The sequence below is a fragment of the Lampris incognitus genome, chromosome 2 (assembly GCF_029633865.1).
Source record: "Lampris incognitus isolate fLamInc1 chromosome 2, fLamInc1.hap2, whole genome shotgun sequence".
Lineage (NCBI taxonomy): Eukaryota > Metazoa > Chordata > Actinopteri > Lampriformes > Lampridae > Lampris > Lampris incognitus.
This window is the reverse complement of record NC_079212.1, coordinates 120,826,895-120,898,983: the sequence shown is the minus strand read 5'-3', so window position 1 is coordinate 120,898,983 and position 72,089 is coordinate 120,826,895. Positions and strand designations below refer to the sequence as shown.

The 72,089-nt window shown below is 44.4% G+C and overlaps 2 protein-coding genes across 2 annotated transcripts in view; one reads left to right on the top strand and one right to left on the bottom strand.

Annotated features, from left to right (window-relative positions):
* Positions 1–12,590: 12,590 nt before the first annotated feature.
* Positions 12,591–62,864, bottom strand: phactr3b (phosphatase and actin regulator 3b). The gene is made up of 13 exons (XM_056274600.1): positions 62,733–62,864; positions 38,233–38,391; positions 37,895–37,969; positions 37,589–37,729; positions 37,151–37,381; positions 36,852–37,059; positions 36,502–36,692; positions 35,600–35,753; positions 18,271–18,326; positions 16,118–16,179; positions 14,257–14,397; positions 13,731–13,807; positions 12,591–13,115 (listed from the first exon to the last, which is right to left on the bottom strand). The coding sequence occupies exons 1-13, from the start codon at positions 62,845–62,847 to the stop codon at positions 13,100–13,102; spliced, it is 1,626 nt and encodes a 541-aa protein (XP_056130575.1). The 5' UTR covers positions 62,848–62,864; the 3' UTR covers positions 12,591–13,099.
* An 8,973-nt stretch (positions 62,865–71,837) lies between these two features.
* Positions 71,838–72,089, top strand: part of acot8 (acyl-CoA thioesterase 8) — a 5,709-nt gene continuing 5,457 nt past the window's right edge. The window contains exon 1 of the mRNA XM_056274542.1: positions 71,838–72,030. Coding sequence (XP_056130517.1) covers positions 71,843–72,030 — 188 coding nt within the window. The 5' untranslated portion in view covers positions 71,838–71,842. The remainder of the gene's footprint in view (positions 72,031–72,089) is intronic.

Below are 72,089 nucleotides of genomic sequence, written 5' to 3'. Positions count from 1 at the left end.
CGCTCTCTTGACTCACGAGCTCGACTCTTCCATTTTTCGTACGCTGAGAGGAGCTTTCTCTCCTTCTTCCTCACCTCCTCTTGTTGCAGTTCAAGCATTTTAGGAGTCGAGATCTTCACTCGAGTCGAGCGTCGGAGGCTATCCCCATTTTGTTCTTCAAGTTGACTTTGGAGGCTACTTAGTGTTTCTTCCTTAGTTTGAATTTCCTTCTCTAAGTGTTCTATCTCGCTAGTCTCTAGCGTTTCGTTGAGAGCCTTTTGTAGCTTACTAATGTAGCCCGTGGAATTAGATACCACACAGGACACAATTACTTCCGGGGTTCTTGTAGCTTTAATTTTATTGTTTGAACCTTCGAATGCAGATCGTTTTACTGAGTGCATAAATTCCTGTGTCTTTCGAGCAAACAGCTCATAAATGTTCACAGATGTGGCAAGTTTAACAGAAAAGATTTTAAAAGGAAAATAAATACAACATACAACATGCGGTGCAAAATACGGCAGTGGACTATGTATGTTAAACAGGGTTTAACAAAGACATGTGGAACTTCCTGAAGATCGCGCAATTTCTCACTCTGTCAGTTACCTTGTCCTGCCTGCAATGGCGAACAGTGGTCGACGGCTCGCGCCCAAAATCACCGAACATCAAACTCCAGTAGCGTCCCTACTTACTGCGGAGTCAGAGCACCGTCACACCGCAATCTTCAGGTGCTTCACACAAGAAAAAAAGAAAGAATACCCAAGATGCACTTGGATAACTTGCAGAAAGAGTACCCAAGATGCACTTGGATGACTTGCACGGAGTTACAATAAAAGTCCGCAACACTGCCACTTACTGGTCAAAAAATGCAATGACAACCAAAACTATAAAAATACACTCACAATCTGCTTCACAATTTAAATACATCAAATGACATTTTACATGGCTTGACAGTGTAACAATTACATATATTAACAGTTAAACTATACTAAATTTAAGTGGGAAATCATTTAACATATTTAACAGATTTACCACCCGGCTACACTAATTTTAAGCTGTAGTCTATTTATCTGATTCTCTAGCTCTGACTGTGGGGCAGGATTCTCTGTTTCGGTCATATTCAATTCTGCCATGATAAATGTGATGTAATGAATTGTTTGCCTTTACTATAGCCCATAGACTACCCGAAGAGAGGAGCAGAGAACCTGGTATAGCTACAGACTGCTTAGAGGACTAGAGCCTTATTACTGTAGGCTGACTGTTATATTACTGACTGCAAGGTTATAATATCAATCTCTCCACTGAATACAACATTCAGTTACCATTCAGACTGTATAAATCATGCATTAAACATGTTTCCCTTTTTTTTCACAGTCAACAGGAAGGATGATCAGTGAATGGATAGTAATAATAATAACAGTCAATAAACAAAGTCACTTGATTCACTTGTTACTTTGTGTGAACTTATTTGTTCTATAAAGTCCCATCAGCTTCACATTGAGAAACATCAAATTCAATAAATGCCCATTGTTGTTGATGCCTTTTTCTTCTTAAACCTTTTCTTCTCAAACCATATGTTTATCAATGTTCTCAGTGAAGATGAATTGTTCCTTATCAATCAATGAAATGCTCCATACCTTTAGAGTCTGACCGTCACACCAACCTTCAAGCCAGCTGCCTGATGAGAGTTGAGTTCCTTTGTCTAGAAGACCCGTAAAATGGCGCCGAGTTGCCCGATGAAATGGCGCCAAGACGCCCGATGAATTGTCCCTTGTAGACTAGTAGCAACTTAGCTCCGTGGCTCGTCCTCATAGACCTCCTCTGGCAGCGTGGTGGCGGGGTTGATGAAGAGGCTAGCTCTTACTGTAGCATTCCAGCCGGACTTTATTCAGACGATGCACTCCAATAACGACTGATGGGTCCATGGTGCGGTATCAGACCATTTATTGCAGCATTTTACTAGTCACACCGTAGACACACCATAGAACCACCGTAAGAGCTGAAAGCATATACATAAAACAATCATTAAATTATATGTACGACCACGTTTCCCCCATAGCTAGCCACCAGTACGGGGTGCATAGCACTAGCTAGCATTAGCTTATCATTAGCGATCTCCAAATCACAAAGAACACATTGTAACTAAAAACATAACGAAATTCGAATTAAACAGTCAATCGGCACTCATACCTGTTCACCTTCCAGCTAGGTGCTAAATAAATGATGATGATCAATGAATTATAAATTGTGAATTCGTTCTGTGCATAGCGAACATGACCATCGTGTTCAACTTTCAGTTTTGTTCTGCCGTTTTCTCGCAGCGGCGCACAGCATCATGGGAGACCAGAGTTTTTCAAATAAAGGTCACATAACAAAAGGAAGTGTAATTCGCTGTTAATATCAATCAGGACTGTACTTTGGGCACCAAATACAAATCAATAATGAGCACCATACAAATCAATAATAATAAAAAATATTATGACAAAATTATATGGGTCATTTACACTAGGTAAGGGTCTGAGTTGGTTTCAGTGACCTTTTTCAGGAGTCTTTTGACAATTTCCCCTCCTTTCTCTGCCTTCCCATTTGCCTGTGGATGGAGAGGGCTTGATGTGGTGTGTTGGAACCCATACTATTCTGCAAACAACTGAAACTCCCGGCAGCCATACTGGGGGCCACTGTCACTCTGCACTGTTTGAGGAATTCCATGTCTGGCAAAGATGCTTTTCAGGTGATTAATAACACTGCTTGCAAATGTGCTGTTTAGCTGTGTGATTTCAGGATAGTTTGAGTAATAGTCTATTACTAAGAAGAAGTCCTTTCCATATATGGAAGAGATCTGTTCTTACTTTTTGCCTTGGCTCGGCTGGAAAGTCTTGAATCAGCATTGGGTCTTTGGATTGATTGTAATGGTGTCTTTGACATGTGTCACATTTACTAATCAGCGTCTCAATGTCTCTATTGATACCTGACCAATAAACAGCTTTCGTAGCCCTTCTTTTGCACTTTTCAATGCCAAGGTGACCCTCATGGATCCAGCTGAGCATCTCTTGGTGCATAGACTCTGGAATTATAATCCTGTTTTGCCTCAGCCGTTGGCCATGCTCAGCTCTGCCCTGATAGGATAGAACTGTGAGAGTTACCCAGAGCTTGCATATGTCTCATATGGTTGTTTCCCCTCACAGGGCTGTTGAACTTCTGAGCCCAGGACGCCAAGGTCTTGTCTGAGGAGAGCACCCGTGTTTCACTGTAGCTTCTTTTGGGGACTGACAAGGGGCCCGAAGGACCCCTGCGCTCAAGCAAGGGACTCCTTTTAGACTGGAGGCCATAGACAGAGTGTCCGCACATCATGCCACATGCCGTGTAGCGTCTATAGCAGGCCGTGCAGGCACAGCTGGACAGCAGAGCAGAGTGACTTGCCACGGATGAGAGGAAGGTGAGAAGGAAGGCACACTGACACTGAAGAATGCTCTTGGGAGAACTGAGGCAAGATGGGGCAGCAGAGTGCGATCTGTGGCAGGCGGCCAGCACGTTGGACGCGGTGGATTTGCCACTTTCCTCCTGGACAGTCTGAATCTGGGGCCACTCCAGCTGCAGCATCCTCTGTGTGAATGGCAACGTCCCTTGGCCTGTGAATATATCGAGAAACTTTTGCACATTGTCAATGTGAGTCTTAAGAACCACCTTTTCACTGTTGATTTGGTAGACCCTTTTGACCAGCTCAAGGTCCTCACATGCTTTGTCTCCTAGCAGTGACTCACGATCATTAGAAACAACCACGAACATCGGGTTTTGTTGCTTCCCTTTCACATTCACTTTCAGCCTGCACACCCCTTGGGCTTGTATTCACTGTCCATTATATGCCTTCTGTGGGACTGTCCGTTTATATATTTATGGCTTCTCTTTTAAGTGCTTTAATGTCTTTTACACTAATTAGGTTGGCTTTTGCCCCTGTGTCTAATTTGAAGAACACCCTTGCCCCATTAAGTAACAGAGGTGCCGTCCATTTGTCTGTTCCCACTGCACTGACTTAATGTCCAGTGTCTACACTCTCCGTTGGCTGCACACTTTTTTCAGAGTCACAGGAAACCATGTTCACTAAAAATGAATCACTGTCCTCATCAGTTTCATCCTCTACATGTGCCTTGCGTTCTTTCTCTTGAACAACACATTTTTGCATAGTAGTTTTGTCCCTTACACCTGTAGCATGTTTTACCAAATGCTGGGCATTGCCTGGGTTTGTGATTATCTCCACAACGTTTGCAGCTAAATGTGTCACTTTGCTTGCTTCGAGCGCCTCGGTATTTTCCGCGTCCATTTTCCTTGAATGAAACGGCGTCTACATTAGCACTTGGCAGAGCTAAAGCTAGTCCCTTAGTGGCACCTTCAAACGTTTCCACATGCTGTTTAGCTAACTCGCTGGCCTGGCATATTTTCACAGGATTGTCCAAACTGAGCTCCGCTTCTCTTAACAATCTTTCTCTGACTTTCTTGTCACATGTGCCGAACACAATTTGAGCACGAATTATTGACTCGTTCAGTGCATTGAAGTTACAGGTACTAGCCTTTAGTTTAAGGTCTGTGAGAAAACTACCTAAAGTCTCTCCTTCGCGTTGCATCCGCGATCTAAACACATACCTCTCGTAAGTCTCGTTCTTTTTTGACAGGAAGTGTTCGTCGAATTTCTTGATGACTTGGTCCCGCTTGTTTTTGTCTCCCTCGTTTGCAAACGTGAATGTGTTGTACACCTCCAGCGCATCAGTTCCAGCGATGGTGAGTATGGCGGTCTTTCGCTCCTTTGACGCTCCTGTCACCCCTATAGCCGCGACATACAGCTTGACCTGCTGCTTGAAATTCATCCAGTTCGCGTCAACCTTTCCAGTTAACTTTAAAGTCCCCGGTGGCGTTATCGCATCCATTTTCTGTCTGGTTCACTCCTGGTACCATATTGTAACGTGCATGGATAAGAAGACACGCTGTCCGCTGGCTCGCGGGTCTGACCCTTTAGTCGAGCGGTTAGCGGTGTCTCCTGCGGTGCGGGCGATACGGGTTCGCTTCCCGGCCGCGGCAGTTCCTGTGGTTGCGTTGTTCCCCGAATTCGCTACATTGGTGTCAGTAGTGGGATGGAGCGACCGTAAGGCCATCGGAAGCGTAGGCGCCCTGAGGTGTGAAGGAGCTGATATGCTTAAGCGCGGGGACGCGCTTCCTGAAGGAGGGGGGGTAGTGTAAAGTGCATGGATAAGAAGACACGCTGGCTCGTGGGTCTGACCCTTTAGTCGAGCGGTTAGCGATGTCTCCTGCGGTGCGAGCGATACGGGTTCGCTTCCCGGCAGTTCCTGTAGTTGCGTTGTCCCCCGAATTCGCTACAATATAATGTTCTATTATGTAATAAATCAAGCTGAAAAGTAAATGTTGTCTCTGTGTATTTAATCGTGTCTTGTCTGCTCCATGACTGTCACAAGTTCTAACCCTAGAACGTTCTGCTCATTAACCTCAACCCTCTACAATATACAAGTGTAACCGGTTATTTTCTTGCCCGGTGCGGGATTCGATACGAGGTGTACTGCACCACAAGGCGACATCACTAACCGCTCGGCTAAAGGGTTAGACCCGATAGCTAGGGGCTAACGTGTCTTATTAGTAGTCTACACAAGATATACCAAAGGAGTTGAATCAAGTGCAACTGGACTGGGTTTATATCCGTGAAGACGTTTCGCCTCTCCAGGAGGCTTCCTCAGTTCGTGCCTTTCTGACGAGACCAAGCTAGTCTGACTGGCTGGTGATGAGACTCAGAATTTATCCTCTATGAGTCGTTGTCAGAGCCATAGATATGAGTGGCTCAAAAGAGCCACTCCTAGTTGGTGCTCGTGACCTCTGTTTGCAGCGGGCGTTGGTAAACATCGGATCACAAAGAGGCTCTGACAATGACTCATAGAGGATAAATTCTGAGTCTCATCACCAGCCAGTCAGACTAGCTTGGTCTAGTCAGAAAGGCACGAACTGAGTGTTGAACATAATGTGCAGTCTCACATATACAGCCAGTCAGCCACTGTATTATTTACTGCGCTATAAGCAGCTATTTTGGTCCTTGCGGATATCAATGTGTGTGTGTATGACTTCTGCGCATGTGCAATAAAGTTCTCTTCCTGCCCCACCAAGTACGACTGGACGTCTAATGTTTGCTCCTGCAGTCTAACTCTACAAAAGTATATTAACATACCAAGTAGCTAGACATCCGTGACATAAATATGAACAATGCAACAGGTTATGGGCCCAGTGCCATGTCTAGTCAGCGATTTAATAGACTTTTGTTCGACGGCGACGAGAGAGGATACGAGTTATGGGAAACTCGCTTCCTAGCCCACATGGAGTTGAGAGGACTCAGCGAGACTCTACTGAACGTGCCAGTTATCGCTGCGGGCGAAAATGCTGTCCAGTTGAGAGAAGCAGACGTCAAGGAAAACAGAGAAGCGTACGCGGAGGTGGTGCAAGTTTTAGACAACAAGAGCTTGTCACTAATTATGCGGGATGCAGCAGCCGACGGTAGGGCGGCATTGAAGATACTTCGGCAACATTACGCGGGCAAAGGGAAACCGCGCGTGGTGAGTTTATATTGTAAACTCTCAGCTCTTCGCATGGAAAGCAACGAGACCGTCACGGAGTATATTGTTCGTGCAGAGACAATATTCTCGTCGTTGAAAGGAGCCGACGAGAACATAAGTGACGGGTTGCAAGTGGGAATGGTAGTGAAAGGACTGCCGGACTCTTTCAAACCGTTCGTAGTTCATATTACTCAGAGTAGTGACAGCCTGACATTCAGTGAATTTAAGGCAAAACTAAGGAGCTTTGAAGACACAGAAAGGTACAAGCCGAGTAATGGTGATGACGGGGACAGTGTGATAAGAGCTGCCACAGCAGCCACCACCTCTCGTGGAAGAGGTAGAGAGAGAAAGAGCATGGCCGAAATTGAGTGCTTCAGATGCCACAAAAAAGGGCATATGTCTCGAACATGTACGAGCATGCCTGAACCAAGAAGAGCGGAACGCAGGAGAGACGCGCGAGGCCGGGGGAAGCAGCGAGACGCCATCGCGGGAGTGACCGGAGCAGAGCAGGGTGCAGCGGGGGAACAGGACGGACGCTGGGGAGCGCACCGAGAGACAGACGGCACCCACCGAGAAATAGAGGCGGACGCCGATGACCGGGAAGGCAGGTCATATTGCTTCAAGATGAAAGAGGACACCAGGCCGGTGAGGCGGACTGTCAACAACAGAGGTTTGATGGTCGACTGTGGCGCGACGTCACACATGATAAATGACTTTACAAAGTTCAAAACAGTCGATAAAGGCTTTAAGCCCAAGAGTCACGTGATTGAACTTGCAGACGGGACAAAGGCTACCGGAGTTGCCAAGGCCAGAGGAGAAGCTGAAGTCACCTTAATTGACAGCGAAGGAAGAAAGGTCACAGCACGACTGAAGAGGGCCCTGTATATCCCGACGTTTCCTCAGGACATTTTTTCCGTTAAAGCAGCCTCAAGTAACGGAGCAGAAATCCACTTCAAGGAAGGTGAAAATTGGATGGGGTATAAAAACGAGGGTACCAAGTTTAACATTGAAGTATTTGGGAAACTGTATTATTTGTCTACAGCTAATAATACTGATGATAATGTTGACGGATACAAAGGATGTCATGATATTGAAACGTGGCACAGAATCCTTGGTCATTGTAACTTAGATGATGTTTCAAGACTAGAAGGTGTAGTTGAAGGAATGATGATTAAGGGGAAAAATGACAAATCTAACTTCAACTGTGAAACATGTACACAAGGAAAATTTGTGGAGTCTAGAAATAGACAGGCTGATAGCAAAGCTAAAGGAATACTTGAACTAGTCCATACAGATCTGTGCGGCCCGATCGAGCCTACTGATAAAGATGGGTATAAATACACCATAGCTTTCACAGATGACTATAGCAGTATGACATGGACATATTTCATGAGGTCAAAGAGTGATACAGCTAAGGCTACCGAAAAATTCTTAGCTGACACTGCCTCCTTTGGGCAGGTGAAAACCATTAGGTCTGACAATGGTACCGAGTTCACTGGAGGATGTTTCCAAGATCTGCTGAGTGAAAATAAAATTAGTCACCAAACTAGTGCCCCCTACTCGCCGCATCAGAACGGCACGGCAGACCGAAACTGGAGAACATTATTTGACATGGCACGATGTATGCTGCTAGAAAGTAAGATGCCAAAACAGCTATGGAGGTTTGCGGTGCAGACAGCTGCACAGATACGCAACAGGTGCTATTGTAAGCGATTAAAGCAAACCCCATACAGTGCTTTCACAGGGAAAACACCAAATATTTCCCATATGATGGTTTTTGGCACTGAGTGCTATGCCTATAGACAAGACAAAAAGAAACTGGATCCAAGGTGCGAGAAGGGCATTTTCATAGGATATGATAAATACAGCCCTGCATACAATGTATATTATCCAAAAACAGGAAAAGTGTCAAAGCATAGATTAGTTAAGTTCATACAGAAGAGCAACAGAGACTGCCAGACACAAACAGGTCCACACAACGATGGAGACAGCTATGAGGATATAGACTCATACGAGCCTGATGTAGTACCAGTTAGGACTGATGAACAGCCCCAGATTACAGGTACAGGAGGTGAAAGTGGTACACTTTCTAATAACCAGGGGGATAGTGAGGGCAGAAACCGCTACCCAACTAGAGAGGAAGACCCCAAAATATCTTGAAGAATACCAGTGTAAAGCAGAATGTACTGACGAGCAAGATGTGGATTATTTTTATAGAGCTGTATTTGGGGTACCAAACACATTCAAGGAGGCCATGAGCTCTAATAAGTCTCAGAAGTGGGCTAACGCAATGGAAGAAGAGATTAACTCTTTAAAAGAGAACGAAACGTTCACATTGACCAAACCACTGACAAAAGCAAAGTTTGAGAAGTTCAGATGTTATTTGTTTGGGGAAACATAGATAACCCAGAAGTATCAAACAACAATAAAGTTGGGGCTTTCCTGAGTTGTTATTCAAGGAATAATGTTACCGTTATGTTATGTTATGTTAATTACCGGCATAGGTAATTTATGTTTTAAGGAAGACCTGTTTTTCTTTTCATGTAAGTCTGTAAAGGTGAGCCTGAGTGAGGGTGTTGAACATAATGTGCAGTCTCACATATACAGCCAGTCAGCCACTGTATTATTTACTGCGCTATAAGCAGCTATTTTGGTCCTTGCGGGTATCCATATGCGTGTGTGTGTGTGTGTGTGTGTGTGTGTGTGTGTGTGTGTGTGTGTGTGTGTATGACTTCTGCGCATGTGCAATAAAGTTCTCTTCCTGCCCCACGAAGTATGACTGGACGTCTAATGTTTGCTCCTGCAGTCTAACTCTACAAAAGTATATTAACATACCAAACAAGTATGTAGCTAGACATCCGTGACATAAATATGAACAATGCAACACTGAGGAAGCTTCTTGGATGAGAGGCGAAACGTCTTCACGGATATGTACCAAGTCCAGTTGCACTTGATTCAACTCCTTTGGCTAACCATGACCTGGATGAATGAGAACATTCACAGACATACAAGATATACCAATACTGCCACCTACTGGCTCGGTGGGCACATTATTACAGTGCCCACCTCACCAAATTGCTCTCTTCACATACGATCGTCATTGCTGTTGATTTGACTTCAGTGAATAAACAAAAATGCACCATTTAAGGAATTATACTCTCATTTTCACGTACTAGAAGTAACCACGCGATATATGGACATTAGTGCTGAGTAATAGTTCAGATTTCCTGTTAGCATCCCAACCAATCCCCTCATCAGCAAAACCAGAGATAATGATGAATTTCCATGACTCTTCCTGTCTGCAAAAACTTTTGTTTTGCCAATACCCAATTTTCAAAGAATACCATTCGGCTGTTTTACTCCACAAACATATTGATTTTATAGCTTTGGCTCCTAGTTGGTGCTCGTGGCCTCTTGTTGTCTCTTGCCCTTGTCCTTCCCTGGTTGTTTGCTATTCTTGGTTTCACAGACAATGATTTTTTTCATTGCTGGAATTATTGTAAAAATTGTTGGTAATGACTTAGGCTGAGCCACAATTTGCAATTTAGCCTATTTTCACAAATTACACCACTGTGTTAAACTCACCTTGAGTATCTTTTAAGATGACGCAAACATCATCTTGATTCTTAAAGGGTTGTTGGATAACCTGCTCTGAGCAGTCGTGATAAATAACAGTACAGATAAAAACATCTCATCCCATTTATAGAAACAAAACTTGAGGACTCCTCACACATCCCTGGGTGCTATAACCTGAAACAACTCCATGTTTGAGCTGAAATCCTTACCATTCAGCCAAAATCTCTGGTTAAGCAATAAAAACAACAGCAAACATCAATATGTCTGTTCTTTGGGAACAAATGAGTTCTAGTGCTCTTAGAAGGCAGACATTAGCATGGCATGGATGTTGTCTACTAATCTTATATGGTCTTAATTGTCATGCCAGTGTATGGGGGCATATATTCCTGCAGCAAAACAGTAGTGAGCCCTTTCTGGGCTTTCAGCCAGTGCTTGCTGCCTGTAGTTACATAAGAACTATCCATTTAGGGCCTATGGTATGATGCTCAGCTGTGATGTGTCTAACAAAGACTGGCTATGGCACAAAGTTAATGCATATATATTATAATGGGTTCCAGGCAAAACTCCATTATGCCCTGATTGTCCCAGCTGGTTTTGGCTTGATAATGATTTATAGTAAGGGCATTTGCACCATTCCAAATAACTGGTAATTTTTATTTCCTAAGTCTGTTGTGAGAATAAAGTATATTCAGTGTGTCTGAAATTAATGTGCATTGGAAGTTAATTTGTATTTCTAAATATTGGTCTTAGTGTGGTCTATTCTCTTGAGCAATGATGGGTGGCCTTCCCTAGCAAGAGAAACTGCTGTTCATCGGTATGTCCTGAAAAATGGGAAACTTGTATTCACAAGGATTAAATGGGAGAAGGATGTAAGATAATTTATAGTTGATGACAATTGCATATGTACATTGAAATCTCATCATGCTTACATTTGGCTAAAACTTTGTGTGTGCTTTCAGTATGTGCATGTATGTGCATATGTCTGTATATGCACGTTTACACATTGGCTTTCAGCCATGCTGGCCTACAGTATAGGTGAGAGACGACTGGAGATCAGGATATCCCACCCACGCCCAGGAGACCATCCCCTCCACCCACACATCTCCACTGGTCTAATTCTGTTTGAGTGAACTGCCAACTACTGGCTCTGGGAGCTCCCAGCCGGTAGCCACTTCTTTCGTTAATCTGACCAGCACAGGAGTCCTTGTGACTTACACTGACGGCACCATCTGTTCTCAGAGTCAGGATGGAGGGCCTCATGCTCACATCGTAAATAGTGATGTCAGAAATATAGTGGAAAGCTGTGCTGCAAATCAAAAATGGGTGCTTTTTAGCATGGCAGGTAACCCACGTCACAACATTGTTTCTACCTCCTCTTTCGACCATAAAAGGGATTTTCTATAATCTCACATGGACCTATCATAATTATCAATGTTTTCATTAGGGATTTGGGTGGCATGGCTCAGGAGGTAGAACGGGCCGTCTAGTAATCAGAAGGTCTCTAGTTCGATTCGAACATGTTGAACATGACATGTTGAACTGTCCTCGGGCAAGACACTGAACCCCTACCTGCTCCTGATGAGCAGGTTGGCACCTTGCATGGCAGCCTCCACCATTAGTGTATGAATGTGTGTGAATGGGTGAATGTGAGGCATACACTGTAAAGCACTTCGAGTGGTCGGTAGAGTAGAAATGCTCTATATAAATGTGGTCAATGTATGAGGTAAGCCTAGGGAGAAGTGGGACACAAGATACAAATAAGCCCAACAAAGTGAACCATTTTTCCACCACCTTATTACTTTGCCAGCATGAGGCAGAAGCACACATAGTTAATAGTTCAACAACATCTGCTAAACTCAGCAAATATGAGGAACTAAGTTAGGTGAAATCCTCTCATGAAAGAGATCAACCAACTTACCCTGCTTCACAATGTATATTGATTGTTTGACTTGTATTGTTTTATCAAAATTGGTGTACTGCATGATGAGAATTAAGAGATGGTGACATGACTCACTGCCAGAAGCTCATAAACTAAGTTCCTAATTTATTGATTCCTGTTTAGGGAAGACAGTCAAAGCTGTTCTACTTAGCATGGCATGCTAACAAACGATGTAACACTGTAGATTTTACTTAATTTAGAGACTCGAGTACACACGATGTCATGACGTCACGCTGTCATTTATTTTGAGACGTTTCTTCATTAACGGATATCCAAGTAAGGGATTTTAAAACCTTGATATACCATATAGCCTGCAAATATCAACCCATATTTGCAAAGCTCTTACCGCAATGGGTGGATAATTAAAGTAAAATATCTATTTAACTTCTATTTAAGTTTCTTTCTATCACTTCACGATAGCGTGCCATTTTTAAAACACACCAAATCCAGACAATAAACAAGAAAAACAAGATTTCTTACAAATCTGAAGCCTGTATTGTGCAGACAATAAATAGTGCTTACAAAGGGGGTTTTCATCTTGTTCACAGACAAGGTTTCTGTTTAAGAACATTTACATTGTTGATAAGAAATTGGATTAACGGGATTGGTGAGACCCAAACAGAGATTGGGATGTGACTACTGGTACTGGAGTGGGACAGGTTGACTTGGTCACATGCACATTTTCCCATCTGGCATCAAAAAAAGCCATCTTTTAAAAAAGTCTATTTAAAAAAACGAGTTCTTTTTATGGCAAATATGAGCCTTGTTTGTCCTGCTCCCCTGAAAAGGTAAAATAAAGGTAAGATGTTCCTCTGAGCAGAAGTGGAGCTTTCTGCATGCGTCTCTCCTTCCTGGCAGCTCCAATTCTAGAGACATAGCCTCCAAAGTTCACTGCACCCCAAATATCAGGACACCCACTCACTGTGGGCCAGGGCACTGGAAGACTCCATGCAAGGTCTTCACTGACAGAACCAAATATCAGCAACTCTTCACAGAAGAAACCTTGCTATGGTCGATGGAACCTGTATCGGACAAGAGAGGGAAGAATATAGGTATGGGCTGAACTAATCACATAGGAGGGGTTTCATCAATCAGAGTCCTAAAAATATCTCTACTAACAATTCTCTTGGGAGCAGCCATTGGCTGTTCTTCAAAAATAGGCACTCGCATGAGCCAAACCCAGGCTAATTAAGAGTGGACATTTTTTTAGCCACTGACTTGTAACATAAAGTGTAAGCAAAAGATAAGCTAAATTTGTCCAGACATTCATTTTAATTGAAAGGTGGTGCCAAAGGGTGCAATTTTATTGTCTCCAGGGGGCTGGATGCAGCTAAATTTGGCCCACTGTAGGGCTTCATTATTTATATATACACACACACACACACACACACACATATATATATATACACACACACACATATATATATACACACACACACACACACACACACACACATATATATATATATATATAATCTAGTGAGTCAAGTAAATTCTTTATTAGACAGTATATATATATATATATAAACAAGGGATGACCCATACATTTTAGTTTTCACACTGGCACCTCATCTTAGAGTTTATCAGCTGCCAAGCAAAATGGCAACTAAAAGACCAAACCATGTGCACTCACTGACCTTGTCAGGTGCTTGCTCGAAGAATGCACTTCCATCTCATTACTTTTGAACTCGTTAAGCTCTTTCCGTATAGCTGCCTGCAGAGCAAAAACAACAACAACCTTAAGCCCAAATGTGTCCCATTTCACATCTGTGCTGGTGCACAGGTGCAGAAGCGCTTCAAATTAAAATATTGGTAAATTCTGCCTTATGGAAGTGAAAAAACATCTGAGGTTTACAAGAGTCATATACGGTCATCTGTGTTTGATGCAAGTTAAGAAAAACAGTGAAAAATACAGTTAATAGTTTAACAGTTCCTCCACAGAATTCAAACCTGTCTCTGAAGAGCTGGCAGACTAAGTTAGAAATTGTCTGCACTGGATATGGTAAAGATTTGTTGGCTTAAGGTCTAGATCATTACGGACCTACAATCTGTAGTTCTTGTTACAACTTTAATCAAAAGATCTATCTAGCCAAAGCAGTTTCCACACCTCTAAACAACCAAACACCAGATGAATGTGCTCAGAATAGATGCTGTTGTACATACTTTGTCAGAAGCTGACAGTCTGGTCCATGGCTTGTCAGCACGCCTGTCGTAGTCCTGAGCTTTTGCCACCTCCACATAGTCACTGAAACGAATGAGGATCTTTCTGTCGCGTAGCTCATCCACCGTTGGCCGCTGGTTAAGCTGTCAATATGAGGGGAGTTGCGGTATTAGAAGGGTCTGTTGTAAACCCAGGCCCAGATGAACACAGTGTGGTGCCCTGGGGTGACCAAACTTGAAATGCCCCCCCCACACACACACACACACTTTACACATAAAAAAGTGAAATTTACTGTGGGTATAAAGACCATAGATTTATATGAACTTATGGCTAAAGTACAGGCTCAACACACATACTACAGAAAAATGTAAGACCCAACCAAAAAACCTTAGACCATAGAGAGACGTGGGCCCACAAAAGCCATACCAGCCATTACGCTGATGCTCAAATCTCAATGCAGCTCAAATCTCAATGCAACGTCATGCTAAATATCATTGCCATCATAAATGACCTGTATGAGGCCTACATGCAAAACCATAAGAGTATGTTTAAAAAAAAATCATCACACCCATATACCAAATAAGGCAAGCCCAATAACGACTGTTGCAAGCAACTACTTCAATAGCTTAGTGATGGCAGAGCGCCAGGTGAGGCGATGTGAAGGCAGTATTTGGAATAGCACAGACAATGTATTGCAATGTGTAGGCTATTAGAAATTATGGTTGTTTTGTTGTTCTGTTGATTTCAAAAACAGAATTTAAAGGAATGAAAATAGGATACTGATTTGATTTTCTTTGCAAAATCCACAAATGAAAAAGTATTTTTAATTTTCCCGGTCAGTAACGGCAGATAGAACATTTATAAAGGACTTGATTTTCCTTCTTGCTTTTGTAAAACAGAAAAATATTGTACTTGCTCCACACAGGAGGGTGGATTAGTAAAATGATATTTGAATATATTTTCTATCAGCAATAAAGTGTACTTCTATTATCTAACTAAAATGGAAGGAATCTGTCTGTGTCCATCTGTCCCGCGGCGACCGGTGTCGGTACTTGATCTACTCGCCCTGCGCGGGGTCCTGCGACTACAGATGACATCACTACTTCACGCATTATGATTGGGTAGGGGCTAGTTCAGTTTAGGAACAGCGGGAAACAGTAGATCGACGTTAGACGCACCCTGGCCTCGCACCTTTACTAACCAACTCTATGTCAACGTGGATTGTAAAAAAAAAACCACACAGCTAAATAACTGTAAAAGCTAGCATTAGCAACATAATCCGTGACGTCATATGTAGTCGAAGGACCCCGAGTCGATATTGTACCCGAGCAGAAATGGAACCCACACCGGTCAAACAGCGCCACTCTGCTTTTGCAACCCACATTGTCGTCAGACGGGGGATTACACCCAAACCGGCACTGCACTAGTTACACCGGGTCTCTTTCTCCTCGCCGCCCTCCACGCCTCCGTCTGTGGTGCTGAAAGACGCACAACAGCGGTAGCCACTGTAGAAAATATTATAAATATTTTAAAATATATTTTAAATGTGTAGTCGTTGTCTTAATCATTTGGTGCCCCCCCAGCACAGCAAATTGGCTGGCGCCCCTGGGCCATATATGGATAATATGGATAATCTGGCCCAGTGTAAACCCTGTCCCAAGATGAGTGTAATGTAAAACAAAACGTTAAATTTAATATCACAATAAAACATGCAACACAAATTCAGTTCTTTACCAGAGAGTGTATGAGATGTAGTTGTGCTGGCCATGTATCTGTTTCAATGTGTTTGTGCGTGTGCTAGTTGAAAGTTAGTTGATGAAAATTTGGCGACTTGTTTACAACTCGAAGGTCAACTCCTCTTACCTTTCTGTTCAATCGCTGTTTGATCTCCCTCCTCTCCTCCCTTTCAGTCTGGTCATTTCTTTCTGTTTACGCCAAGAACAAACACAGAGCCAGAGGAAAGGGTTCAGCTATAGTGGTGCAAACCATTGGCAGTGACTCACATTTCAGTGATTGTTCATCGGAGCAGAGTAATAAACTTGCATATATCGACCGGTTTCCTAAACTTTAGCAAGTCTGACTTATAGGGATCACAGGCGCAGACATCTTTCTTACCTGGAGTTTCACCCTATTCATAGCACAAGGGAAATGAAATGCAATCATGGCGCTAAAACGATTTGACCATGGAACAAGGAAATGTGGAGAATTAATCTACTAGTGTAGACCGTGACTGACAAAACCAATATGTCCGATTCACTTCGTAGTCAAAACTGCTAAACAGACAGGACACAAGGACTGATCTGGAACGAATGAATGTGTGTGTTTGTTTGTGTGTGTGTGTCTCTGTGTGTGTGTGTGTGTGTGAGAGAGAGAGAGAACGAGAGAGAGAGAGAGAGAGAGAGAAAGAGAGAGGCAAGGGCAGATTAAGGCAACAACATGGGTTTTATCTTTCTCAAATGGAGTTTATTCCTGTTTCATCCAAACTTTTTTCCAACTTGTTTGCCAGGTGGACACGGCACCAGTTACTGATTGACACGTGACATTCTGCCTTTGTTTCGGATGAATACTTTGATTTAGGAGGGCGTGGTTAAGTTCTACATTGATACTTTTTAACGAATCTTAACCGTCTGGAGGCAGCTTTCATCTGCCATTGATGTGGCTTGGAGTTAGTGTCCTGACTTTGGCGTTTAACGTGCACCTGTGTGGCCCTATAAAGGGGGAAGGGAAATCTGACGAAAATGAGAGAGAGAGAGAGAGAGAGAGAGAGAGAGAGAGAGAGAGAGAGAGAGAGAGAGAGAGAGAGAGAGAGAGAGAGAGAGAGAGAGAGAGAGAGAGAGAGAGAGAGAGAGAGAGAGAGAGAGAGAGAGAGCTGCTGAGGAGCCAAACAGGCACCATATCTTAAAAAAAAAAACTTTGGATGAGGGAACCCTCTAGAAAAAGTGGACAGCTGTAGCCTACTACGTAAGTGGCTGTGGCTTTATAGGAAGTACAATTGTTCCCTGACTATTAATCGCATTATAAAGGTAGTTTCAGGGTTTTAAGTGTAAAAGGGAGCGAACATGGTCAGATCCGAGTCACTTCATCATCAATCTTGCAGACGTCTGTCACAACGCACGAGGCTGCGCTATGAGAATTTAATTAAGTACCGCGAACATAATCTGTAAACACGCTGTATACTCTTCGCCACGTGCGCGAACATTTATTTAAAGCAGTAAACTCATTTGTGTAATCATTTTAGTTTATTTGTAAATTTATCTTTATTTTTGCTTGTAATTGTTATCTCCATTTTAAATTACAGCTGTTATTGGGGGGGGCGGCATTGATTTTCTGTATGATTCCCAATAGCCTACCACAATGACCACACTAAGAACTGCAAACTTCCGCTGTGTGTTCGGCGGATCGTGTACTATTATAATGTAGATACATACTAACTACTGTTATTAAGTATATACATACTGTAGCGAATTCGGGGGGCAACCACAGGAACTGCCGCGGCCGGGACGCGCACCCATATCGCCCGCACCGCAGGAGACATCGCTAACCGCTCGACTAAAGGGTCAGACCCGCGAACCAGCATGTCTTCTTATCCACGCACGTTACACTACCCCTCTCCTTCGGGAAGCGCGTCCCCGCGCTTAAGCATATCAGCTCCTTCACGCCTCCGGGCGCATACGCTTCCGATGGCCTTACGGTCGCTCCATCCCACTTCTGACACCAATGTAGCGAATTCGGGGGACAACCACAGGAACTGCCGCGGCCGGGACGCGAACCCATATCGCCCGCACCGCGGCAGACATCGCTAACCGCTCGACTAAAGGGTTAGACCCGCCAGCCAGCGTGTCTTCTTATCCATGCACGTTACAATACTAACTACTGTTATAATGTAGATACATACTAACTACTAAGCATCTATCCTCACAGCATCAAGAGCTTGTCACTGCGGTTGGTGCAAAACTTGAACGACTGACCCCAAAGCCCTGATCACATAGAGACCATGGGTTTAATAGGCTACTTACGCTTCAAGATGTTCCGACTCTCAAGTTCTTCAACCGCTGGCCTCTGGCTCAGTCTCCTGCGAAAAAACACCAAAATTACGTTTTGGACCATGTTTCATCCCCCACCCACCCCCCCAAAAAAGGTCTCTCACGGCTTTTAACTCGCACTTATGCGAGATATGCGCATCTTAAAAGGAGACACAGCGCGTCCCATCCGGAGTCCGACACCCGGCTTCTGCCCCTGACCGGAGAACGCGTCCACATCGGCAACACAAATCCAGGTGAGCGTGTTTTGTTTTTGTTTTTAAACAAGCGTCAAGTTTCACACGATAGAGGAGCTTTCCGTCGGTTACCCGAAAGTAAAGGAGCTTTCAAATTCACCCAGTGCCGGTCAGATGTAGTTTGTGGTGTGGGAGCAGTATACTGGACCGTGAGAGCAGGCTGCAGACTGAGCTGAGCTCCACTCCGCCTCGCCTCATTAGAGACGTGCGTTTTTTTGGGGTTTTTTTTTCCTGAATGGGAGGTTACGGAGGAGGAGATGGAGATCCCCGTGCAACCCCCACCCCCACCCCCACCCCCTGCAGCTAAGGGGCCGTACCTTTCAGCTGCAGGGTTTGTTGTTTGTTGTTGCGCGCATGTTTTAAACCCACACCACAAATCCAATATGCTTCACATTAACGCTCCCGACCGGTTCCCAAAGCATGCCATAGCGTTTTAGAGGTTGGAGGATGTGCCTTTCCCCCTGTTTCTTTCCATTCAAACATGCAGGCGATGAAGCCGCCTCAGAAACACGCAAACGTTCATTTTATGCTTCATGGACGTTTGAATTAGGTTTGCAAAAATCTTTCCCCACCAAACACACACACACACAAAAAAACACACACAAACTACTTTCTTTCTCAAATCAACTGCATTATCCCGTAACGATAGCATAGGCTAACCTACTACATAATAATGATAGATTACCTAATATGCAAGTTTCAGGTCTCTGCAAGTTGGTTTTTATTCTGTGCTGAAATGAGTGAAAACCAATGTCTGCCTGTGAAACGCCTTTTAATAAAAAATCTACAACCTTGCCTTGGAAAACAGTTGGGTGTAATTTAAGGTATAGCCCCATCACAATACTGATTTGTAATAAATGGGCTAAAACGTGCAAAGCATCAGTGTGGTCATTTAAAGACTACACGTCATAGCCAGCAGACTACTGCATCAAGCACGTAGGGAAACCAGTCATATTAGTAGCAACAGAAAGAAGACAAAATTATGCCACAACTTTTAGCCCTTCTACGCTTGGCCATTCATGTGTAGCGAATGCAAATATCCCTGGAAGCAAAACCACACCAAATAACAGGTTTCCCAATAATAGCGATTAACAACGAAGGATGACAAGCTACATTAAGATCTTGTGAAGGATGAGTACAGCTGATACCAAAAGAGGAATGCAGTCATGCAGACAGCAGGATGAGATGAAGAAATGGAAACATCATTATAACTGTACTCAACTACCTAGATAAATATTTAATAAATCTAACAGGGCATGCAGTTTAAATATTTTTTACAACACAACCCATTGTCGTGGTGAAACCAAAAGTCGCAGAAGGTTCAGGAGCTGTTGGTATGATCTCTTTTGTTGAGCGTTTTGATCTTGTGTGCGTGTGTGTGTGTGTGTGTGTGTGTGTGTGTGTGTGTGTGTGTGTGTGTGAAGTCAATTTTTTTACAAATTACCCTACACCCTAAACTGTGAACTGCCGCATAGGGCAACATTACTACCCAGCTGTCAAAAACCAGCAGTGGGTTCCACAGCATGGATTAGATTTGCCATATAAGAAATACACAATGGCCAGCCATGTTTGGTCAGACTTTTTCCACTTGTTTAGTGAAATACATCGCCCAGTCCTGACAGCATCTTAATGTTTGAGGGGTGCTCATAACTGGCAGACCACACACACAGGTGGGATTCTGCATGGTATGTATGGCTGTAAAGCAGGGTACTGCTGTAAAGGGCATGCTTACACAAACATACTCTTGATAAATGATTAAAAAAGCAGGGAGACCAAACAAACAAACAAACAAAAACAAATATCAATCATGACTCATGCCATAAAATGGTGGGATACTCACAGCAGTCACACTGCTAATATACCAGATTGGGACTGCGGCATATTTCATCCATTCTCCTACTGTTGTGACATACACGATGATTCATATCTTGTTGACACCAGACTGAGAACAACATCATCCAATCTGGCTTCATCTGTTCGTTCAAATGGTAACTTGGACTCCTGTTAAGTTTAAAACCCCCTGGACAAAGACAGCTGGCTGGGAAGGGGATGGTACATATGTGGACATCATGATCTGAAATGGGAACACACCGGCCTTCTCTGAGCACTGCAGCCTCCGACCCAATTACACAGATGAACAGGTGCATTCACCTGAGCTGGAGTTTGGCTTCAGAACGTGACAAGCTGGTATGGTGAGTGAACCATCTGCAGACTGTCCACTCATCCAAAATACTGACTAGAGAACAAAACTAAAAAGCCTTGTGGAAGGCTAAGACCTGAGGTCTCAGGCTAGCAAAATCAGTGGAATCTTTTAAGCCATTTTAAACAGGTTTCATAGAGACAGCTTTTAATGTTTTCAATTTTTTATTTCTTTATTTTATTCATTTATTCCGATGTACCTATGTCTGCCATTTTTCAACCGCTTATCCTACTCTCAGGGTCGCAGGGATGCTGGAGCCTATCTCAGCGGTCACTGGGCAGCAGGCAGGGAGACACCCTGGACAGGCCACCAGACCATCACAGAGCTATTATTTTCTAACAGTCATAACTATAATAATGGATTATATTTATATAGCACTTTATCTAGACACCCAAAGTGCATTACATTGAAGGGGGTAACTCACCTCAACTACCACCGATGTGTAGCACCCACCTGAGTGATGCACGGCTGTCATTTTGCACCAGAACGCTCACCCCACATCAGCTTGAGGGGGAGGAATCATTGAGCCAATGACACAGGGGGATGATTAGGTGGCCAGATGGAGACAGTCAGGTTGGGAATGTTGCCAGGGCACCGGGCTACTCTGCGATAAGTGCCATGGGATCTTTAATGACCACAGTGAGTCAGGACCTCGGATTTAATGTCTCATCCGAAGGACAGCATCTCCTACAGCACAGTGTCCCTGTACTGGGATTTTTGTTGTTTATTAGGACCAGAGGGAAGACTGTCCCCTACTGGTCCACCAACACCACTTCCAGCAGCAACTCATTTTCCCGGGAGGTCTCCCATCCAAGTACTAGCCAAGCCCACACCTACTTAGCTTCTGTCAGTCAGCAGAACCAGGGTACATGTTGGTAGGGCTGCTGGCCATACCAACATACTATACCATATAACTGCTATGCTTACATCAATGACACACAATCTGCCATTCTCCGAGTCTGACAGGTCTAAATGATGCCTGCATGAGCATTTTAAGCCACTAAACATTGGCAAGAGGCAATGGTGTGTTAGATTCAGATCTAAAACAGGATCGATGTTGTGCAATGGCTTCAGCTTCGACTGGGAGCTCCCGAGGCTTATAAAACAAGCCTGCTCACTCAGGAATGGAAATACTGGGAGCTGATGGGATTGAATGTGGTAAGTGGAGCACAAGCATTGTAGGATGTGTGGTTTATAGCAAATGACATCCTGGTTAACTCCATTTGCCTCACAATGTGGACTAAAACAAAATCTGTTGGATCCATTCTCTTTGGACAACAAAGCGATATATCAGGAGATATTTCATTAAATGTCTCATTGTACTCTGCAGTAAAGGCAGTAACCCCAAAAAAATGCTTCAATTCAGACTTCTATTAATAAATTAATAAAACTGAGAGGGAGTCTGATCATCTAGATTTGATCGTACCATTCAAGTGGGCCTTCAGTACCAGAATCCTTTAGCAACTTGTACTTCATGAGTGCTCGCAGTCTCCACTGGGTTAGAGGTAAAAAGCTCTTCATTTGCCGGACAACTCACCAGCATGTCAAAGCAATGAGCCGTCTGTAGGAGCAAGGGCTGATGGGAATGTCAGCCCGATAAAGTAAAGAGGGGGAATGGGATGAGTCAGGAGCCACGGGGCGGGCTGCGGCCTGGCAGTGCCCACTGAGGTGTATCTTAATGCCCGGCTCCTTCTCCACAGTGACAAGGCCTGAGGACAGAAGTGCCACGGCTGGATTTGTAGTCTAAGTGAGCCAAGGGAAACCTGAGCGGGCTAGTTGCCATGAACAATTAAAGCGACCCTCTTTCATTTGAGAGCACCGGAAGCGCAGCATTTATATAACTTAGACAGAGCAAAGATTTGGCGTCGGGCTCAGGATGTGTTCGAGTGTTGACCTGGATTCCTTAGTAATAGAGAGAGGACATGAAAGATGGAGCCTGTGGGTGAGTGCACCTTGATAAATGAGAATTGTAAATGAGGACCCATTTCTGTCATTATGCACAACGATTTATCATATCCGTTTAAACAATAGCTAGTGGCAAAATGACTGTCACTTAAGAGAATACAACCCTAATTTAAGTCTAAATCCAATGTAACCCTAACCAATTTACATACCAGTATGTAATGGCTACTTTGGTAACTGCCTGAAGTCACTGGGAAGCAAGAATCAATGTAGGGAGTGAGAACAGATAGTTAGCCATATATCTAATAATAATCATTACATTTATATAGTGCTTTTCTAAACACCCAAAGCGCTTCACATTGAAGGGAATAACTCACTTCAACCACCACCATTGTGTAACACCCACCTGGGTGATGCACGGCAGCCATTTTGTGCCAGAATGCTCACCACGCATCAGCTTGAGGTGGAGAGGGAGGAATCTTTGAGCCAATTACATGTGGGGATGATTAGGAGGCCAGATGGAGAGAGCCAGGTTGGGAATTTTGACAGGACACCGGAGAACCCCCTGCTCTTTGCGATAAGTGCCATGGGATCTTTAATGACCACAGTGAGTCAGGACCTCGGTTTCACATCTCATCCGAAGCACGGCATCTCCTACAGTCCTACACTCCTACAGTCACGGAAGCATTGGGATTTGATATTTGTTTTTGTTTTTTAGGAACAGAAGGAAAACTGCCCCACCAACACCACTTCCGGCAGCAATTCAGTTTCCCAGGGAGCTCTCCCATCCAAGTCTACACCTGCTTAGCTTCTGACATTTGGCAAAGCTAGGGTACGTGTTGGTATGGCTGCCAGCATACTTCCACTCCAGGAAGCGTAAGATCAATGATAAATGAAAAGTTGTCCAAACATGTCTCTGGTCAAGTCCTTTTTACGTACTTTTTTTTTTACTACTTTATTGATCCCCGTGCGGAAATTCTTTCTCTGCATTTAACCCATCCCAGCTGTGTAGCTAGGAGCAGTGGGCAGCCGCAGTGCAGTGCCCAGGGAGTCCTTGTTTGTTACTCTTTTTTTTCTCAAACATCATTGGAAAATAAGTGTGAGTTTATAATAGAAAACCAAAGCGCAGCTTTTATTGGGTGAGTGCTTTGTTAACTGCAGAATGTTGGGTGTAGATGGTCTACAACGCTAACAACAAAATTTTAGGATTTCAATTTCGGGCCATATATGTTCATTTTGTGAAATGCGGTGCTTTCTCCAAATGTTTCATGATATCTGCTGATCCCAGAGCTAACAGGCCAGTGCCCGGCTGTGATGCTGGTCTCTATACAGACACGAATAGCATCCCATCTGCACTGTTGGAGGGAGGGCCTTCATATGGGACCACAGACACAAATGGCACACGCTGTCACCATGATTTTTTTTTCTGATCTTTCCCCCTTTTTCTCCCCAATTGTATCCGGCCAATTACCCCACTCTTCCAAGCAATCCTGGTCGCTGCTCCACCCCCTCTGCCAATCTGGGGAGAGCCGCAGACTACCACATGCCTCCTCCAATACATGTGGAGTCACCAGCCGTTTCTTTTCACCTTACAGGTGAAAAGGAGTTTCACCAAGGGGACATAGCACATGGGAGGATCATGCTATTCCCCCCAGTTCCCCCTCCTTCCCAAACAGGCACCCCGATCGACCAGAGGAGGCGCTAGTGGAGCGACCAGGACACATACCCACATCCAGCTTTCCATCCGCAGACATGGCCAATTGTGTCTGGAGGGACGCCCTACCAAGCCGGAGGTAACACGGGGATTCGAACTGGCGATCCCCATGTTGGTAGGCAATGGAATAGACTGCCACATCACCCGGACGCCCTGTCACCATCATTTTAACCCTTTATACATCAAGAAGTGGACTAAGAACACCTTCTGACTTCGAGTAATGAGCTGGGGGAGTAAGCGGTCATGGAATAACATGCTTTCGAACACAATCGTTTAAAAACCTGGGACCAGTTGAGTGAAACTGAAGTGTTGTACTTCTGAAAACACTCACTGTATTTGCATTGTAGGGCCTGAGGGATTCCATCTGTACTGCGGATATACAGGATGGCGCACCTGAAAAATAATCACTACATACTACCACCCCCCCCCCAACAATAAAACAGCAGAGATAAATATATCCTAAGTAATCAGCAAGAGACACTTTGCAGTTGATGAACGTGCTCCCCTAATATGAACCGTCTAAGTGTGTGTGTGTGTGTGTGTGTGTGTGTGTGTGTGTGTGTGTGTGTGTGTGTGTGTGTGTGTGTGTGTGTGTGTGTGTGTGTGAGGGTGGGTGGGGTGGGGTGGGGGTTAATCATCCAGGAATCTCTGGATCATGTTAAAGAGATACTTTGGTTAGCTGAGTTTACTTGCCTGAGGGAGGGAAAAAGAAATGAGGGAAGTCCCAGCACAGCGTGCGTTAATATTTCATCTTGGTGAGATTAATTATGAAACAGAAATTCTTCACTGCAGTTCCACAAAGAGAAATGGCAAGCTGCCATTCAACAGCCTTGGTTGCCTGGTAACTGTTACTGCTGCTGTGCCCAACGTGGTTAAGGAAATTCAATAGTAGGAAATATGATTGGAAGGAGAGGCAAGACAATGCCATTCTGCAATGATGCTTAGGGAGAAAACAAACTGTGACAGGCGTACAATGTAACTTTCAAAGACAGCTTTCATGTGATTTCTGTTTTATTGGAGCACAGAGTGCTTGATGTTTTGTTTTTGTTTTTGTTTTTATTTATGTATTCACAGTTGTTTCACTATAACTACATGTAATCATTTACAATCATTTGCATCATTGCAGTTCTGTTAAAAATCGATCAGCACCTATTGCATGCCTTATCCATGCTGAGAGGGGGATCCCTCCTCTGATGCTGTTCTTGAGGTTTCTCCCTTTTTGCCTGACAAGGTTTTCTCTGGAGTTTTTCCTCATCCGCATTGACAGACCAAGGATGGTGGGTGTCATGCATTGTCATTTATTCTATTTACATCTGCTGGCGAATGTAATGTGATTTCAAAGCCCTCTGGGACCTAACTGTGATTTAGGGCTACACGAGTACATTTGAATTGACCTGAATAGAGAGAGAGGACAGATACAAAGTGACAGCACAGACAGTGAGCTAGACCCAAACTCATAATAAAATGAGTATTAGGGGCATCCGGATAGCATAGCGGTCTAATCTGTTGCCCACCAACACGGGGATCTCTGGTTCGAATCCCCGTGTTACCTCCGGCTTGGTGGGTGTCCCTACAGACACAATTGACTGTTTGCAGGTGGGAAACCGGATGTGGGCATGTGTCCCGGTTGCTGCACTAGCGCCTCTTCTCGTCGGTCAGGACGCCTGTTCAGGGGGGAGGGGGAAATTGGGGGAATAGCGTGATCCTCCCACACACTACGCCCCCTGGTGAAACTCCTCACTGTCAGGTGAAAGGAAGCGGCTGGCGACTCCACATGTATCAGAGGAGGCATGTGGTAGTCTGCAGCCCTCTCCAGATCGGCAGAGGGGGTGGAGCAGCGGCTCGGGGGAGTGGGTTAATTGGCCAAGTACAACTGGGAAGAATAAATAAATAAATAATTTGGGTATTAGGGTGGGCGATACAGCCAAAATCTGTTATCACAGTATATGTAATTTAATATCACAGTGATGGTATTTGATTTGATATACTATATCAATCCCCATGGGGAAATTAATTCTCAGCATTTAACCCATCCTAGCTGTGTAGCTAGGAGCAGTGGGCAGCCACCGTGCAGTGCCCGGGGACCAACTCCAGTTCATCTTACCATGCCTCGGTCAGGGGCACAGACTGGAGTAGTAATGCTAACATGCATGTCTTTTTGATGGTGGGGGAAACCTAAGCACCTGGAGAAAACCCACCGCAGACACGGGAAGAGCATGCAAACTCCATACAGAGGATGACCTGGGATGACCCCCAAGGTTGGACAACCCCGGGGTTCGAACCCAGGACCTTCTTGCTGTGAGGTGACAGTCCTAACCACTGGGCCACCATGCCACCCTAATATATATATATATCACAATGTAGTAATTTTTCTAGAAATTCAATTAGGAAATGATTTACTGCTTTATCTCTAGGTGGGAAAAGAAGATGCTCATATTTCCAGACAACAACCATGGAGCAACAGTTTGGTGTTGGCTTTTCTAAACCCAAACCATTTCCACATGATGGAAGTGACACCCCGTCTAATAACAGCTTCTTCTCTGTCATCTTGTGTTGCTTGGGAGGCTTCCTTTTCTGCTTTTACAACTTTGCTCTCCTCCATGTTGCTCTCACACGGAAATCGCACAAAGCAATTCTACCCAAATTACATAAAGCCGATACTGCCATAAACCAGTCCTGCTCACTGATTTGCAACAAAGCACCAGACAGACAGACATACTCAAGGGAAAGCTTGTGCTCTACCAGTGCACAGTATATACTGTCATACTGCACAACCTTAGTGAGTATATAGCATTTACTCCCCATTACTAAAAACGAATGCTGCACTCTTAAAGTCAGGGGCTTACTGCACCCCGCCAGTGTTGTTTTATTTATAGGGATGATGGAGAGGAGTTGTGCGTGGGTACTTGTTCCCTCTGTCCTGTTTCGCGCACAGAGTTGTGGTGTCAGCAGAAAACAAGCCTTTCTCCCTCCCACAGAAAGCCCATTATTAGGCATACCATTGGCACCAAGGCAGCAAGAGCCCCCCGTCACCCCCTTAAAAAAAAAATTCCTTCAAAAACAGCTTCCTTCCCCTTAAGCACAGCTGATGGCTCCAGAACCTCTCATCTGAATAGCAGGGCCCTGTCCTCCCTCTAATGATTACTGAAGATGGAAAAGGGGTCTGAATCATTGGGGGGAAGGAGCGCGAGCAACATCGTGCACATGAATCCCTCAAAAAACTGTCCCAATCACCAAGATTTCTACTGAAAGCAAAGTGATCAGAAGCAGGATGTACACTCAATGCCCTCTAAAGGCATACACAGTAAAAAGGGTCAGGCAGGGCATGACATCGTGGCAGTGGTATCGTGAAGGGAACCTGTTATCCTCACGATTCAAATGTAATCCCCTCGAAAAGACAAAGCGGGCGGCACTGAAGCAGATGTAGCTCTCTGCAGTAATTCAAGACCTGCAGGGGGAGTGAGGACAGTTCAATCAGAGGGGAGTGTGTGTGTGTGTATATGCGTGTGTGTGTGGGGGGGAGGCAGCCTTGACTGTGACGTATATATGGCTTCTGCTGCAGCATTTCAATGGCGAGAGCTAAATTTAGAAACAAGAGGGTTTCCTTCCCCCATAAAGAGCCCACTACACCGCATTCAGCAGCCTGTCAAAAGCACAATCACACACACACGCGTATGCGCACATGCTCGCACGCACCCACACAAAAACAATATTGTCCGTGCTAAACATATCCATAAATTAAGTTCTTTAAATGTTGAAGAGGGGATATGTTACTGCTACACAGTACTTTGATATTAGCACATTTTCATTAGGACATTGTCTACTATGTACCAGCCAAAGCAGAGATAATACACCCATCTTCTGCTGAGCTGTCGTCGATTTCTTCAATCCTTTGCTTTCACGCTACTATCTGAAGAACACACAGGGGTGAGTGGGCGTAGACTACATTTCCACCATCTAATGAAGAATATTGTGTCTTAATTTGCAAATGGCTGTAAACTATCCAATATTCTAAAAAAGCTATGGTTGTTACTTTCGAAATTTGAGCTACTGTTCTCATTTTAACACATTAGCTATCAGTGTATTCATTTATCAGCTGATGCTGACTTTCTAAGGACGCACGTACACAAACTCAGAATAATGCCCTCACATGATGCTGCACTGCTTGACACCGTTTTGTCCGTTTTGTCGAGGTGGAATCATGTGTGAAGGTTCTCCTCCAACACTGAAGGTGAAGGCCACTGTGTTCCAATAGAAAGTAAACAGCAGCCCACTCAGTGGCACGTCACAAGACTCACACACTCTGCCATGAGACACTTAAGTAGGACACAGCATGTTAATCACCTCCACAAACACTGTGGTAGTCAGTCATAGCAATGCAATGTGTACACAACTGAGGGTACAAAAGGGATGTTTGCAGAAGAGCACAGAAGGAAGGGGGACAGGATCACATAAGCCTTTGTTGTTCGCCAGATTGCACAGGAGTGGGTGGTCATGTCCTCTCTCAGACCACGTGTTCAGGACAGAACAGACAGACACTGGGAGGCTATGGCAGCCGAGCACATGGTGCTGTCATTTCAAACAATGGCATGCCTCAGCTGTTAACTGTTCTGGCTAAACTCATGTTGACAACTCTTGCGGATCAGCCTGTCCTGCGATCGGCCATGGAGCCGAAGCCAAGCCCCTCTGGGCATGTGTGGCCAGGCCAGTCTGCATACACAGCGTCTGCAGGGTCCTGCCTACTCCAGACACATACAACCCCTTCTGTCAGTGGAACTGGCTGAACTTCACTATATATTAACATGAGTTTGTTTTTGTTTTTTCCCCCTAAGTGCTAACATTATTCCCCCATAATTATTTGGGTCTGCTTTAAAGGGCTCTTAATTACGCATTGATTCCAACATGAGGACATTTGCACAAACCTTTGAATTATGTGTTTGCTTTATTCTTACAGGATTGTCATTTCCATCTTCTTGTGTTTTCTTTCAACCTCAATATCGGTTCCCCTGGAGAATGCACAGTATCAGTGCATTGTACTGTTGTAGACCCAGGGGTTTATGTAGGTCAGTTACAGGGTCCATACATTTTCCATTTCCAATTTTCCATTCAAGCTTAAATGAATGGAAAAGCCTACATTTTACTGACTGAACAAACATAAGTATGTGTGTTCATAAAACTTATAACAAACATATATTTCCATGGGCAAAAGTAGTTGTATACATGCACATGTTGTGGTTGGGCCACATTCAGTGTGCATTTACAGTGGTCTTTTTTTGTACTTGGCTTGTATTTGATTATTCACGCTCATAATTCACACATCAGTGCAATATCAGAAAACTACTAGTTTTCCTCAACCAAGCAATTTTGGCGAGTAGTTTGGTTCATTCAAAGCATGCAGGGAGAACAATATTCAATAACTAGCGGCCGCTTGTGTGTGAATCCAGCACTTCACTCCCATTCACTCTTGGCACCAACACAGTGGGACAAAAAATCAACATAGTTTGTTATTGGAGAAAAAAAAAAGACAAGATGCACACAATTTTAACTGCTATTGTTCAGAATCAAACAAAAGGTCTGTTTGAAATGACCGAAAGGCAATATTTGGCACCAGGCTACCAACTAAATGGCCATGATCTTCGCCTCTGGGCATCTACTGGATCATGATGCAGGAGGAATGATGGCAGATGACAAAAATCCAGTCATAAAATCCATTAGCACCCTCTATGACCAGTCTCTGTCCTCAGCTGATGTGCAAGCCTTACCTAACCCTGCATGTTGACCCAGGCTCAGCCTTTCCCCTCATGCCATGATTGATTGATTGATTACCTCCTGTCTGTTATGTAAGAATAATCAGGAATGGGGCATCTGGGTGGTGTGGCAGTCTATTCTGTTGCCTACCAACACGAGGATCACCAGTTCAAATCCCTGTGTTACCTCCAGCTTGGTTGGGTGTCCCTACAGACACAATTGGCTGTGTCTGCAGATGGGAAGCCAGATGTGGGTATGTGTCTTGGTCACTGCACTAGCGCCTCCTCTGGTCAGTCGGGGCGCCTGTTCGGGGGGAGGGGGAACCAGGGGGAATAGCGTGATCCTCCCACATGCTACATCCCCCTGGTGAAACTCCTCACTGTCAGGTGAAAAGAAGCGGCTGGCGACTCCACGTGTATTGGAGGAGGCATGTGGTAGTCTGCAGGCCTGCTTGGATAGGCAGAGGGGGTGGAGCAGCGACCAGGACAGTTCAGAAGAGTGGGGTAATTGGATGGGTACAGTTGGGGAGAAAAAGAAGGAAAAAGCCATAAAAATAAAAATAAAAAAAATAATCAGGGACTCACTGAGGTCCAAATTATTAGTTTATTATAGATCAGACTGACCATCCACTTCATGTAGTTTTGCCACATTCAGTACATTGCCCCTTATCTGCTACAGGTTCAAGAGCCAAAAACAGAATAGCAAGCTATAAAACATCCTTTTAGGCATACACAGAGAAGACAGCCCTGCACAAGACAACAGGCGATGTGTGATAACGTCTCTTCTTTACCGGGTTTTAAAGACAGTGAAATTTGCCCCTTTCAGATGACCTCAGGTTCAACTAAAATTTAAGCACTGGCTGGATTTACTATCATCACACAGACGCACAGATGCACATGGGAACTCACATGAGAGGCGGCGTGTTAGGAGCAGCCTTGGTTTAACAATTCAGTGCACGCAGCTGTGAAATACCTTGGATGAAGCCGCGAGAAATCACACATGGACAAGCACAATGCCAAACTTGAAAAATCTCATGAAAAATATTATCCATCCTTCCCACATTAAAGTAAATTACAAAGTGGGTAGCAAGGACTTATTGGCAAATTAATTAGGGATTCTTCAAAGTGGCTGACAGATAGCCGGAGAGGACGCCAGCGCCCTTTTTTCTTTCCTCGCCTCAGTGTCTTAATCTCTCTAATTAGAGGCCTTGCCCTGTGATGGTACTGTGTGTGTGTGTGTGTGTGTGTGTGTGTGTGTGTGTGTGTGTGTGTGTGTGTGTGTGTGTGTGTGTCTGTGTGTGTCTGTGTGTGTGTCTGTGTTTGTGTCTGTGTGTGTGTGTGTGTGTGTGCCATGACAGCATACTAAGTGGAAAGTCAGCAGGCCTCAGAGCCAGTGCCCTCCTCTCTTCACAGGTGCTGGAGACAAGACAACAGTAGAGGATTTTCTTGCCATATCACTTGTGAATGCTGCACTGACTCCATCAGTGCACTGTAACATAGTGTGCATCCTACTAGTCCCCCTGAGTAAAAAATATATCATCCGTCTTTTCTTTGACTATACGATATTTGCAAACATGAATGAGAGAGAAAGAAAGAAACCAGAGAACTGTAACTTCTGCAAAGGTAATGAGACAACTTCTAGAGGGGTCTAAATGAGTATGAATGGCTTACTTTGGGCTAGTTTCACCTTCAATGCATAGATGAGCTTGGTTTTGAAATTGTGCTAACAGCTAGATAATATACCCACAAATCTGGAGCCTGGGTACCATCACTGCAGTACCCACTACAATGTCAGCCTCTTACATCATTGAATCGCCAAAATGTGTCGCTTTACATCCGGGTAGCATAGCGGTCAATTCTGTTGCCTACCAACACAGGGATCGCCAGTTAAAATCCCCGTGTTACCTCCGGCTTGGTCGGGGTCCCTCCAGACACAATTGGCCGTGTCTGTGGATGGAAAGCCGGATGTGGGTATGTGTCCTGGTCGCTGCACTAGTGCCTCCTCTGGTTAGTCAGGGTGCCTGTTAAGGGGGGAGGGGGAACTGGAGGGAATGGCATGATGCTCCCATGCGCTACGTCCCCCTGGTGAAACTCCTCACTGTCAGGTGAAAAGAAGCGGCTGGCGGCTCCTCATGTATCGGAGGAAGCATGTGGTAGTCTGCAGCCCTCCCTGGGTCAGCAGAGGGGTTGGAGCAGTGACCAGGATGGCCCGGAAGAGTGGGGTAATTGGCCAGATGCAATTGGGGAGAAAAAAAGGGGGAAAAATCTGTCGCTTCATGTCGACACAGGCTAGAGCCTCAGCACTCTTTGTTCTTTCATTTGGATTGACTTACTACATTTCTCAGTCAAAAAGTGAAAAAACAGTACATTATCCTGGATTTTAATTTACTTACCTAGCATGCTGGCTCACGTGCTATAGTCTGCAAGGTGTCTTTTAAAAACGTTTATCATAAATCTATTCTTATAGGGCTTCAGACTCATCCATGACACCAAAACCAAATATTTACAAATTTTAAGGCGCCTGTGCAAACCCACTTTTTGGGATAGATTTCAGTCTGTCATCAAACCTCAAACAAATATTTATAAGTGAGGACTGCATTGTGCAAGACCATAGGAATTATAAATGGGATTTTGGGGGGGGATGTGTGTGTGTGTGTGTGTGTGTGTGTGTGTGCGTGCGCGTGTGTGTGTGTGTGTGTGTGCGCGCGCGTCCGTGTGTGCGCGTGCGTGTGTGCGTGTGTGTGTGCGTGTGTGTGTGTGCGTGCGTGCGTGCACATATGTGTGAAATTCCCTGTATTTGAATGAGAGCATCTGGTGTTTTAATTGTCAGCTCAGGCAAGAAAAACACCATTGCCTCAGTGCAGTGAAACATTTCATCGCCTTCTTTACTTAAATGTGTCAGCATGCTTACTTTCTGTGGAAACTAAATGGATAAGAAAACTGAATCAGTCGACTAGGTCCTCCACATGAAAATATTTATGCGCTTGCTGCAACTCCATATTGTTAATTTAACACTGGATGGCACGGAGATGTAAACAAATGCAATGAAGAAGAAAAAAAGAAATCGAGACGCTGTCAGATGACCGTACTGTGGGCTGGTATCTTAAGAACTTATTGACTTTAGCAAGCAAGTCTGCCCCACTCTGGAGCCAAAAGCCAATGCAGTTCTTCTTTTTTGGGGAGATTTTTCCCCCCTTTTCCTTCCCTTCTACCATGTCCAATACCCTGTTAAACCTAAGGTAAATTCTCCATATACATCCTCTGCCATTTTTCTCAACTCCACCTGCAGTAGTATGGAGCATATTACCCCTATGGCCCTGCCACTTATGTTACCTGTGATGCTTAATCAAACCACAGGCATCAGCAGGGCTAGAACCGTGAACCTTAATTTTGGGTCCGCTGGCATATTACTCTGTGTCAACCGAGCACAACGTGTTCTTTAGACTATATAAACCAAACTGCATTTCTGCATTGAGTGCACTAATGGTTTAAGTCTACCAGCACATTCTGCACAATATTACTCAGCAAAGTCAAACCTGATTTGTTTGTTAATCCTATTAAATTCACCATAATAACGCTCTACCATCAATTACATAACACCCCAAATGAGATTAAGTTCTCTGTTGCATTCCTCCAGAGATTTTCGGGAAAATCCTGTTCTACATTCCAAAAAATAGACCGCTTGACATAGAAAAGCCACACTCTGGATGTGGTGTTAAACTGATACATGTGAAAGCTTGTGAGAATTAATCAGTATCGCCGGAATGATAAGCGTTATTACTAGTGACAACAAAAGGATTCATTGCAACATGTTCTGTCATGAATATTCAGAGCTGTTAGTGAGAAACCGGTTCCCTGCAACTGCAGTTCACTTCTGAGATCAAAGGTAGTAATACAGTTTACATTTTTTAATAAGAGATAGGGACACAGACAAACAGACACAGACAGAGAGACAGACAAACAGACAGAAAGCAACATGCCATGCATAAAGAGCTCATGGGTAACAACATACACAATCCGACACAGAGGCCATGTCCTGTGACATTGGTAGCCACCTCTCCCTAGACATGTATCAAGAAAAGATGAGCTATCATAAATGATACCAACTGCTACAAATCTGCAACCAGGGGCCGTAGAGGCATCATCTCAGGGCCCCCACACACCGTATGATTGTGGCCATCCCGAATGTTTATTGTATGTCACACTGTATGATGGGGAAAAAGGTCAAATCGTCAATCCATCAAGGCAATTGTGCCTTTTCATGGCAATAAAAGAAAAAGAAAAAGAAAAAGACAAGGAAAATGACCACACGGAGAAAACATGGAGCTGCATTGATGACGGCAAGTTTTTGCCTCAGGAAACCCCCCCAAAAAAGAAAAGGAGCAGGATTTGGACCTGCTCATCGTGTTTGTGATCTGGTGCGCTAGGATGTCATTATTTTCCTTTTTTTCCCCCTTTTTCTCCCCAGTTTTATCCAGCCAATTACCCCACTCTTCCGAGCTGTCCCGGTCGCTGCTCCACCCCCCCACTCCCCCCCGCCGATCCGGGGAGGGCTGCAGACTACCACATGCCTCCTCCAAACCACGTGGAGTTGCCAGCCGCTTCTTTTCACCTGATAGTGAGGAGTTTCGCCAGGGGGACGGAGTGCATGGGAGGATCACGCTTTTCCCCCCAGTTCCCCCTCCCCCCTGAACAGGCGCCCTGATCGACCACAGGAGGCACTAGTGCAGCGACCTGGACACATACACACATCCGGCTTCCCACCTACACACACGGCCAGTTGTGTCTGTAGGGACGTCCGACCAAGCCAGAGATAACATGGGGATTCGAAACAGCGATCCCCTTGTTGGTAGGAAACGGAGTAGACCGCTACGCTACCCAGATGCCCCATGTCATTATTTTCTCCCATGCTCCTTTTGGTAACTCACCAGGATGGTGTCATAGCGATATTTTTTATCGTCATATCCCCTGCCACACTCCACTACCACAACCCAAATTTTTTGAATCTGCTTGAACTTTGTTGGAGCCTATGACGGCACTGTGCAACTGTGTCATGTTGAACAACCCAAGAGAGTCGACCATTGTTCATGATGAACAATTTTGGCCATAACTGGTAGAATTTGTCTTGGAAACTCCTAGGATAGCCAAAATGGCACAGTGTGTGATGGCCTTAAGACTATCCTGTTCTCCCATTAGTTTTCATCCTCAGCAAGTTCAAGGACATGCTATGGACATGTTCAATGCTTAACTCAGAAGGAGTTTCCCTGGTTGAATCTTGACATAAGAGGTTTGATTAGATTCCCATTGCTGTTTCAAGGGTGTAAAGGTCTCTATCAGATGATTAAGGACAGGGTATATATTAATGGTGAATGAAATGTATCAGACCAGTAGAAAGAGTGAAGAGAGCAGGGATGGTGAATGATAAGACAGACACATTGAGCATAAAAGGGTGATGAGAGGCTGATGATGATGACAGGCCGAGGCAGGTCTGCACAGAGCGACTCACTTGGCCAGCTTCGTCTCTATCTGTTGCCGGATCTCCTGGCGCTCCTGGTCACTGCGCACGGGGAAGATGTTGCGGTCTTCCAGCTCCTGCTTGCTGGGACGGTTGCGGAGCTTTACCGCCAGCAGCTCTTTCCTCATTCGTCGTGGGAGGGTGCCTGTCGGCGTCGGAGGCAGTAGTGTATGAACTAAGGTCACCGTGAGCGGAGCGTTTTAACCCTGCCACCCATGCTTTTCCAGCTAAAACCCCTAAACATGCCCCAGCCTTTATACTCTATACTGTGTTTTGCACTTTTGCACATAATCTGAAACACAACCCTGTTATATTACAACTCACTAATAAGATATATCCCCTTATAAATAACAATTAATCTTTATAGAAAATGTCTTATTAAGTTCAAGATTCAATATTCCTGTAGAAAGGAGGGACGTCAGTGGCGCCATTCCGTAACATGTGTACGTATTACACATTTTTCTGTGTGTTAATATAGGTCTCATTGCATGGCTTAAGCAGTATTTGTCATCATAAAGGCAGGTTGTGAACACAGTCTAAAATGCACGCTTATTGTCACAGCACCACTAAGAAACTGTGGTCTCCCACAGCATTGTGTGTCCGTGTCTCACGGGCCTTTATGCACTGACGCAGTCGACTTACTGAATGGCCAAGAATTAGGGCATCACAGCAGATGTTTACAGACCCGGTGAAATTTAACACTGCAAAGTCTGCTACTCATCAGCAGTGTAAATCTCCCAGTCATACTCCAACCAACAAACAAATATCAACAAAGATTATGCAGATTCATTCATCCAAACGACATGGTGCCCGAATTAGGTCGGTTTATACATCAGGAGTCAGGTGAAAGTACAGTAAATATTCCAGCACATATCTACAATCAAGAGACCTACCAGAGATGACAGATTCATTCCAGCTGTCCTGGTCACTGTAGTATTCATCTAGACGCTGATTCTCCTTGTTCTCATCGGATTCCTTCTTGCTCTCCGACTCGCTGACAGGCTCTTTCTCTACGCTGGATGAGCGGGAAAGGCGGCCATCTTGGCGACGCTTCGGAGATGAGCGTACCTCCTTCCCTTGGAAGCTAGGGCCAAAGAACGCAAATATATACCCATATTAATTAATATCCAGAATTCAAAAAATATTTTTATTATTCTTTATGATCTGAAGTTAATGTCCTGCTGACAGTTATATCCCAAGTATGTATACTGGGAATACAGCACATCTTATATTTGCTTTTGACCTCTCCTGTCTATGTTTTGTGGCCAGGGCACGGTGCAATTCCTCAATGATGCAGCTAGGGGGCAACTGTGGGTGTAGACCGCCAAGGTGGGGGGATCCAGTGGGCGTGGAGATCCTGCCTCGCAGCAGAGAGCCCTGAGGGTCTTTGGGTAGTGTGAAGTTCCTTGGCAACGTAGCCGGGGATTTTTTCATTGGAGCTGGATGAGGGCCTGGTTAAGAGAAATCATATTTTAATGCTGAATGACATCTCAATAGGGCATCTCCTCTGCTTGAGAAATAAGTTTGCCCTTGCAGACTCACCCTCTAGACTGCCCAGTCTGGTGAGCAATTTGACTGGGAGGTTGGGTGGAGGAGGGGTGCTTGCACGTTTCTGAGGTAGGGCCACAGCAGCCTCATTTTTTCCCTCTGCAACCACCACCTTCCCCATGGAGTGATCATCACTTGGGTCATTTAGTGATTTGTGGTCTCCTTCAACCTCCTTACTCTGACTGTGATCTGCAATTGCTTTTGACTCCACTGGCAAATCTTGTACTGAAAACACAGCACGGTAATAAAACAGTTAACATTAGTTATGAATATGTCTGTCTCCACCTAGTGGTCAGTCAGAGAAACACTGCTAGAAGCTGCAACTGTAAAGTATCAGGAAACCTAAAAACAATCCCTTTCAATTTAAAACTGATTTCTGTAAACTTCAAATTGTAATCTGTTCTTTTTTGGGGATTAGTTTGATTATTTTACCTGCTGGGGGATCAATATTGCTCCCAAGAGCTTCCAATGTGTTGTCTAAGGGTACCAGGGGCTCCTCATCTCTCTCCTCACTGTCTGAATGTGTGGGTGTGTCTTGATCTTCGTTGCTGCCTCCACAAGCTAGGTCTGACTCTACACAGAAAACAGCGTGGAAAGACATCAATGGGTTATCAAAGCAACTAGGCATCATACAGTTAGCAGACGTGAACAACTGAACTGTTAAAAGCCCGAGTTACATGTGCATAGCATGTATGTAGTGTGCTTGTTTGTGTTCATCCATGCCCTTTGCATTTGCACCTGTCACAGTCTCCCCCAAGCCTCTTCTTACGGGGTCATCTCTGCTCTGTCGTGCAGCTGCCTTCTTCTCCAACACTAAATGACACAAACACTCTCCATTTATAAAAATGACGACACACTACATCACAACAAACACAAACTTCACACTCAGTGGCCCAACTCTTGTTAACAAATCCAGCCTCCATATTCTCAAAGACAGAATGAGTGCATTCATTCATACATACATTCATTCATTACCTCAAACATCCACTCCCTTACAAGTCATGTGAACCCTAGGGTGTTTACTTCTGCTAATGTGAGCATGCATTTGTTCATGCGGTCCACTGAGCTTTACTCACTTGCAGAGGGCTTCAGCTTCTCATTTTTCTTTTTCCTCCATTTCCAGGGCTTGAAGATCCGCCCCAGGTTGGCCAGCTTGCTGTTGCGGCGTACAGGAGGCGTACGGACCCCTGAGACAAGGCATCCTGAATGGAGCGCTCTCTGCTGATCCATTACATCTGTGGCATAAACAAACAAACAGAAGCCCAGTTTAAATAGGCTGGGAAAAACAACATGCGTACTGAGTGAACACAGAGGGACCATGAACCACCTAATTAGTGCAGCACTGAAGAAATTTCACATGTATATAATTGATGAAATAGTACCAACACCATTCATGTGAGGGTAGGAAATGTAGGTCATCGATTATAAACTCCAGCTTGATTCCAATCTGACTGCTAGAGAGCAGCAGTGGAGAGAAGACAGTATGCTATTGTCCATGTCTGACTCATGATCCCAGGGCAGCCAGGACCTCCCCACTCAGGGCACGGAGACAATGAACTGATTTTAAAGACATTGCAAAAGCCACAGAAATAAGTAATGTGAGCTTCATTTCAGTTGCCCATTCTCATGTGAGAATCTGCATCTGCAGCCTGCAATATCCACTGTGTCCATACTGGCTGATGAATGCATATAATTAGGTACTCCCTCTTAGATTTATCATCATAGTTAAGTAAGCTCCATTGTGATTTCTTAAAATTAAAAGAAGTGTGATAACACCTCTAATTCTATTAATAGACCCCCCCTCCCCAAACAATCTTGTAGTGGAAGAGTCAATGTAACATGCTAAGCAGGAAAAGGTCCAGATCAGAAAACACAGACAAAGAGAGTCTGGCTGACTGTGCATGTAAAGTCAATTTTTGCTCTGCTGCACTAGGTGGTGGAGACAAGGAGCGGGCCTCAGAGTCCCTCAGAGAAAGGACAGAAATAGGCACTCCTACACAGTCTGGCTCCAACAGCAAGCTAACACCTCAGGGAGCTTACAGCTGAGCCGTGGGCTGTGCAGGGACCGCTCTGTCAACATTCGCATTTTCTATCACCAGCATGGAAACCCACAACATCTGTTCATATACCTTTAAAAAACAGAATAGCGTAAATACACATTATGGCCGCTGATTGCACTAAAAAGACAAAAGAAAGTATGTTGTACCAACACGAATGTTTTAAAGTGAATAGTTCTTTAGGTAAAATACCATGAGTTTTGGTTTCAGCACATCTCTTTCCTCTGCTTGGACTTTGTGGACTAAAGACCAAATTGGAACCGCTACAGCTGGCGAAATAAATCTGGGTTTATATTCTAGTATCATCCATGTGATATTTGTCCTGCAAAAACAACTGAACAGACCCCGACGCAGAAACATGCGATAATACTGCAGACATCTATGTATGACATGGACAAAAACACAAGTCATTGATCCATGAAAGATGAGTGTATTGGCGCCTTGGGGATTCACCATCGCCCGAGGCAATTGCAGTGGCTTTCACATTTCTTGACTGTCAACAATAGGAAGCGGGTCAGTTGTCCAAGCCATGTTTGCCTTTACAGCATGTTGTAGGGAATTCAGGTCAAGCCTGGAGTAACTGCTGCAGCGCACCCAGGGTCAGGCTGCCGTTGCCATGGTAACCACACTGGATGCTGCAGAAAAGGCCCTTGAAGGCACAGAATCACAAGAGCATGAGGAATAGGTGGTTGCTGGGTGGATTCAAAGGCTGTTGCCACACACACAGTCAGAGAGCCACAGCCAATCACAGCCCAGATGTAATAATGCATAATGTAAGCAAGGAGTCCCTGTATTTTAATTGCAAAAAAAATTATCATACTGGTTTGGAATACCAGACACTTTTTGTTTTTTTTCCTGCAACTGGAGGATTGCTAAAGCAGTGAGACCAACATGCTACTTTCAGACAGACAGACAGACAGACAGACAGACAGATAGACAGATAGACAGATAGATAGATAGATAGATAGATAGATAGATAGATAGATAGATAGATAGATAGATAGATAGATAGATAGATGTCAAAGTGTACTGGAATCTTTACTAGTTCCAACCACAGCAGATTAAAACACATCTATGTTTGTCAAACCAAGTCACCTGGCAAAATCACACCATCCACATTTGCTCGAAATACCAGCAAATGAAGCGGTCTCACAAGACTCCTACTCTCAAGTGCAACTGGCTAAAAAAAAAAAAAGGTTATAATAAACAAGGTGCTGCTGTCCCTGACTAATAACACTGACATTAAAGTCGACGTAGAGAAAAAAGAATATTTTAATGTGATTACACTTACATATTATACAAACATTAAAGTTGTCTTCGCGATCCCGGATATCTCCGAAGATCTCCCCGGTTCCCCGGTAACCCGATGGCAAAGTCGGCTCAGTAGGTGGAAAATAAACACTTATCGCGCGTAAATCTACTTTATGTCTCCATAAATGACACTTTGTGCAACTGTCGGAATGAGTCAAACAACTCCGAGTGACTCCGGGTGACTGGTTTCATCTGTACATCTGTGAAATACTGTTTATCCAAGTCAGTGGTTTTGCCCTGAGCAGCTCACGCGCGCTCCTCAATGCTGTTGGTCCCGCCCCTCTTCAGGGCTGTCAATCACAGCGGCAAACACCGACATGATAGTGGAAAGATGGGAAGCACATGGTTATGAGTTTCTTTTTTTTTTCTTCTTTTTTTTCTAAATCTCAAATAAGGTACGGGAAGTGTCTTATATTCATATTCAAATATATTCATCTACATATATTTTTGTTGGAACTGCATGGTTTGTTTTGGGAATTGCATATATGCATATAGTATAGCAGCATCTACTACGTATAGTATAATTCTGGAGTAACTATGAATAACAAAATGAATGGTCACCTATGAATGTGTGTTGAAAATGTTTTATTGTGTATAAACCAAAATAACTAAGCAGGGTCAGACAAAACGTGCATTATCAACCATCTTTTATATAAAAAAAATCCACATACATGCCAGCAAAACGAGTATGCAAATCAAAAACGTAACTGGAGAATATCTGAAGCTTACCTGACAGTGTCAAACACAGAGAGCATACTGAAGCTGTAAAAACAGTTCAATAACCGCAGAACTTGGCATTTAATTTGATCGTTGTAGCCCCAAGCATTTTGCCGCATTGTGTACTTTATAATACGTATCTGGTGAATTATTTTGTTTGTGTGTTCCTATATTGTGTGTATTGTAATTTGTACATAGCCTTTTTTAAGAGACTAAAATAACTGGATCAATTTTTAAGGCCATATTTTAGCCCAAAGTAATCCACCCAAGTAAAACACAGGGGTTTCTCTTCTTTTTGTTCAACTCAACATGCAAATGCATGTTTTTATGCATCTTTGCAATTTCCCTTGAAACACTGCCCATTTTATAAGGTTGATGATGTACGATGAGTTGGTTTCGGATCAATTTCTTTTGAGTAAATAAGACAAAGGACAAAGGGAGACAAGACTCATCAGCGATGATTAACGTTAGTGGTTAAATTCCTCCACAGGGAGAGCAAACAGTAAGTAAAGAATACCGCATAAAAACAACAGTGTGTACAGCTTAGTGAACATCTCATCTAATATTCATAAGTATTCACTGAACAGTGCCTGAGGCCATGTTATATTCACCCAACCATTATAAAGCCCAGCATCTTATATATTTAAGGTGAAAGAAATCTTATGGTCACTCAAGTATGCATTTTCTATTAATTCTCGTGCTTTCACTTCACTGCATGTAGCTTATGTAACTACATTACTGGAAAATTTGAAGGAAAATGTTTTGCCAACAACACAGTGAGGAGAATGTGTGTGTGTGTGTGTGTGTGTGTGTGTGTGTGTGTGTGGGAGGGGGGTCAATGGGATGGGGGTAAACAGCAGGACTTTGAGTGGTGGTTAGTCACAGGGGGGAGGAAAAGGGAGACCCAGGTTATAACACAGGTCAACCTGCATCTATAAAATGTCCATCTGTGAAACAATTGGCTGTTTATTTTTTGGGGGTTTTTTTGCTGATTTTGATGTTCTGTTATATACAGTATATCATTATATCGCAATTTCAAATTCATTTTTCACTTTACTTGTCAACCAAAGGAACGCTGAATGTTCTTATTTACAGATCTTACTGTGAGTCTGGGTAGGATGCACAGGCCAGTGCATTCTGAGTGCCAGTCCCAGGATAAAATAAATGGGGAGGGTTCATTAGGAAGGGCATTCGACGTAAAATATTTGCCAAATCAAATATGCAGATCATGAATCAGATTTCCATACAGGATCAGTCGAGGCCCAGGTTACCAACGACCGCCACCGGTACTGTTGGCCAGCAGGGTGTCAGTGGAAACTATGCTACTGTTGGGCGAAGGAGAAGGAGAGGGAGAAGACATGTGAAGACTGAGGAGGAAGTGGAAGAGTGTGGAAGAGTATGGAAGTGAGAGTCGAAACTTTGAATGTTGGCACTATGACTGGTAAAGGGAGAGAGCTGGCTGATATGATGGAGAGAAGAAAGGTAGGTATACTGTGTGTGCAAGAGACCAGGTGGAAGGGGAGTAAGGCCAGGAGTATTGGAGGTGGGTTCAAACTCTTCTACCATGGTGCAAAGGGGATAGGGGTCAAGAACGTGTTGGAGAGTGTGTGAAGAGAGTGTCGGGACAGTGATGAGTATGAAGCTGGAAATCAAAGGTGTGTTGATGAGTGTTATCAGTGCATATGCCCCGCAAGTTGGGTGTGAGATGAAAGAGATAGAAGAATTCTGGAGTGAATTGGATGAAGTGATGGACAGTTTACCAGAGGAGGAGAGAGTGGTGATTGGAGCAGACTTCAGTGGGCATGTTGGTGAAGGGAGCAGAGGTGATGAGGATGTGAGGGGTAGGTATGGTGTCAAGGAGAGAAATGTGGAAGCACAGATGGTGGTGGATTTTGCGAAAAGGATGGAAATGGCTGTGGTGAATACATATTTCAAGAAGAGGGAGGAACACGGGGTGACGTATAAGAGTGGAGGAAAGTGCACACAGGTGGACTATATCTTATGTAGAAGGCACGATCTGAAAGGAATTGGAGACTGCAAGGTGGTGACAGCGGAGAACGTAGCTAGGCAGCATCAGATGGTGGTCTGTAGGATGACTTTGGAGACTAAGATGAGCAAGAGAGTGAAGGCAGACCCAAGCATCAAATGGTGGAAGTTGAAGAAGGAAGACTGTTGCGTGGAGTTCAGGGAGGAGTTTTAAGACAGGCACTGGGGTGGTAGTGAAGAGTTGCTAGATGGCTGGGCAACCACTGCAGAAATAGTGAGGGTGACAGCTTGGTGTTTCATCTGGACAGAGGAAGGAAGACAAGGAAATATGGTGGAGGAATGAGGAAGTACAGCAAAGTATACAGCAGAAGAGGCTGGCAAAGAAGAAGTGGGGTGGTTAGAAAAATGAAGAAAGTAGACAGGAGGACAAGGAGATACAGCATAAAGCAAAGAGGGAGGTGGCAAAGGCAAAGGAAAAGGCACATGGTGAGTTTTATGAGCGGTTAGACACTAAGGCAGGCAAAAAATACTTGTACCAATTGGCTAGACAGAAGAACCGAGCTGGGAAGGATGTGCAGCAAGTTAGGGCGATCAGGGATAGAGATGGAAATGTGCTGACAAGCGAGGAGAGTGTGTTGAGAAGGTGGAAGGAGTGCTTTGAGTGGCTGATGAATGAAGAAAGTTAGAGAGAGAGAAGGTTGGATGATGTAGGGATAGTGAATCAGGAAGTAAAGTGGATTAGCAAGGACGAAGTGAAGGCAGCTATGAAGAGGATGAAGAGTGGAAAGGCGGTTGTTCCAGATGACATATCTGTGGATGTGTTTAGGAGAGATGGCAGTGGAGGTTTTAATTCGATTGTTTAACACAATCTTGAAAGTGAGAGGATGCCTGACGAGTGTAGAAGAAGTGTACTGGTAGTGATTTTCAAGAATAAGGGTAATGTGCAGAACTGTAGCGGCTACAGAGGTATAAAGTTGATCAGCCACAGCATGAAGATATGGGAAAGAGTAATAGAAGCTATGTTAAGAGGAGAGGTGACGATTAGCGAGCAGCAGTATGATTTCATGCCAGGAAAGAGCACCACAGATGCAATGTTTGATTTGAGAATGTTGATTGAGAAGTATAGAGAAGGCCAGAAGCAGTTATATTGTGTCTTTGTGGCGTTAAAGAAAGCATACGACAGGTTGCCAAGAGAGGAGGTGTGGTATTGTATGAGGAAGTCGGGAGTTGCAGAGAAGTATGTAGGAGTGGTGCAGGATATTTATGAGGGCCATATGACAGTGATTAGGTGTGCAGTTGGAATGACCGATGGGTTCAAGGCGGAGGTGGGATTACATCAAGGATTGGCTCTGAGCCCTTTCTTGTTTGCAATGGTGATGGACAGGTTGACGGACAAGATCAGGCAGGAGTCTCCGTGGACGATGATGTTTGCGGATGACATTGTGATCTGTACCAAGAGTAGGGTGCAGGTTGAGGAGAGCCTGGGGAAGTGGAGGTATGTACTGAAGAGAAGAGGAATGGAAGTCAGTATGAGCAAGATGGAATACATAGTATATGTGAAAGAGAGTGAGGACAGCAGAATGGTGAGGATGCAAGGGGTAGAGGTGATGAATACATATAAGTTTAAATTCTTGGGGTCAGCTATTCAATTAATGGGGAGTGCAGAAGAGAGGTGAAGAAGAGAGTGCAGGCAGGGTGGAGTGGGTGGAGAAGAGTGTCAGGAGTGATTTGCGACAGAAGGGTACCAGCAAGAGTTAAAGGGAAGATTTACAAGATGGTAGAGAGACCAGCTATGTTGTATGGTTTGGAGATGATGGCACTGACGAAAAGACAGGAGGTGGAGCCGGAGGTGACAGAGTTAAAGATGCTAAGATTTTCGTTGGGAGTGATGAAGAAGGGCAGGATTAGAAATACATATATTAGAGGGGCAGCTCAGGTTGGACGGTTTGGAGACAAACCAAGAGAGGCAAGTTTGAGATGGTTTTGACACGTGTAGAGGAGAGATGCTGGGTATATTGGAAGAAGGATGCCGAATATGGAGCTGCCAGGGAAGAAGAAAGGAGGAAGGTCAAAGAGGAGGTTTATGGATGTGGTGAGGGAGGACATGCAGGTGGCTGGCGTGACAGAGGAAGATGCAGAGGACAGGAAGAAATGGTAACGGGTAATCACCTGTGGCGACCCCCAACGGGAGCAGCTGAAAGTAGTAGTAGACTGTGAATCTGGTATATAAATTTTCAAATATGACAAAATAACGATAAAAATAACAATGAGGGGGATATAAAACATGAGGGGGATTTATAACACATTTCTGCATCTATGCAGGTATATGTATTGTTACAACCTAATCCTTCATCCTCAGGTGGATCGTGTGTTAGTAATCACAGAAAGTTGTATCAGTTAATCTGGACACGATGTTTATTGAGAGAGAAAAGTTTCATCACTCATCTAAGTGACTGCTTCAGTCTAAACTGACGGCAGATATCCACACCCTTATAGAAGAAGAAAGAAAGCCACTTTATTTTGTCATTGTACAGGATACAGTGAAATTTGTTCTCGGCATTTAACCCATCCTATTGTATAGGAGCAGCGGGCAGCTGCAGCGCCCGGGGACCAACTCCAGTTCTTCTTTCCATTCCCTTAGTCACAGGCACAGACAGGAGTATTATCCCTAACATGCATGTCTTTTTGATGGTGGGAGGAAGCTGGAGCACCCAGAGGAAACCCATGCAGACACGGGCAGAACATGCAAACTCCACACAGAAAGGACTTGGGACGGCCTGGGGTTCGAACCCAGGACCTTCTTGCTGTGAGGCAACAGTGCTAACCACTGGGCCACCGTGCTGTCTGTAATGAAGGTTTGCTAACTCAGACTGTAATTGTATCTGGTTGGGAATACGTGACCACTGTGGTGCACTGGCAAGAAGTCAAGTCAATTTTATTTGTATGGCCCTATATCACAAATGACAATTTTGCCTCAGTGGGCTTAACAGCAACACAACAACCTGTCCTTAGACCCTCTCATCGGATAAGGAACAATTCCCTAAAGAAAAAAAAAACCTTTGACAGGGAGAAAAAATAGGAAGAAACCTCAGGGAGTGCAACAGAGGAGAGATCTCTCTCCCAAGATGGACAGCGTGCAATGGATGTTGTGTTTACGCAATTTACACAATACAACTTTGAAAGAGGATAAACAGAATTAGAATGGACTTAGAAAATTTATGAAGAATATGATGCACAGGATGCCAAGCAGTGACCAGACGCCACTGGAACAGCCCAGGACCCAAGCCACGCAACCAGTATCATCATGTACAAAAAAAAAAAAAAAAACTACATGGATTTATAAGATATATTAAAGGAAAATGTGATGAGGGGAATGCCAAGCAGCATCCAGGTGGCGACCACCATCACCACAGAGACCCAGAAGGAGAACTTACTGCACATGCACACAAGGGAGACTCACATGACACTATTCACACAGAAAAAGAGAAAGGAGAAGACATCATTCAGATAGAGAGAAAAGACATGTGAGAGAAGAGAACAGTTTGCAATACTGATTAGTCATAATCAATTAAGTCATCAATTAGTCATAATCTATGCGCTATAATCTCGTCGGCAGAAAAGTGGTTAGTAAATTCATTGAGACAGAAAAGCGACCCGCCATGCAGTACAGGTTGTGAAGCATTCAACTTAAAGGCAACTAATTGTAAGCTAAGGCAAAAAGATGAGTTTTAAGTTTGGATTTAAAGGACTCAACAGACTGTCTGATGGCAGCAGGCAGGTTATTCCACAAGAATGGAAAGTCCTGAGGAAAGTTCCACTCCACAAAGGGAAGCGGTACCAATGGTGATACACACAATCACACACACACACACACACACACACACACACACACACACACACACACACACACACACACACACACACACACACACACACACACACACACACACACACACAGCCCATTTGGAACCTTTCTAACAGCCGCCCCCAAATGTAGAGATTACATTTGCTCCATAGAAATGTGAAAACAGCCTACTGAGAGGGGGAACTGAGGTGCTAGGGTATCCCTCATCAAGCCACCTTCTAGGATGGCTTGCAGGACGACCAGCCATGCAGCTGGTCTGTTGTAGACACGGTCCTGGATCCGCACATCGGCTGACCTGACATGATCATCAGCACCAACCTGTGGACACGGTTGGGCGTTGCGGTGATTCTGCTGTGGCAGGGCTGTCAAAAGGAACACTCAGAAGTGCATGGACGCCTGGGCCTGGCCAATCCTAGCGCTTGAATGCTATGCGGGGCGTGTCTTGCCAACAAGTGCCGTGGGATTCATAATAATGCAGCACTAGGGTGTACTTTGACGGCACGTTCAATAGCGAAAACACTCGTGGCAGCTGGTGGTCGACTTAACGTCACAACAGAGTCCTCAGTGAGGTTGACTGGAGTGGAATGCCACTTTGGGCGGGTTTGCAGGCTGGGCAGGTAATTCCTGAAGAAACTAGACCAGAAACAGTCAGCTAGGACCTGAAAGTGCCTCCAGCAACGACGGCTCAACAGACGGCTGCCCCATCAAGAGCATGTTCAGCGTTACTTGGTCCGGGTCTGTGACGTCACTGGATATATATACCCCAGGGGCTTTGAGTTCAGGATGCCCTCTACCTCGATCAGTACCGTGCGCAGAACTTCTTCTGTTACAGTCTGCGTCTGGATCGTAGCATACAGGGCAGCTTTGATCGATTTACATTCTCTCCCCCATACACCACCGAAGTGAGGCGCACTTGGGGGGTTGAACACAAGTTTGACCTGATGTTTGTTCAGCTCTGACTTTATAGTGGGGTGCAAAGCCTTAAACGAGTCATGGAGCTCCCTCTCGCCTCCTTTGAAGTTTGTGCTCTGGTCCGACAGAAGCTCCGCTGGTTTTTCTCTGCATGAGATGAATTGGCAGAGGGCCATCAGGTATGAATCCTGGTCCAGACTACTCAGGACATCTATGTGGGTAGCGTGGGTGGTGAGGCACTTGAATAGTATGCCCCAACACTTCTCATTACGCCGTCCAACTCTAACCATGAAAGGCCTGAAACAATCCATGCCTGTAGAGAAGAAATGTGGTTTCAACAGCTGCAGGCGGGCAGGGGGTAGGTCTGCCATCTGTGGCGCAGCAGAATTCGCCCTCCATCTCTGACAATCAGGGCAGGCGTGCTGGTGCCGCTTTACAGCCTCTCTTCTGCTGAGGAGCCAGTACTTTCGATGGAGTTCTGTGAAGAGTCGCTGGGATGATGGAGATCTCGGTCGCTGAGGATCCAGTACTTTTGACGGAGTTCTGTGAAGAGTCACTGGGATGATGGAGATCTCGGTCAGCATTCTGAATGATGAGTTTGGTCACCTGGTGGGCCGGGTCCAGGACTATGGGGTGAATAGTCTCTGGCTCCAGCAGGTCACAACGATGCAGTCTACCTCCAAGCTGGATCAGCTTCAGTTGGTTGTCATATTCAGGAGCTAGGGTGATCAAATGGCTGGTGGAGGGTACAGGTTTGTTGTCTGACAGGTGCTGGAGGTCCTCGGCGAAGCAATCCACTTGGGCTTGTCTCAGCAGGTCTCTTTCAGCTTCCCGATAGTCTTGTGCAGATGGAGTGGACTGGTTACCTGCCGTCCCATGACGTGATCACACAACAGCCTCTACCATGTCCCTGAAACTTGTAAACTGGCTGGCATCAGTTAGGTGAGGAAGAGGAGCAGTGGTGATGGAGCCGCAGAAGGCAGCCTTATGCAGCTCGGTGCCATCCAAAGGCTCAGCCTCTGGCTTGGTAGGCCAGCGCTGAGGCAACAGGCACAAGAATGTCGGGCTGCGGCTCCACCAGTTCTTCTCAGCCAGCTCCCTTAGGGTCTTCCCATGGGTGATGTCATCTGCGGGATTGTTTGCAGAGTCCACGTACCTCCAGGCTTGGGCTTCAGTCAGCTCCTGGATCTAAGCGACTCTGGTGCCCACAAACACCTTAAATCTACAAGAGCCTTCATCAGGCATCTTTCAATGCTCCGCAGACTTGCCATTACAGCGTCTTTGGGGTACAGAGACAGGGCATGTTCTTCACGCGCAGTAGGGGGGTGGCATAATGATGTATTCCGTCAATGTCCACCCTCACAGTTCTGGTTTCCAGCAGGTGCACTGCTTCTCGGTCTTGCCTTGATCGTGTCACCATCGTTTCACTCCTGTAGGGGAACATGCCCAGTTGCCATAGCTTCTCCACATGATGAAGGAGCTCATCAAAGTGTGACTGTGTGGCTGTATGCAGACACTGCTATGGCTGAAGATGCTGGCGGACAGCTCTGGTAGGGCTCTGGATGGTCCAGCCCAAACTGGTCTTCACAGCAGCTTGTCCTCCAGGGGTCCCAGATGGACCGGCTCTACTGGGGTAATTAGATTGGTGTAGTCAGACCCAATGAGGACCATGGGATGGTCGCATCCCGCATTTGCAGGGGCAGGCCTTTCAGGTGCTTATATTTGCACTAGAGCGTCTTGACGGGTTGTGAGTGCTCCGCCAGTCCCAGCTGATCGGCAGTGAAGGCCCTCTGGATTTTGAAAGGCTTCTGGGGCTGACTGGCAGGAGAAATAGAAAAGGAGATGGATGTACCATGCAGAACTCTGAAATCCTGGTGCGCAGTCCTCAAGGCAAGGTGCTCTGGCTCCCCTTGAAATTTTAGGTCCTTAGCAGCGGCTGGCAGGAGCATGGTCCACTCTGATCCGTCGTCTAGTATTGCGTCCATGGCCTGCTCTCCATTATGTAGCACAACCTTGGCCACCTTCAGGAGCACCTGACTGCAACCGGACTGCCTATCCAGGTAAGGCACTTCATTGGCGGTACTCACTAGGCATGAGGTGTTCTCTGGGGTTGGCTTAGTGTTGAGGTAATGGAGGGCCTCCAGATGTCTGCCGTCACATCTCTTACACCGGGCCTTCAGTCTACACTGTGCAGCCTGGTCAGAGCGGCCACAACACCAGCACCATCTGTTACTCTTGACCCATGCACTCCACTGCTCAGTGGTAAGCTGGCTGAAATTAGTTCACTGGTTCAGGTAGTGATGGTCATTAGCACAGTATGGGCATGACAGGATGACTTTTCTTTGTGGCCTGGCACTGGGGGATGGGGATTCTGGGATAGCAGGGCTGCTTGAAGTCTGTTCTGCCCCATGGAGGACTGTGGTCGGCCTACCAGACTTTGAGTCCTTCCGTCTCTCCCTCTTCGCCTCGGTGTTCTCTTTGTCCTCTCTATGCTGAGACTCGTAACCGTACTCTTGAATCCTCAGCTCGAACTCCAGCCAGTCAGCAAAGTCGAGCAGAGTAGGGATACGGACGCAAAAGGGGTACAAATACCTCATAAACTCAGCCCACATGTCTTGTGGAAGCGGCATGCACTGCTGGCTGAGCAAGTGGGCTGTGCACCATGAAGGGGAGTGGAGGACGTGATAGATCTGGCCCTCGACTTGCATTAAGCTGCCTTTGCATCTCTCAATCATGGCAAGTTGGAGCCTTTGGTAGTCCTCCCTGTTCTGTCTCAGTGCTTCCAGTATTGCAGGTGAAGCTTCTGGCACCTGTCGGGGAGACAGTGGGTCTGGGGTGCTTTTGTGCTGGGGTCCCGAGTACACTGACTCCCTGTGATACTTCAGACGGGTACCACCCACTGGACTCCACTGATCAAAGGGCAGGGGGTTGAGAGGTAGCGTCTCGGTGGTCCTCTCTATACTGTGGTAGGACTCTTGCCTCTGTTGGGGGCGCTGGACTGAGAGCGCTGCAGCAGCAGCAAGGGGCGGTCTCTCAACGGCAGGCAGGGAGACGTCATAGTCAGTGACCCAGGCTGGTAGACATATCTGACATCTGGGTCAGGTATCAGCCGGCTGCGTTGCTTCACTTCTATTATATGGCAAGATCTTCACTCTCCACAGCGGTCACGCTACCTGGCTCAAAGGACCAAATGTAATGAAAGTTTGCTATCTCGGACTGTAATTGTATCTGGTTTGGAATACTGTGGTGCATCGGCAAGAATGCAAGGATGTTATCTTCAAAGATGTTTATTGATAACAACTGGTGGGTGTGTACGTGTGGTTATTTCTCTGGACACACACGAACACAACAGGTCTTTCAGGGGACAGGAGAAAAATATAATCAGACTCTCCCTTATCTTCTACAGTAATCCTTAGGTCGCTGGCTTTCGGTCCATCACTTAAACAGGTCCGACGCTCTCCTGGAGGACGTGGAAAGTCCTGCCCCACAATGGGAGGCAGTACCAAAATGGTGATCTACACACACACCCATTTGGAACCTTTCTAACACCGTCCCTGGAATGTATTATACACAACACAATGGCATAATGACTGAGAACAATGATTGGTTCCATATGCAAATTGCCGTTACCAGCGGTGGGGAACCATGTGCCATGGAGAGCCATGTTTATGCAGGTTTTCATTCTAACCCGACTCCACACCAGGTGATTTCACTGATACATTCTTCCTCTTTGGTTGAAGGGTTGCTAATCAGTGCAATCACCTGGTGTGGAGTCTGGCTGGAATGAAAACCTGCATACACATGGCTTTCCATGGCACATGGTTTGCCACACTTGGCCGTGACCTTTAACTAGAATTACAAGGGCCATGTGTACTATTCACAGAGGATTTGGGAATGGTTGCAATCATAGCATTGTAAGATGTGACAAATGTACTCTTAACCCCCCCCCCCCAGTTCAAGGATGGTCATTCCCTCTTCACATAGATGGCCTGTTTGACTCCCCGTTCAAACCAGCGTTCCTCCCTATCAAGGATGTGCTCATCCTCATCCTTGAAAGAGTGGCCACTGGCCTGTAGATGAGTGTAGACTGCGGAGTCCTGGCCTGACGCATTTGCAGTCATCCCCTAATCCTCTGTGAATAGTACACATGGCCACGGTGTTGTTTATAAGGGTGGCGATACCTGTAGTCAGTTGAGACTGAAGAGGTCACTTAATGAGTGATGAAATGTTTCTTTCAATAAACGTTGTGTCCAGATGAACTGATTCAACTTTCTGTGATTTTCTTACCTGGATTACTGAGCATGCATAAAGAAGTGTTAGCAATGCTTATAAGCCAAGCTATGTCAGTCACATGATTGACTAATATTTTCTGGAAATAATTTCACACAAATTCATATTCGAGCCGACCAAACCCTTTCTTCTTGGAGCATCTCTCAGGACAAATTATATTGTTTTCTGTCCTTGTACTGCATGCATCAAATATATCTGGACATTTGTACATGTAAAAAAAAAATATATATTTACAATACTATACATTTCCAGTATTCTATGGTGATACCAAGAGCAATGTTTCTTAATATCATGTCATCTTGACATATTCACAAATGTCTAAATATGTACAAGAAAAAAAGATTTGTCACTGCATTTCTGAGCCTGATGAAAGCGCTATCACCACCAGTTTAAGAATGAATTAGTTTATGAATTTTAATACATTATGGTCAAGACATGCCAGCCCAATCAGTAATTGCAAGCAACAAAATTTAACAACAGGACCTTGAAAGCAAAGACTCTACTTTTATGAGGCTTGGAGCTACTATGTAGCACACTCAAACTAACATTTTGCACCTAAACAAGCTTTGTATTTTAGAAATAATGTTAATTTTAAATCAAAAAAGTGTGTGTGTGTGTGTGTGTGTGTGTGTGTGTGTGTGTGTGTGTGTGTGTGTGTGTGTGTGTGTGTGTGTGTGTGTGTGTGTGTGTCCTCATAAAACCTCTGCAGAAACCCACTAGTGTTCACCTTTAAATTTGCTGAATCATGCAAGAGATGTAGCCAAAAAGCTTCTGGATGCGGCCGATGAGGCAATGCAGTTTCGTGATGACCGTCAGGAGAATGCAGCAGTGTGCAAGGCAGAGCCAAAGCGCTAACGGTAGTGTTACTATGAACAAGGATTGGAGGATTCTCTAGGTCTCCACTGAAAATCTTTTTTCAAGTCTGGGAGGAGGCCAGCTTTAGCCCCTGGGTATGAGTGCTAAAAATGGAGCAACCAGACCAATAGATGCTGATGATGTCCTTACTACATTTTGGTCATAAGGAATATTTCTGCAAAGATAAACCCCAAATAAAAGGAACCACCAAGTCAGATACCAAAAGCTAGCTGTACTATGAAATCACCAGTGTAGGGAGGAATATTGCTTCTTAGATCATGCAAAGTTAGAGTCAGTACTATTGCGCCACACTATGATTTTGCCAATTACAAAACCTATTTATTTGAAAAATATATGTTGTTGGTCTTCATATTTCAATGTGAGGTCTGTTTGCTAATGACTGTGGGGTGGGGGTGGGGGTGTTTTAAATGCATGAACGAATTGAGCAGCCATTCTGCTTTTACGGCAGTGAGCTGATGTACTCTCTCTCTCTGAAGACTTAATTCGAGCAGGAGCATCACATGTTTCAACCCAAACGCCGTTTCAGCTGATTGACTTTTGCAGTGGCTGAGAACCCTGCCATTCTCCTCACACGCTGTTATGTGTGATTTAAGACTGTGGGAGCTACCAGTCTCTGGGATTAAGCCTGTTGCTTTAATTACATCTGCCAAAGCCACTGAGAGCAAAATATCTCCTTGTGGTGAAGCCCTGGCTAGTATTTTAGCTATTCCCACCACTGTGAGATACAGCATAGATTTCTTAAAAACAATCAAGAACATTTAGGCGGTGTCAGTAAATAGTCTGCACACTAGTCTTCCCACATTATCTGAGTGATACCACTCCTCTTTTACCCATCTGCACACGCCATCTTACTCCCTCACAGTACTATGAGGATGTCGAAGGGATCAGCTGGATGCTCTGGTTTGTTCTCATCTGCGACATATCGCCTTTACTCAGCTCTGAGAGGAATTAGGTCAGCACACGAAACACTTATGAAAAATGCATTACGTGTGAATGGTTCTGACGAGTTACATCCATTAGTTCTCCCCAAAGAAGACTGGTCCATTGCCGAGTCTCACTGGACTGAACCCAGCGTCCACTATTTATCATGACAAGCACAGACACTCTCTTTGTCTCTCCAGATAAAGCATGTACATGGTATGCTTGCATCAGAAGAGTGATAATGTTGGGAAATTATCGGTTCACCAACATGTTCAGAGCAATGTCGCTCAGGATGGGCATGGGCAAGAAGGGCACATCAGACCATGGATTCAATGCGCTACATGGGTCTGATAGCATTAAAGGGTAATGTAATAGACAGTTTTCAGCTTGTCTCTGCAGATCTTTGAGGCAGAGAATGAAGTGGGTAAAGGATATGTGTCTCTAAAACTGTGGGCGTGGAGATGCACCTCTGACTCAATATTATTTTTGTTTCTGCTCAATAATATCAGACTACCTCTCAACCTCCAGTACCATATCACCAATCAAGGTGGGCCCGGCAGTGCAACAGGGGTTAAAATGTCAACCAGAAGAAGACAGCATACTTACGTTTTGTGTCACTTTTTTTTTAACCAATGAAAGCAGTTTGGTGAGATTATTTTAAGGCACCCCCATATACTGTGCCATCTCAAGCAAGTTTTTCAAAACAAATCATTCATTGTGAATGCTGATTGACTGTCTTGAGTCATTCGGTGTGACAGGGCTGAGGACAGCCGATAGAGTAAGTGCTAGCAATGTCAGGAAATTTGGGCCGTGATTGTGCAGCATGGCAGGGGCTATGATGATAGACTATGGCTATGACGCCATCCCGCTCAGCGACCAATGGAAGCATGATAGAAAATAAAAAAATTGGGGGGGGAAGGGTCCCCCTTTTTCTCCCCAATCGTATCTGGCCAATTACCCCACTCTTCTGAGCCTTCCCGGTCACTGCTCCACCTCCTCTGCTGATCTGGAGAGGGCTGCAGACTACCACATGCCTCCTGTGATACATGTGGAGTCACCAGCCGCTTCTTTTCACCTGATAGTGAGGAGTTTTGCTAGGGGGACGTAGCGCGTGGGAGGATCACGCTATTCTCCCGTTCCCCCTCCACCCTGACCAGGCGCCCCGACTGACCAGAGGAGGAGCTAGTGCAGCGACCTGGACACATACCCACATCCGGCTTCCCACCCGCAGACAAGGCTAATTGTGTCTGTAGGGACACCCGACCAAGCCAGAGGCAACACAGGGATTCAAACCGGGATCCCTGTGTTGGTAGGCAACGGGACAGACCGCTACGCTACCCGGACTCCCCCCAGAAAATCACATTTTTAACAAAAGGATCACACATCTCTCTTAGCGTTTGCGCATGTTTTGCAGTTACAGAATCACTGGAAAATCATCCGCATGTCTAAAGTATGTTTGTGCAGACAGTTTCTTGAAAAACTGCTGGAGATATTACTGGACCTCAAGCTCACTGGAGAATTGCCAACCTATGTCGTCCTTATCTACCAAGCCAAGACGAGGTCCAAACCATTCCCCCCTTTTCTTTTTCTTTTCTGGGGGGGGGGGGTTCCTCAAGGCAAAACATTTGCCATCATTAATGCAACTGCATGTTTTCCTTTGACCATTTTGAATTTTGAATGTCCCCAAGTCGCCTTTTTGGGGTGAACACGGTCAGCTTGCAGTCAGACAACTTAGATCGTAGCCTCGCCGTTCAACCAAATGCGCAATGTGACGGAAGTCTCAATTCAACTCGCAGTCCGATAAGGGGATGCATCAAGATGTTACCTTTTTCCCCATCACACAGTGTAACACAAGAAACATGAAACAGCCAAAATGGTAGTATGGGAGCCTTTAGAATGCCAACATTATGTCCAGTATTGATATTTCATCGGGTTAAGGTAGACATTTTTACAGCTCAAAAAACACAGTTTTGGGTTAAATCACAGTTGAAGCTACCAAGATAAGCACAGGTTGAAGGTTCCTTTGAGTTTTACGGCTCTATTTCCATGCTGGCGGAAGATCGGCGGAAGCACAAACGCATAAGGTGAATTTCCCCCCCGCTGTGTATGTTTGGTCATTTTGTGGCTTAAAAGGAACCCACGTGCGCCAAGATGAATGGGGTTGGCGCACGTGGGTGTGTATAAATACAGATCCATTGGCGCAGTAACATTTCGGTGTCCATTTTGGCTTACAAATACACCTCCACCCACTCAGACCACAACCAATCACAGATCCAGGTGCAGTGAGCTATTTTGTGCAGCCGTCTAGGCGAGGATGCTCGGGACTGTCTAGCAGACTGCGTTTTAATGGCCGTCAGCTAATGAATTTCACCCCACTGACATAAAACACTAAACCAACAGTAACAACTGAAGCGCTATATAAAATGCAACTTGACTGACTGATCGAAGGCAACATTCCGAATAAGGTAATGAGAAAAAAACTTATATAGACCCTAAGTGTCATATGAGCTGTTTATGCTGTCTGTTTAGGTGAGGGGTTTGATATCCAAACAAAGAATTTCCAATCCTTGGTTTCTACAACTGAGTGATACCACATTGTTTACTTGGTATTTGGCAGGGTGTGGGAGAGAAGGAAGTGGTGGTAATGAGTGTGTGTGCGTGCGCGCGCTCAGGGGGACCAACTATGGCGTATAACTAGTGGTCAGTTATTTGCTATAAAACGGTTGCACTTGACTACCTGTTATTCAAGATATCTGCACAATCCGACTCGAAAACAGGATAATGAAAGCTATCTGTAACTACATTTTCACTCATCAAAATATATTTCAAGGGGGTGTCCGGGTAGCGTAGCGGTCTGTTCCGTTGCCAACCAACACGGGGACCGCCGGTTCGGTTACTTCCGACTTGGTCAGGCGTCCCTACAGACACAATTGGCTGTGTCTGCGGATGAGGAGCCGGAAGTGGGTATGTGTCCTGGTCGCTGCACTAGCGCCTCCTCTGGTCGGTCGGGGCACCTGTTCTGGGGGGAGAAGGAACTGGGGGGAATAGCGCCGTGATCCTCCCACGCGCTACATCCTCATGGCGAAACTCATCACTGTCAGGTGAATAGGAGCGGCTGGCGACTCCACGTGTATCGGAGGAGGTATGTGGTAGTCTGCAGCCCTCCCCGGATCGGCACAGGGGGTGGAGCAGCGACCGCGACGGCTCAGAAGAGTGGGGTAATTGGCCGGATACAATTGGGGAGAAAAAGGAGGGGGGGGTCCTGTAAGGTAGTATCTGTAATGACATCACAGATGTCATCATTCGACTTGTCGCACAAATGATAACTGCAGATATTGAAGAACTTTAACTTGAGATATATGTAATTCTGGTTTGACTACTCGAAATATTTCCCAGTACAGAATTATGACAAATATGGTGTGCGTGATGTTTTAACGCAAGGCTTCGCAATGAATATTCATGCAGATTAAGGTTTGTCTGATGGGGAAAATGAAATCCATACTACGTGTTTGCATTTTGGTTCAGTTTGGTGAGGAATTTTCAGTAGACCCAAATAGTGAGTATTGTTTAAGATAATACACGCCTAGTGCTGTAAACTAATTTAGGTACAGCTAGATAGCCAGCCCGACTGTCCTCAATTTCAGATCCCAGTTAACACCAAGGCAACCCAATGCCTGGCCCTACAAAAGCATGTTAGAATCAACATGTAGTCTGCATCTTTTCATGTGACTGGCTGAGTGTGATGTCATTGTTTGTTCTCCATCTGGCGTCACCATCTGGGGAAGTCAGAAGGACCCAGGGACATCTCTGTATAGTGCATAATGGGATGAGACATGAATAGGCACAGAAAAATCCTTTTGAATTAGTTTCTGTATTACTACGTCTTTACGGTCTGAAAAAAAACATGGCTGACACGTTTTAGTAGACAAAAAATCAGATTTCCATTTAAACTCTGAGTCCAATCATTGTCAAAATGTCTTCAATGTACTCCTTGAATTTTTACCACGCTTTCCATTCCACTATCTTCATATTTGCTTTCAGGTGTTCTACTTTTGAAATAGGCTAGGCAGTAGAGCCGTGCTAACTCAGAGGAGCTGCACGTTTTCTGAGAATATCCACAGAGGAACATGATCCGAGGATTGAATGGTTTAACCTGCTGGGAGGAAACACGAAAACTTTTGAAATATTCTAATTCTGTCTATTCAGTTTTTATTTATCTATTTGTTTGTTTGTTCGTTTGCTTATTTGTTTGTTTATTTATTTAATTTTTTGATTTTTCCTCCTTTTTCTCCCCAATTGTACTTGGCCAATTACCCCCACTCTTCTGAGCCGTCGCCGTTGCTGCTCCACCCCCTCTGCCAATCCGGGACGGGCTACAGACATGCCTCCTCGATACATGTGGAGTCGCCAGCCGTTTCTTTTCACCTGACAGTGAGGAGTTTCGCCAGGAGGATGCAGCGCGTGGGAGGATCACACTACCCCCCCCCCAGTGTGAAGTAAGTGTAGTGTGGAAGATAGAGACAAGGAGACAGAGAGAGCGTACTTATTTGTTTGGTAATTTAATGATGACAGAGGTTTAAGCTGGTGAAGTCTCTTCACAGATACTGTGATGGCATTGATGGTGATCACGGTGACCGATGTTTGTACTGAAAATAAAGGCGCGTACATTACCTTTTTTTTTTTTATTTATTTATTTCTGATTTTTCCCTTTTTTCTCCCAATTTAGTGGCCAATTGATCCCTATTTTAATTCAAACACCCACCCTCGTATTGCATGCGTTCGCCAACTGCATCTCTCCGGCCAGCAGTCTCGAAGGAGACGCTTCCCCACTTTCGTGACAAGGCGAATCCAAGCCGAACCACTGTTTTTCCGACACACACAGAGACGCATTCACATGACGAACACAAGCCGACTCCGCCCCCCTCCCAAAGACAGCGTTGCCAATGATTGCTGCTTCATCGAGTCCGGCCATAGTCGGATCTGACGAGACCGGGGCGCGAACCCCAGTCCCCAGTGGGCAACTGCATCGACACAAAGCCGATGCTTAGACCGCTACGCCACCGCGGACGTGCGCGTACATTACCTTACGCCTTACAGCAGCTCCAACCTAACTGTATGTAATGGCACTCAGTTGTGCTAACTCAGACCACCAATGCCTTTGATAGACTGGCTTTGAGTAGGACATGCTGTGTGACCTTATGGTTTCAACACTCATGGTCCTTTAGACAATTGTCGACACATAAAGACTAACATATGGACATGCATTCTTTTACCATGTGCAGGTACAAATGAGTTAGACTCCATTCTCTGGTCCACAACAGGGGTGTCAACTAACATGTTGTAAAAGGGATTTGGCACGTGGTAAGTGGTAAGATAGAGGTGCATGCCGCTGGGTTCTGGTTTTGCTATTATCACTTTGCTCCCTTTCTGATATGAACTCACAGTCTGGATCATGGTTCTACATATTCAATGAGATGCGCTATGTATAGAGGGCCCCATTAATATAACATGACCCATGCCAAGTTCAATATAAGGGTGGTAATCTCCTCATCAGGCACCTCCCTTCTACCCTCATTGGATAGGAAGACAGACATGATCCCCAAACAATTCGCTGGAGGATTGATGGGTGGAGAAGCTGCGGAAGAGTCTGGGGAGTTAGCCTTTGATGTGACAGCAGCATGCCAGATTAGTGCTGCGGCACAAGCTCAAATGGAGGTGGTGGGGGGGGGGGGTAAAAGCTCCAGCAGACTGGTGGCATCGCTGGACATCAATGTCAATCAGGAATCTCTGAGACAGAGCTTTCACAAAGATAACTACGATCTGACCCCCAGTCTCAGTTCCTGCCACCAGGCTACAATTTAATGGCTGTGTAGACTGATCGACTTGCACCCGAGGAGTAGCTTGGTGGCTAGGTAGCCTACACATAACGGTCAAGATGGCGGCTGAAGAACTTGCGGTATCCCCTCAAAATTACAGGTCACTCATTGCGCAGAAATAACCCATTAATACACGAGTAGCAGAAACGTAAATTAATTACAATGACTGGTAATGACTGAGTAACATATGAGCAAAACATGGGCTTTTCTACAGCTTATCTCTGGTTTACTCCCTTACCGTTATAATGTGGTGTTAAATATAACCTATATCAAACCACATGGACATAAATAATCACATTGTGTTAAATACAAGTATCATGAATCATTTGTGCTGCAGGAATAAAAAGTAATTGCTGTTAAAACTGAACGTAAGGTGTATATCAAATGTCGTGCTGTTTTTACTATAGCTATGCTGCTCGGCCATTACTCGCCATTTATAGTATTACGCCTATTATACACGTATTACTTGTCGATTTCTGCATAATGACCTGTAATTTGTGCACTGTTTGCTACCTGTACCTGGCTGTGCACACAATGTCAACAAACCCATGGGATGCTAAATCTGGGAAATGAGAATTTAGGTTAAATGACATGGTCGGAGGTCCACAGTGCTTTCTGTGCTTATCTGAGCAGCATGAAAATCTAATTTTAAAGCTCAACGGGAGTAATAATTTCTAGTCATGGCACTGAAATGTCAGCACGACTGACAAATAGCACTAAAAAAAGCACGGCATCGGTCATTTCTCTCTGACATCACATTTTTAGACATGTCAGCCATAACAGTGTTTCCCCCAGATCATAATCCATGTGTTGAGACTGAATAAGAGCTCGTTTTGTAAACTGAGACTAGTCGATCATACAACTGATTCTCTGTGACAGGGCTCAGCAGGGCGCCACTGTGTTAGGGATCTCTCACCCCCCCCCTTTTTTTTTTCCTCTCCTGAAATATGGATGGTTCCTCCCAGTTCCTCAAGTACACATTCAGGAGCCAAGATCAAAGCCGCAGCATGGGGTGCGAATCGTACATAAGGGTTAGCAGAGGGGGGAGGCAGGGATTGGGGGGAGGGCAGGCAGGCAGGTTTTTAATGCTGCATTGCCCAAGACCTGTCTGCCTTGCGCTGCATGGGAAATGACAGCTTTGGTAGCGATCTGCTCTGGCGCTAGAGGGGATCCCAACCAAATATCATATAAAAATAGACACAGGAGGTACTAATTTTTCAAGTGGATATGAAAGGACAATCCCGCTGGCGTTATCTCAGCGTTAATGAGATCAACCAAGACCATTATATAACCATAACAACTACAACAACCATGCTGAATTCAACATTGAAGGCAAAAAAAAAGTAGTACCCCTGTTGGCAAAAGAAGATGAAGGTGTTTCTGTCATTTTAGTGCAGCTGCCATTTTTAAATATGTGCATGTGAAATACTCTGATAAGGGTCCATGAAGCAAACGACTGATCACTTTAGAGCACGGAATGTCAGAGTCCTAGCTTTGATACAGTGCGTTAAGATACGGGATAAAATGAATAACGCTTTCTAACAGTTTGATTATTCACTGACCACTGTCCCTGGCTCCTCGCACACCTCTTGCAGCCTTTGTCTCTAAAAGCTCCTTGTTTGTACATTCACAACTGCTATATAGTACTAAATTCAATGTGCAACCAATCACTCTCATCTTTTTCTGCTGTCACCTTCTTGTGAACACCTTGACTCCATGATACCTGGACTGCAGTGGCCGGCAAATGGCAATATCAAGGGCATGCATGGCAATGTGATTGATTTACTACATCACGCTTTACGCAATACTTACCTAAACAATATATCTTATGATTGGGGTCATGCCCTGTGAGCTGACAGCTTGCCAATGTGATGGCAGAAATGTAATCTGCATGCAGCATGAACACAATTCAAAGACTATATGTATACTATATGTGCCTTTTTCCCGTTATATTGTGTGTATGCATCACTGGAAGTGCTGAAAAAAAAACCAACCATTGTATCAGCAAGATAAACACAATCTCAGCTCGCAGTACGATTGTCAAGTACAAGCTTCTGCCATTTGGGTCTCCATGGAAACAGCCAAATATACAAATAGCACTGTCATCTTCCCCTGTGCCCGACATATACTCCAATCTCATGTGATCACAGGTTTTAGGGACCTGCTCGTCTATTAGAGCTCAATGATCTTAAGTAGATTATGGATAACCTAGTGTAGATAATACACTGTTGTCTTTTGCAGGATCCCCCATTTTTTTTAATTTTTTTTTTAGAAATCAAGTAGGCTCCGTGAGCCAAAAACGACTGTTTTTTCTTTTTTTAAAGTCGAGCAGTACAGCCAACCACTCCAGGACATTTATCATTCACTGAGCACATACTGTCCTGAAAATGTAGATGAATATAATAATAATAATAATAATAACTGGAAATGATATCGCGCAAACAAACAAAAAAACAAAACAAGAAAAAAAGCATGTCATATATAAGCTTTGGAAATGACCACACCGGATTCGCTGAGGGTTTATTAAGGATCGTCAGTGTGAATGGCACCTTTAGCCTCCTAATACAGTCTACGGTGTATTGGACAGCATTGAGCGAAGGGTAAAATGACGCATACCAACTCCTTGGAATAACACCTTTACTGCTGCGAGTGTGACGAACCTCGTAAGAAACCGCCGAACTTGCGATACGTATCAATGGACCGTCAAAAAGAAAAAAGAAAGATGCAACAAACACGCAACGTGTTTTAGGCCCGTCTTGTCTTACCTGGTCTGTGCGCTTCACCTAGGCGAACCTCGATGATGTTGCTTGGGTCGCTCTGAGATCTCCCCCGCTGCTGCTGCAGCACGCAGTCCTCCTCCATCCCATCCGATGAAGCCATTGTAAAAGAAAAATAAAGAGTAGAATGTAAAATTTGATGATAAAAATGATATCCGCCCCCCCCCCCCTCCCCTCCCCTCCCCTCCCCTACGCCAAGGTCACCAGCATCAAGTGGTATTGCAGATTTGACGCGCTTGGGTTTCGGCTGCTCTGCAGCTGCTGGTACCCGCTAAGAGGCAGCGCCGGGGAGATCCATCAGCCATCCATCCAAATCCCCTGACGCTCCGCGCGACTCTCCAGCAGCGGCGTGCGTTCGTTGAAAAAAAAAATGGCGAGGACGACGACGCTCTGGCGAGCTTGAGGTAGTGTAAGAAAGCACCCCGCTGGGCACTACACCTGATTTCAACGTGGCGGCTACGCCTCTGCTTCCATACCCGGCTAGATGTCGTCCGCTTTAAGACAAAACGCAAGTCCATATATATATAGTGCTATAGAAGACTTCTAATTGCTTCTGTATTAGTAGTGGCTGTTCAGCTCTGCAGATAGAGATTTAGACGTCAGCTAGACTTTCACTTTTTATCCGAATACAGCCCGGTTATACGTCTTTTAGAAAAGAAAAACTGCTTGGTGGGACCCTTTTAAACCACGTGACTAATGGTTAAATGACAGCAGAGGCACGCGCAACACCGGTCAATCAATACGAACACCACTTAGCTCAGTGGATGGGTTAGTTGTACAATAATGAACCTGTCAACAAGGGACAGTTCACGTGGCGACCTGTCAACTATGTTGTTGTGTTCCTTTTGACCAGTAGGTGGCGTGGAGCGTGGCAGGAAAAAAATAAAAATAAAAAAGTTGCCAGGTGAAAAAAGGAACACTTGTCTGTGTCTGTGCAGTGGTTTTCAATCCGGTCCTCATGTGCTACCAGTACTGCCGTTTTTCTGTTCTGCCTGGTAGTTAATTACATTTACCTGATTGGAATCTGCAATAAGTGGAACAACAGGGCCATTTGTAATATTGAACTAGAAAACCAGCAGTGCTCGAGGCACCCGAGGGTTGACACCTGAGGTGCATTTACCAGCAATGGATGTGGCTGAAATAGCCAAGTCCACTCATTAGATGGGGAGTACACATACTTTTGGACATGTAGTGTTTGTCAGAAATTTTTTAACAACGTGATGGGAACTGGATTGGTATGATAGCATGGGGGCCCAAAGGCTGGCACTGTTGCCTCATAGCGAGAAGGTCCTGGGTTCGAACCTTAGGCCATCCCAGGTCCTTTCTGTGTGAAGTTTGCATGTTCTCCCCGTGTCTGTGTTTTTTCCTCCGGGTGCTCCGTGTCCTCCCACCATCAAAACACATGCATGTTAGGGTTAATACTCCTGTCTGTGCCCCTGAGCAAGGCAATGGAAAGAGGAACTGGAGTTGGTCCCCAGGCACTGCAGCTGCCCACTGCTCCTATACAATAGGATGGGTTAAATGCAGAGAACAAATTCATTGTAACCAAAACAACTGTACAATGACAAAAATAAAGTGGCTTCTTCTTCTTCTTGTGTTGTAGTGTTGTGTTATAGGGCTGTGCTAAGAAGATGAGATGTGCATGATGCCTTGAGTGCTTTATTCTAGCCTACTGTGGTAGTGTTGGCAAGAAATTAGAAAAATAGAGAGAAACCAAACAAGATAAAAATAGAGACCTTCCAAAAAAGAGGGAGAATTTTGATCATCTAATCAGTAATTGAATTACTTTATAAAAAATAAAATGTAAGGCACGTTCTTATAAAAGTGAAAAACATAACAGAAAAAAATTATATACATATAAACTTCGTTAACATTCTGGTTGAACAGAATAATTGTCCAGATGAGCTGGGGGCAGATTGAGAATGAGGTCTGAACTACATAGCCTCATATTCATCTCAGAGCAAATTCATCTTACGCAACACCTCCATTCTGTGGCTCCACTTCCAAAAGTGTGGGCGTAATACATGGGAGTGATTCAAGCGCTCTTTTGTGTTGAGGTCACTTGGCTGTGCAGCGCTTCCTTCCAAAGCGGTCCCAGTCTCAGTGAACTGGGAGGGTCCAGGCAACCTTTACTGAGCTGATTTTCTTTTGTTTCTCCATCCCATCACCATTCTGTATCATGATGTCTGTGACCTACAGGTATATTAGACCTGTGTATGGGCAAAACTTTTATATTGTTCAATATATACCCTTGTGTATGATCCAACATATTCCTGCAGAGGAGGCTACTACAATTACTCCACAGTGTCTAGGATATGTTACTGTACTATATGCTGTAGTTATTATATATACTCCCCACACTGCTGTATTCATTCAGTCATTCATTATCCAAAACGTTTATCCTGACTCAGGGTCGCGGGGCTGCTGTATTCAGTTGCTGTAATATTGTTTTAAGCCTAGCAGCATAAATGGCTGCAATACATAGCATGAATAATAAACAAACACCCTGTATCCACACATGTAGCCCATCCAGTGGGTTAATCTGATCGTGTGAATAGTTGATATCGTTGGTTAATAAAGGTATTTGTTTGCATGTTTTTCCAAGACGTGCAGATTTATACTTAGAATTGATGACGTAGCTACTTCAACACAGATTGATTCAGTTTTGGGATTCATGTGAAATTTATTTCACAGTGGGGTCAGGGGAAATCTGCCGATACTCTCTCCAGGTAACTAAATAAACTTAGCAATATTCACCATTATAAGAAGAACAATGCAAAAGTGCAAAGGTCATTGTAATGGAGAGGAAATTGGGAGAGGCTGAAATGGTAGATAAGCCCACAAAAATATATAGGTAAAATTAAGTCATTATTTCAAGATTTGGGCTGGGGCAAGCAAAATACGTATTTAGTTTACTGGGAAACTTAATTGATCATACATTTTATTTGTAAGTAGCCCGTCAGAGAGGAGCAACCCAGTATAGTGAAAGTGATATGTAGAAATATAGATTTTTTTGAAGCAGTTTACTAACTAATGATAAATAGGATGATATCTGACAAATTACAAGACATGTTTGCTCATTATCACAAGACTATACATAACATAGAATGCCATCTGAATTCTTGGTTCTTATGGTGTATTTGTATTCAACAAATAGCTCTTGGTGCACCCAGTGTAAAAACATTTACATGAGCAAGTGAGGCAGTACAACAATATGTGTGGAGTTACAGTTAAGACCATTTTTATTTTTATGTATATCTTCCTTGTCTTGGGATCTCCAACTTCCTTATTTTGTATAATGTTGGAGCAGTGATTACAAGTGGTTTGGATGCATTTGAAAGTCCCAGTTGGTCTCTAGGTCCATCACTCCCCTCCTAGCTGGACAATAACTGTGTGTAAGTCTGTACTTTATGGAAGGGGCTCGTTTGTAGCAGAGGGTAGGAGGATACTGGAAAAAACTCTGTCGGGGGGGGGGTTACTCCTGAGGATGTCCCGATTAGATAGAATGATCTGCTGAGCCTGCTTGCTGAAACGTGTGACAAAATGTATATCTGAAGTGTCTGTTCTCTGTCCAATTGTTGTCCGATTGTCTGATTGTCCGATTGTTGTCTGACTGATGTCCGATGGGAACTGCCTTGGTCTGCACTGTGGCGATAGTGGTCTTTTTGTATGATCTACCCAAGAAGTGTTTAGTCATATGTTGAGACTGTGTATGAAAATCAGAGTCCAATTCACAGAAGTTCAACCTTTGAAATTGACCATATGGGGTACTATTTTTGATGTGGTGAAGATGAAAAGACCCATAGTGCAACAGAAAATTACAATCAGTAGGTTTTCTAAATAGGGTAGTATGCAATTTGTAGTCATCTCCTTTATAAATGGTCAGGTCTAGGGAGTGGATCCTCTCTTTTGAGTGTCCAATAGATAATTTAATGTTCTTATTAGTGTTATTAAGATAATTATAGAAATCCATCAAATCATTGTGACTGCCACTGTTAAAGAAGAAAAATATCATCAATAGATCTAAGATACACTTTATATGGTTGTCATTAAAGAGATTCATTGCAGGGTTAAAGACCTACTCAGACTCCCAAAGTCCCAAATAGAGACATAGCCCTCATGCTGGTCCCTCTGTCTTGAAACAGAAGCACATTGTTTGTTATTCAACACCCAAGTTCCATGATAAAGCCAGTAGGGGGTATTATTCCCTCGCTATCTGACAGCTCATGACTGGCTGCTCTAAAAGGCCATCTGCAAGGTCCATATTGGTGTATACTGCTTCTACATCCACTGTAACCATAAAGTCCTAAACAGTATCATCAACTCTGCTCAATTTATTAAAAACATCTGTAGTGTCCCGAACATATGAAGGTAGCATATGAACATAAGGTTTTAAATAGTCTATAAACCGTGACGCTGGTTCTGTGAGAGTCCCATTGGCGACCACAATGAGACTCTAGTCATTGGGTTCTTTGTGAACTTTGGGTAACATATGTAGAAAGTGGCAAGTCTAGGATGTTCCCATGATGCCATGTTCATTGGTGTTAATCCAACCAAAGTCTTTAGCTCTTTTCAAAAAAAGCGGCGAGTTCCTCCTTCATATGGGGAGGAGTGTTAGTTCCAATTTCAGTGTACTATTGGGTGTTTTTTAATTGTCAGTGAGCTTCTTGAATGTATTTGTCATAATGCCAAATCACCACACTTTTATGATATTGTCGTTATTATCCTGACGTTCATTCAGGGGGGTCAGATTGTTCGTTCAGGGGGGTCAGATTGTTCATTCAGGCTGTTCGTTCAGGGGGGTCAGATTGTGTTTATGTGAAGATGTGAGTGGTTTGTTAAACAGTTGTTGAATATCATAATCAACCTTCATAGTAAAAGCCACCAGGCTTGGATTGTTGTCCCTTTATGCCTGTAGGTCTATTCGGCCATCTCACTCCACTTGTTGCCATACAAACCAGTGGCGGCTGGCCAGTACGGGGTGCTGGGGGACCTCCCCCTTCAAATATCAAGAGATGAAAATCTTCTTAAACATATTAAATATAATTTAGATGTATAATGCAAATAATTATGAAATAAAACGTGTTTTTCAGTCTGTGAGCACCTGTCAACAGCCATTAAGTATTAGTTCCAAATGGCATTTGGTTGATTCCTGTCTGAATACTTCCTGGATGAGGGGCGCAGGCCAAACGTGTGTGTGTGTGTGTGTGTGTGTGTGTGTGTGTGTGTGTGTGTGTGTGTGTGTGTGTGTGTGTGTGTGTGTGTGTGTGTGTGTTCATCTGCTAGAAAGCACAATAGTGCGACCCATTGCCCCGTTGCACCACCTATAGGCGTGGATCATATTTGATCCAGGAAGACCACAGATGCTACAAATTTGAATAAAACAATTAAATCAAATTGGTGATCATTAATCTTATTTGCAAAAAGTATAGCATGGAACAATCTATATTATTTTATGGCAATTAAATGAAAGAAACCCATAGATCTGATATAAAAACATGTGAAAATTGGCATACCCATGTTTGTAACAATGAGCGGCAGAAGTGGCATCTACTGCCACATCCGCAAATGCAGAAATGTGCACATGATCTACATAAACATGGCCACTCTATAGAATATGGACATGCTGAGCAGTATATAATGGAATCAGGAGATGTGGGCGATGTGTGAAGGACAACTGCTATGTGGAAGATTGTAAAGTTTAGAAAGCGCATTCAAAGTACCTGCATCACAAGGGAAATCAAGATACAGGGTCAGTACAATGTCCAAAAAGAATTAAGGAAGACAAAGTGAATAAGATGAGAGCAGAAAAGGGGTTGTGATATGCTGAAACTGCTAAAACAATGGGGAGAAACAATGAGAATGATGTGAAACAACAACTTAAGGAAGACAAGTCAGCCAGGAAGAATGCTGAGTTTTGCTTTTGTAAGGACCAGATGAGGTTTTTGGCGTTTTTGGCAATGGTGATTAACTGTACTACAGGAGTAGAAAGAAAATCTGAGAGAATTGACATAGTTGTAGAAATGTTCTTGCAGCAAGAACATTTGTAGGTTTTGTGCGAGCTTCTGGGGAGGGTTTGCAGCAGCTGCTGAGGCTTTTGGTCCCTCTCAGAAACCTGAGAAATTTAATTGATGACATGTTTTGTTTTGGGGTTTTTTTGTTTTTGTTTTTTTTATAGACCCTTTTACAGCCTACGTCAACAAAAGTATGCGCGCGCATTTAGGCAACGGAAGTGAAATGCTACCCCCAAGTCTCCCATTCATTCACGGATTCAGACGAGGAAGAGGAGATTATAAAGTTTATTCAGAAGTGTAACCAGCATCAAAATGTCCGGTTGTTGTGTGTTTGGCTGTACGAATCGCTACTCTACCAACAGCGGACTGAAGTTTTACCGAATTCCGATGGGATCACGGCCATTTCAGAGCCAAAACTGGACTGAGGACACGATCAAAAATGCTGGCGTTTGCAGTGGCCATTTTATATCAGGTAAGTTATCTATCTACTCTTTGGTTTCACTGGAATGCCTGGTTTAGATGTAGACTAATATCTAAAGTAGCCGATAAGCAGCGTTAGCTGGTATTATTTGGCTAATGTGGTGTGCCTGGCTATTTACAGGTGAGGCGTCTCTGGACTCACAGAATCCTGATTTTGTGCCCTCTGTGTTTAAGTACACAAAACAAAGTCAGAGCCCCGAAGCAAAGGTGGAAAGGTAAGAATAATTAGGCCTAACACTTCCTAATCGTTTTAGAATTACTTTTCCCCTCTTTCATTTCATGCTATTCAGTGCAATTTGGAGCTTGCAACTGCTGGCTTTGAGAAAATGGGGCTGTATTACAAATATTTACTGTCTTAAGTTTAAAGTGAAGATAGGGATGTCTAAGATAGGATTTTTCTCCAGTTGATATTAAGCAAATCATAACCTAATATCTAATCGTAACCAAACAGTTAAGATAGGATCTGCAAGTTAGGAATTTCCTGTAATATGGCCTCTGATCAGTATTTCTGTTCATTAATTTAGCTTTTTTGTGTTAAGGTACCATAGGGAAAGGAGACGAGATGACAGGGATTACACTCCACCAAATCAGCCTGCTCCTTCTGAAACTCCAGGACAAGTCAGCAGCATGGATCACTGTCCTGGTAAGGATATATTTTTGTTGTGCAATCAACCAATTTGTTGTGAGCTTGTGCCGGCATATCCTAACGGTTCGCTTTTCTGTTAAAGCTGAAGAGGACATCCCAGTCCCAAGGACAGAATATGATGATCTGAACCTGAGGTACACTCAGCTTCAGAATGACTATGTCAACCTGTAGCAGGAGTGTGGAAAAACTACGGGCTGAAAATGAGAAGCTTAAAGAGAAGCTGCAAAACTCTACATTTTCCTATGCCACTATTAAATTCAACATGGGACAACTGATTTTTTTCACAGGACTTACCTCCATTATCTTTGACTGACTGTGTGCAAAAATAACAGACAGTGTAGAAAGAATTAGCCAAAACCTCTCTCTACAGGATCATCTATTGGTTGTGCTAATTAAATTAAGGCTGGGCCTAACATATTGATTTAGCCTATAGATTTAAGGTATCAAAAACCACCTTATCAAATATTTGTCGGAGCTGGATACCTGCTATGGACATAGTCCTCAAGCCACTCATTAAATGGCCAAGTAAGGGAGCTATACTAAAGAACATGCCTAAAATCTTCAAGCGAAACTTTAAAAGATGCCTGTGCATAATAGATTGCACAGAGGTTTTCATTGCTAGACCCAGTAATCTGACTGCCAGGGCCCAGACATGGTCAAATTATAAACACACCAACACCATTAAATATTTGATTGGAGCAGTTTCATTTATGTCCCCTGGTTGGGGTGGGCGGGTTTCTGACAAGCAGATAACAAAATCGGGGTTTTTGGAAGTTTTAGAACATAACGATGAGATTCTGGCAGATAGGGGATTTCTAATCCAAGATGAACTTGCAGTTTATGGTGCCACTCTTCGTATACCTCATTTCACAAAAGGAAAAAGGCAACTCTGCACAGGAGGTGGACTCATCGAGATAACTGTCTCGTGTAAGGATACATGTGGAATGAGTAATTGGACGATGGAAGAACTTTAAGATTTTGCAAACAGTAATTCCAGTGTCACAGGTTAACATTCTCGATGATGTTGTGATAGTGTGTGGCGCTCTCACAAACCTCTGCAAAAGTGTTGTTCCCAAAAAAATCTAAAAAATGAGTGAATTCTATCATTAATATGTTGCCATTTCACAAACAGCACTGCACTGTGAATTGTCAGAACATGTAACATTGTTTTTGTTTTCCTCTCAAAATAATTCAGAACTGCAACTATTAATTGAGAGCTGTTATTAAATATACGTTTTGACAACACCTTGATCTGAATCATTTATAAGAAAAATTGTGCAGATTCTCTGCTTTTAGCCTCTTAAATGTGAATATTTCTCTGGTTTATTCCCTCCTCTGTGACATGCCTCGTACATAGCCGTCTTGTGTCCTTGTCTTTGACTTGGCAAGACTTCGGATTTCAGGACACAAAACTCAGAGTCTATATGTCATGGTATTTTACATTTTGTACGTGACCACAGACAGCATAGTTGTAAGCATCCAGTGACTTGTATGCCCGCAACTTCTCACTTGTGTATACGCTCGGTTTCTCCACCAAATATGTATATATATCTGGCCACTGGATATTAGGCCACTTAGTAACGTCTTCCACCCACTCGGTTATACCACACGGATCTGGAAGTCGGTTGCCGTTCGCCAAAGTTAATTTATCCAGGTAACTTTCGTGATCTTTTGTTGTTAATCCCCTTGCATAGTTTGACAAACTAGCTGACTCCGCCATACTTCCGTTGCCTAAATGTGCGCTTAGCCACACTACGTCATCACTGTTTACAAACAGTAAAAGGGTCTATAAATAGACATTGCGGTCCACTCACTATTCCAGCTGGTGGCGGTAATGTACCAAATTGCTGTTTGCCAATCGCCAATAAATCAAATGAAGAAGAAAACAACCCAATCCTGAAGATAGTGCGGAATTACGTCTACTTCCGTGCCTACGCCCCTTTGGCTCTAGCATCACCATGGCTGAAGATAGTGCGGAAGCAGGTGGAAAACTGACTTTTCCCGATCAGCCACAGGACAATGGCTCTCTAAAAGCCACGAAGGATGTGGATCCGGAGAACAACGAGTCTGAATCCTTCCAGGACCTTAAGAGCATCCTGGTCACCAGCGTTCTTAACCTGGAGAAACTCGATGTGGACCTCTGGAGGTAAGCCACTACACCGGCCCAATAAGTACACCTCGATTACACTACCAAAACAGTGTTTC

What these genes read in the sequence shown, in the direction of transcription:
- phactr3b (XM_056274600.1), bottom strand. Translation starts at nt 62,847, where the DNA reads ATGGCTTCATCGGATGGGATGGAGGAGGACTGCGTGCTGCAGCAGCAG. An exon ending in CAATATTGATCCCCCAGCAG is followed by an intron (nt 37,382 to 37,588) that starts GTAAAATAATCA and finishes CTGTGTTTTCAG; the next exon opens with TACAAGATTTGCCAGTGGAG. An exon ending in GAGTCGGAACATCTTGAAGC is followed by an intron (nt 16,180 to 18,270) that starts GTAAGTAGCCTA and finishes TGGCGTAAACAG; the next exon opens with AAAGAAATGACCAGACTGAA.